The 72,089-nt window shown below is 38.6% G+C and overlaps 2 protein-coding genes across 2 annotated transcripts in view; both read right to left on the bottom strand.

Annotated features, from left to right (window-relative positions):
- Positions 1-21,928: 21,928 nt before the first annotated feature.
- LOC149777717 (uncharacterized) lies at positions 21,929-58,590 on the bottom strand. Its single transcript, XM_089938768.1, has 10 exons — positions 58,234-58,590; positions 32,206-34,035; positions 31,283-31,360; positions 30,555-30,820; positions 29,705-29,978; positions 27,818-27,892; positions 26,795-27,124; positions 25,368-25,712; positions 24,772-24,798; positions 21,929-24,254 (listed from the first exon to the last, which is right to left on the bottom strand). Exons 2-10 carry the CDS (start codon positions 33,869-33,871, stop codon positions 23,656-23,658), a joined length of 3,660 nt encoding a protein of 1,219 aa, XP_089794894.1. The 5' UTR covers positions 33,872-34,035; positions 58,234-58,590; the 3' UTR covers positions 21,929-23,655.
- Positions 58,591-66,444: 7,854 nt separating this feature from the next.
- LOC149777718 (uncharacterized) overlaps positions 66,445-72,089 on the bottom strand; it is a 15,216-nt gene continuing 9,571 nt past the window's right edge. The window contains exons 4-9 of the mRNA XM_089938242.1: positions 69,451-69,577; positions 69,021-69,110; positions 67,964-68,160; positions 67,313-67,470; positions 67,010-67,116; positions 66,445-66,557 (exon numbers count right to left, since the gene is read on the bottom strand). Coding sequence (XP_089794368.1) covers positions 68,014-68,160; positions 69,021-69,110; positions 69,451-69,552 — 339 coding nt within the window. The 5' untranslated portion in view covers positions 69,553-69,577 and the 3' untranslated portion in view covers positions 66,445-66,557; positions 67,010-67,116; positions 67,313-67,470; positions 67,964-68,013. The remainder of the gene's footprint in view (positions 66,558-67,009; positions 67,117-67,312; positions 67,471-67,963; positions 68,161-69,020; positions 69,111-69,450; positions 69,578-72,089) is intronic.

Genomic DNA, 72,089 nt, shown 5'->3' on the forward strand with positions numbered 1-72,089 from the left:
CACACGAATTTGGCCGGATTTTATAGGGTGGAAATGACCCTCGTCATTGTCTTGGTCTGGAGTGAAATGAAAAGCCCACAAAGCATAACCATCTCCATAATCCTCGTACGAAATACCGTGACTGGTGTTGGTTCCTAACTGTCCAGTGGCTTCGTATAGGGATAAGTACGATCTCAAGTAATTCTTCTTATCAAACTTAGGTTCGAAGGGTCTGGTACACAAGGTCTTGCCATTGCGACTGACTTCGATTCTGGACACGTCGAAGTGATGAAACGAGAAAGGATTTTCATCGAACGCTCCGTTGAAGGCTGAGTTCTTGACGATGTCAAGGATTAAACGTTTGGGTAACTGTCCTTGGAACAGATGATCTTCGATCTTGGATCGCTGGTTAGCCGTAATAGTGAAAGTTTTCACTTCTACGCGTCGTATCAGATACTTGGCAGTCGTTCCGCTCAAAGTGTGACTGATGTCGTTTCCCACTTTAGGTAACACTCCTCGCTTCGCACGTAGAGTCTGGCTTCTAGGAACAAGCAGCATTAGCTATCAAGTGGAAAGCGGCACTGCTGCGATTCAGGTCAGGTGGACATCCACGCCGTTCAGCAAATACTTCTCTTACAACCACATGTCTAAATGCAAGCGATCCATCAGTTCTAAACTATGGCTTGCTTTGCTTTTTCCTTTACAGTCTTTAAACCCCGTATTGTGGTCATCTAGGTTTCTAAACTTGCCTCATGTGTCAGGTTTCCATACCATGCAAGCATCCAGATGAGTGTTCTGTTCCGTACGTCAAGAGATTTTCAAGGTACGCTCGATAAGAGTAAGTATCCAAGTTACTGCTCATCAGTTTGTTACTCAAGTACAAATCCAGAGAGCTGTACAAGGAATGCATGACATTGTTAACGGGAGCTACTGACTCATCGCCCTCTAGTTCGTCACTATTGAGCCCTTCCACTACTTTGACTTTCAAGTACAAGTAACTGCCATTCGCATCGATGTAATCTTCGGGCTGTCCTTTCATTTCAAATTCGATGGGGGTTGACCCTGAGTCCTTGACAGAGGAAACGAGATGAAAATTCGACCCACTGGGATTCTTGAATCGTCATCATGGTGGGTGGCATGGCAAACAGATCCAGTTCCGACTTGAAAGAGGCGCAAGACTCTTGGTGCATATTTTTATTTTGTCCCTATGATTTAATAATCAAAAACTTCTAAGTCTCGGACGGTTCTTCTTTTCTTAGTCTTTCTAGCTTTATGAGTGTGAAGTCCTCTGAAGGGGTGTCTTCTTCGTCGTCTCTATCTGCCTTGTCCTTGCTGTGGCATTAGGACAGCAGGAATGCCTGACTCGGTAGTGTATAGGGCATTTATAGGCCTTTCTCAACGGCCCAAAATGTCTTTGCCCGTTTGCAGCAAAACATTTTGGACTGCTCTCAAGAAAGCTTCTTTAGGGTTTTGTTTGTGAATGATGACATTTTGGAGAAATTCTTTGCCGTGCGTCAATGCGGCATCTTTCAAGGCATGCAATCCTTGTGTCACCATGGGTTTCAAAACGGGGGCTACAGAACGAAAGGCTGATTTCAACATATCTCCTAAACCATGTCCTCGCTGTCGAGCCACGCCTCTGTACAATGGACACATGACTTACGAGTCGTTAGAGAATCGTTTTCAAAAATGGAGTTTCACTGTGACTTTCCCTTTGGAGAGTGGAATATTTTCTCCCAGATCTCCTTTTATAGCAATGTTGACAGTGTCAAAATACGACTTACTGACAGGCAAATAGTGAGTACATATAAATTCACGTTGAACATGATAGCTGTTTCCACCTTCGTGGTCATTGGCCGTGGCAGAATCTACTTTGAAAGGAATGACAGGCAGTAACGGCACGGAGGTGTGTGCTACCACGTTGTACGCCACCACATCGGAGTACACAAAGATTAAATTGAATCCTTGGTTCAGTTCTACCGGGAAACGAAAATACTTGTCAAATTCTATATTTCTGTTGATTTTTGGCTCGAAATTCGAAGTCATTTTTGTGTCTCCACCTAAAATGTCAAACACGTAGCGATTCAAACTGATGGACAACGTCTCGGTATCCTGAAATTTCATCAGTAGGCGACAAGCCACTTTATGGTATTCAATCTTAAAACTTTTCTTGCCTCTGTATAGGGCTTTGCCAAAGGCTAACTAGAACCTGTCCGCAAGGGTGTCTACCAAATGTTCACCACTAAAATAATAGCCTGGCGGAATTTTCAATGTGTAGATGCTAGCCTTGTGTCACCTGAAAACCCAATTTTATTCATTTCTTCTCGCAATTGTGCGTTCAGAATTTCGACATAGAAAGTACATTGATTTTCAGTGATGTTTTTGATCTGTGTAGGGTGAATCATTTTCACCTAAGCTCAAAGGGCTAAGTGATCTAATTGGATGGCCTGAGGTAATTTGGCCGTGTAACAACACAAAGTGTTATTGGGAAACACGTCCATGGAACTGTCACTGGGTAAGGTTAAGTAAAATTGGTTGTTGTGGTTCATAATTCCAGAGTTCTGTTAATATCCGAGGGGTGACTGGAACTCAGAGGAATATATCCGCTCAAAATGTGGTTGTTGTTGGAGTGGTGACTGACGCTGCACGCAAGATTCCCATTTTTCCCGTTCGAGGAGTATTTCAGTGAAGGATTGGGAAGAAGGTAACCGATGCATCTGCTCAATAAAATAGTCAACAATTGTTTGTCTCCTTGTTGCAAACCCAAATTTGCAATGGCCGCACCGATGACACAACATACCACACAGATTTGGCAGAAAGAGATGATTTGCGTTTTAGGCAAACGTTCTCCACACCATACCCACAAGGGCTGTTTTTGTAGATCTTGCAGAGAAGAACTTGGTATAGGAGTGGTCACTGCAGTGGTAGCGATAGCTGAGGCTGTGTGGAAGGGTATGATGGTTACTTCTTTTTAAAGTCGATAACTTGCGAAGCGTCGATCCAATAATCAAAACTGGGTGGATATCCTTTCCAACGCACATTGACTTCTCTGACACGTCGTTTTCCCACTTTACGGGTTCTGCATTCGAGAATTCTTTCGATGTCGTACACGTCGTCTTCTTTTTTGGTGACACGTTGTAACTCGGGCAAGTAAAACGTTCCTTTTAACACGTCATGTCTTCCAATTTATAGACGGCAGGATGACGACCATGCACTCGTCCAGTGACACGAAACAATTCGGTCGTCCAGTTGGGTAAGTAACCTTTGTCGAAAGTGCGTTTGGTTTTGCCAATGCGCACCCAATCTCCTACGGTCAACACTCCACTTTTCTTGGGGACAGCCACCGCCGGGGACGTACCAAACAGGCGTTCAGAAACGGTCACTTCGTGTTCGGTAGTCACTTCTTGGGTGCACGTCCGATGCTTCGATAGTAATATTGGTTGTATGCTTGGACCAACTGCGGTAAAATGTCGATGTACTTGAGAGTGTGGTGACGAGTAAAATATTTCCACATACATTCTTTCAAAGTGCGTTGAAAACGTTCCACGATGCTGGCTTTGATTTCGGGATTCTCGGTGGTGAAAAAGTGAATGTCACGTTTCCTTAATTCTTTTAGAAAAGCTTCGTTCAGAAAGTCGGTGCCTTTCTTGGTTTGCCATCGAGGAGGGTGTCAACCACATTGTTCCAACACTAGCTGGACGGCTCGCACTAATTCACTGCTCGATTTGGTAGTCAATGGCACGACCCAGACAAATTTGAAAAAGACGTCGATGACACAAAATAATATTTGTAGCCACGATTGTAGGTGACCAACTGAGAGACATCGGCTAAATCGGCTTAACATTGATGACCGATGCCCTCCACTCTGGTGCGACTTCTGGAAAATGTTCGTCGAATGGGTTTGTGTAAAGTGTAGGTGGCTTGTTCTTGCAGCCATCGTTGCACTTGAGGAAAACGGAGACTTTTCAGTCGAGTTTTGGCAGCACGATACAATTTCTGAACTCCACCGTAACCTGCAGGATGGGATGGATCGTAGTAAATGCTGGCTAACACCTTTTCCATTTTTTAATAAGTAACCCACTCTTTGCTGATGCTGCTTTGGACGGGGCGAGAGGGTGGTTTGGAGACGGCTTTACGTGTCCGGTGGGCCACGGCAGTCGAAGTCGAAGGTAGTGGTGGAGGTGGAAATGGAATGGCTTTGGTCTTCTTTTCTTTTTTCACTTCTGGTTTCCCTTCTTTCTTTTTCACTTCTGTCGAAGGAGGAGTAGACATCATCTTTTGTAACCCAAGCATTCAGTTCTTCTCTTTGGGGTGTGGGGGACGGATCAACAATGACGCTGCAATCTTGCTAGAAATGGGAGCTGCTGACGCTGTTTGAAAGACTTCTCGTTCCTCTTCTTCCTCGGGCTTTCGTGCGGTTGCGTCTGTCTTGATCAATGGGGGTAGTGGTGGTGGTGATGGAGTTTTCATCAAAGTCTTACACTTTTTCAGAGTGGATATAGATGTTTCTTCTAAGGCTTTCTGGTGAAAGAGTTGTAGTCGTTGCAAGAGTTGATCGTACTTTTGCGATTTTTCTATTTCGGACAAATCGTGGCGATCTATCAACGACTGCAATTCGTGTTATAAGTGGAACATCTCGGTCCAATTCGGATTGGGAGGTATTTGCGGGTCCGTTGTTCCTGCCAACGATGGTATTCCATCCATCGTTTGTAAGGCAGTGGAGCCAGTTTTCGTCCTTCTATTTGATTTCAAGGGTCAAATCTGAGATGTTTGGACTTCAGAGTTCTTTTTTATCTTGCCCCCACGAGTTCTCCCAGCATGGTTCCCAATACCCCTTGCAGCAAGGGTCCTAACAACAGAGGCAAAATTCCTTCGCGTTGTAACAACATCTTCTTTTGACGAATAGGGATTTTCTTTTGAACCATTTGGCGAAGAACGTGACGATGTTTGGCTAAGCATTGTTTCTGGTGTTTAGACAAAGGTATCGTACCTTTCATGACGTTCAAACAACATTCGCACACGGTATCGATGAGATCTTTGGAGGCAGTTTGAATGAGGTTTTTTTCGCATGGGCGGAGAAGCTTTGGACGGGACAGACAGCATGTCCCCATGTTTGACTAAACGAGGAGGCAGTCCTTTCCTATTCTTTCCTTTGGGTTTAGAAGAGGAATGACTTTTGGGGGTGCCATCTTTGGGTCTACAGGAGCAGAAAAACACTGATGCCCTTGCTTTGCCTCAGGTCTTTTTAATACTGGAACGCGTCGCCACTGATTGTCTTTACGTCCTATCAAATTTGTGACAGGCATCACGCGTCGTGGAGGGGTTCGCAACAGACTAAATCGGGAAAGTTCTTGTTTGGACAAATCCAGTAAACTGTGTAACATGCCCGATCTCTTTTGGACTTTGATTTTGGCAGCAGGTACTTTGTTTTCTGTGGGCTTTTCTTTTTCTAAGGACTTTTCTTTTTCTGGGCTTGTGTTCTGTTCTTCACACCGTTTCTCTTTTTCTTCATTGGGCTTCGTTTGGCTATTTTGGGAGTGGGTTTTTTCTTGGGGAGAACTTTGGGGGCATTAGGGTCCCATTTTAAGAGGGAACGAATGATGACACCTCCTAGAGAACCGCTCCCTCTAGGTTTCAAAATAATTTGCTATTTGGTTTGAGTGTCGTTACGAGGATCGGCCAGTTGTATCAAGGCTACTTTGTTTCTGTCAAAATCGCGTTTGGTTTTATGATGAATCTGAATGATGCCTTGAGGTAATTGACGTGTTCTCACCGTAAACTATCGTACGACTTCTTTGAGACTGGCTTCTAAGACACGAGCACGTATTAGTGGATTCTTTTCGCGACTGATGCCGTACAAGGCACGAATCAATTTGCCGGGAAGATGAGACTGAAGGGACGTAATGTTGACGCTGTGTGAGACAGACCCAAAGTGTCCGTGGTTTTTATAGATTTTTGTTTGGTCAAGTGGATGATGGGGACATGTACAGGACAGGCCCTCCGCCTTGACACCAGTGGTGACACAATTGGGTACGAAATCGCAAAGAATCGGGGGAGATTGGTTTTACATCCACGAGTAAATAGGCGTGTGGAGATTGAGTGGCATCGTCGTACGAATGAGTCAGCCAAGGCGTTCCTAACTGTTTGGCTAAGACTTGCACTCGTGATTTATCTCTTGGGCTTTAAAAGAAGACCACGTAATGAGCATTGAGACTGATGGTGCGATGGTATTTAATTTGTTGAAACAAACTTTGGGTAATGTAAATGACACTGGCATTACAATGATGCCCTTTGCGCGTAAACCACCGTTTAATTTTTTTTTCGTCTTCTCCTAACAGGTCGCCGAAAATGACCAGAAGAGTTTGACTGGGGTCAGACACGATTTCGTCTTCTTCGTTAGGAATGCCTTGCACAAACGCAATTGAATCGCCTTGACTTTCTCGCAAGAGGCTTTACGCCGATTTCCACTCTTTGTAACACCACACGATTCGTTGGAGGTAGACGATCGATGAAATGATGTTTATGTTCGATCGAACGTTTGACAAATTTGGTTTTGCAGCAATTAACATGTTAAAAGGATGACGAAGATACAAGGCCTCGCAACTGGCACGATCTAAGTGTTCGTCGACAACTTTGAAAGTGGAGGAAGAGGGAGTAGAGACAGCGGAGGTAGCCATAGTGCAAGGAATGTCACTTTTGAAACGAAGACAAGACAAGAGTTTTTAGACTTTTTCAGGACACGTTTATTGCAAGTTAAAATGGAACAACACGAACGACAAAAATACATAAAAGCCAAATGGTTGAATACAGCAATAAAAAAAAAACATCACAACGATCTAAGTGGAATATAAACAAGTCTCTGTTTAACACGTGTTAGGTAACCTAGGGACAGTGTGCAATGTTCTCACAGTCTGTACATGGGGTAATGTCACACGTCCGGTTAAACAATGTCTGACAACTGAAACACTTTCATATGAATCAGTCCTCTTATAGCATTCAGGTACCATTGATTTAAACACCGGTGACGTAACGGATGCAATTGTTCTTTGCGTTTAACTTGTATTTTGACCAGCTCTTGGTAAATGCGTTCTCTCAACTCCACAGGCAAACCACGAATGTTCTCTTGTAAATTATCCATTCAGGGAGTACTGAGATCGTCCCACTAAAAGTAGGTAGTGACGATTCGGTGACCATCGAGCATGTTCCAGGTATGCTGATTCTTGTTGTTCCCACTGGTTTAGTGACACACCACAACTTAAGCACTTGACTTTATCCCTATCGCCCTGGTAGAGAAATCCGGTTCTGGCTAATTCTTCGGGGGGTTAGGTCCTCCCATATATTTAGGCCATTTTCCTTTGAACGATTGAAAACGATTTTCAAAGTCGCAGTGTTCAGGCAGACCCACAGGGAACGAATATTCGTCTTGCACAGGTTCGTTTCGATGAGGGCAGGGTGAAATCGACAGGAGTTTGCTCAGTTTTGGATGACATCCGTAGGGTGGTAGAGGCGTGAAGGTTGACATTGACAATGAAAAGCAGTAAAATGTCCTCGATAACTAGTGGCATGGCGTAGGCATCTGTCAGGTTTGACACACACAGCACTTTCCATTGTAGGTGTAGTGGTAGTAGTAGTAAGTTCCCTTGATGCTTTACTGGATCGCTCTCATCGCAAGGCACAGCATCCCACTCCACATGAGAATCGCCGAACTTGAATGATGTCTGTTTAAAAGGATTCACCTTTCTCGCTTGGATATGGTAGTAAGAATGATCTATAGGTCTTGGACGTTGTCCCTCTTTATATGCTGACCAATATCGATGTAACCGTACGGCAAAGTGAAGTGGTTGGGAAGCCTCAGTCGCGTCTGGTACACGATTTGATAGACTTTTTCCAAGGGTCGACTGACGATTTAGTGAGTGGGTAAGCGTGCAATCTTGTGCGGTTCGTAGTTGGTCACTTTAAAGTTTCCATGCTGTCCAGACTCCAAGGCTTCTTTCAATACGCCAAAGTTCAATCACTTGACTGGTGCGATAATTGAGAGTCAGTCCTTTCACTTTACACTCCGTGTGCACTTCTCCTTGTTTGTCCCGGTATTCATAGCCGTAATTTTTAGGACCGTCACTAGCAAAATTTAGAATCTTCTCGTCGGGGTGTTCGTCTGTCCAGGCTCATAAACGGTCTCATTCGATGTCAAGGTGACGTCGACGCGGGCGATCGATGTAGATGCAACTGTAATTGTCCAAGTACAGGACGCGATCACCTAGAAGTTCTAAAGCTTCGTACAATTTTAAGCGAGCATAGCGTGTCACGTAAGCCGCAATGATGACATTTCCAAATGCGTCGCCTTGTACAAAGTCCAGTTCTTCTTTGTAATTGACTAAGATCAAATCCACACGAACGACGTCCAAGCGTTTCATGTATTTGGTTTTGTCGTGAATCATCTGGAAGTAGCGGGAAGGTTCTGTCAAATGCTCTGTCTTGGGCAAACACGGTCGTTGTGCCATTTTACCCCACAAGCAATTTCACAGCACGTTGGGGAAACGATCGTCTTCCTTCGTTTTTCTCGATGTGGTCTAAAGTGATGACTTCCTGCTCCCAGCATTTCTCTTTGAATTTCTTTTGGTCTTCTGGAGTGTGGCACCACGAAGGATAGCCGCTGACTTCTTTTTTCAGTTTCAAAAGGCATCCACGTAGTTTGGGAAATTGCTTTTCTGAGACTCGTCGCCCTTGTGGTTCTGTTCTGTCTTGGGAAAGTGGTGAATTTCGTAAACTTCTAACAGTTGGTATCCCATGTCCAGAGCTTTGAACAATTCTACGCTGACCCACGTTCCCGTCAAGGCGCGTTCTTTCTGGGTATGTTGACAAGGTCGGTCTTGATTGCACGTTTCGGCACAAGTACGGCACAAGGGAAACATCAGTTTTCCTTGGCAATGGCGAAGTAACACTGAACGGTACAAGTCCGTGGGAGGCAAAATTTTGCACTTGATCAAGCCTCCGTATTGTTGAACGTTGTCCATGTCAGTGTGTTCCGTCAGCAATTGCAGGTGCCCTGCAGGAAACGGACAATATTTGCACACTTAAGGATACAGTGAACACACAACCACGTATCTGATTTCTTCTCCTTTCTCTACGTCAGCGTGGTACAGCAAACAGGTTGCACTCTTCCGTCCTCCGTACAAACTATCCCTCGGGTTCAGTGGGTCCACCAGCTTGTAACATTCCACGATGCGTTTAAACTTGGGATCGGTTTTCAAACGGTGATCGCATTCGTGTTCCCACATTTACACCACTTGTTATCCTTGCTGTTCTAATTTCAAACGTCTCTTACACGTGGCCTGGTACAAGTCTTACACAGTCCGGTGTAAAAACTGATTTTTAGTGTCACGTTGAGGGTAACTGAGGGGACATCCGTGAAATAAGCAACCGTTAAACTCGTGCACTATCTTGGGGTTTTCTAAGTCTCAGCCATCCACTGAATACGTTCTGACGGTCTATTAGCTTCCTCCGTTGCGGGCGTGCTGGATGCATTTGTCTTCCTTGTCGCACAAGTAATGTAGCCAGTGTAGGGCTTTGACCGAGTATAAACGTTTGACAAAGTTGATCGTTTGATTGCTGATAATTTCGGGCATGAATCGTTGGCGGTACACTAAGGAACACGCTTTGGCAATGGTGCAGGCTTCTTTCAAAGGATCGATCCCTCCGTGTTTCATGAACAGTTCTCAGAATTTTCCACAGCAACGCTGTAAAATTTTCACGTCGGAACGACAATATTTTAACATTTCTTCCCGGTAAAAAGCGTAGAAAGCTTCTCGTTTTTCGGTACGCATGTTGTCGGGTTCGTAATCGTGAGCCTCGGGCAAATCGGGTAGAACGGTGTGTTGATTGAGTTTGGTATTGAAAAAGTGCGGAAATTAACCTTTTCCATTTATGTCCTACCATTCTGTTTTAGGCATCCGACTCAATGGCTTGACCAAGTAACGCATCGAATCTTTAAACTGTACTTGTACCACTTGCATTGAAATGATTTTGGCTCTTTTCAAAGTTACTTTCGGATGTTCGCTGCCTTGTTCCGTATAGTATCTCAAAAGAAACTGTCCATCGTATCCCGAGAAATTATGAGCCATCACTGTGGCATGGCGATGACAATATCCGCAACTTTCGATGTCCTCTTGGCTCCACCTCTCGTCGATTGGGTCTAATATCCATCGGGCGAAATTGGCCAGGGTCTTAGGACCCCGAAAGTGTTTTTCACGGCCTCCAGGAATCTTGCTGCAGTTAGGGCTCTTGGATGCACTTCCCGCACGCTCGATGAGCCCCGCAGAAATTAGGAATGTGAATACCGGTCTCTTGCATGCATTCGAAATCGAAAAAGATGAAATTCCATTTCTTCTGATCATCTTCCTTCTCTTGATGATTGGAACGGTATTTTTGTTCGTGTTCCAAGTACACGATTTGGTGACAAATGTGACATCGTTTCTTTCCTGAACATACGTGTGCCTTGGCATTATTGCTACGTATACCTTGTATACAAGTAGAGCACAATCGCAGGAGTTGACAAGCATTTTTCTGCTGTGAACCTTATGTTTTCAGATGTTGTTGCTAACAGGTTAGACTGACAAAAGTGAGCTGACAAGCAGGGTAATGCACTCGTTGTTGTCCTTCGTCGAGACAGGGTTGAAAGAACAAACATCCTGGGCATTTTGAACTACAATGCTTGTGTTACTCTCTTTTGTTATAACCATAGTCACATTTCTCACAGTAATAACCGTATCCCAAAAATGAGTGACACTGTTGATGGTATCGAAATATTCATCGTGATGACAGACGTGAATTTATTTTCCGTCTTTGAAATCCCCCTGCGGGTCCGGGGTTGTAGAATTGGCCAGACGTGCCTCACTATGTGTCGTAAGAGGCGACTAAGTAGAGGCAACCTGTTTGCCTTGGGTTGCGTCCCGTGTTGGGGTAGGAAAGTATCCTGGTAGCTCAGCAGAGGCTTTCCATGCAATTCACTACTTTGACCTCTACTTCTTCTAGACGGATGGTCGGTATGGGCCTGGTCTCGACAATTAGGCTGGTCACGCCGAGCCCTAGGAGGACTTTATTTACTCTCTTTATCTTTATCCTTGTATCTCTTTTGATACCACTGTTGCGCCTATAGTCTATTCCTTTATGTTTCTCTTTCCCAAATCTTAGAAGACTTCCTAGAAGGCGGTGCCTTAACGGGTCAATCAGGAAGTAATTTTACCGACCCTAGAAGGTGGTGACATTACAGATCAATCAAAGGTAATTTTATCAACTGAGTATGGCATTTATGTATCCCTGGCACTTAAAAAGTGTCCCCTTGTTGGGCTCCATGGTGGGCAGGGAACACGGGTGCTGAAATTTAAACAAACTAACATGGATATTTCCAACAAAACTCACAATAAACGACGCAAAACTGTATCTGACTGATGACGAGCCATGTAGTGTGGACTCATTTCCACGCTTCATGGTCATACAATTTAAAGATGCCACAAAACCGCTAGCCTCACTCTCTCCGTTTGTGATCAAGAAAACAACCACAGGATCGATTGGTACACCAAAAAGCGTCAAAAAATGGAATCGGGTTGCTTTCTTGTGGAATATGAGCGACGAGGTCAGACAGAAAATATCAAGAAAATGAAAACTTTCCTCGATATTCCAGTGACCTCATTCGCTCACACCACACTCAATACATCCAAAGGCGTAATTCGTTGTCGCGACTTGGCTGGAGTCAGCGACACAACTATCATTGAAGGAATGAAAAACGAAGGTGTCACTGCAGTACGTAGAATAGGTATTAAACGTAATAACAACCTGCAGGACACCAACATCATTGTACTCACCTTCAACAAACCATCAGTACCCAGAGTGGTCAAAGTTGGCTTCTTGCAAGTGAAGGTTGAGATATACATTCCAAATCCCCTTCGATGCTATAAGTATCAGAAATATGAACATCACGAAGACCGCTGCTCAAAAAGCCAAATATGTGGCCGATGCGGAGACAATTCTCATAAGGAATCTGATTGCAGAGCAACTCCGCATTGTGTCAACTGTGGAAAGGAGCACCACGCCAATTCCAAGGATTGTGATACATGGAAACAGGAGAAGGAAATACAGAGGGTAAAATACACAACTAATATTCCCTATCCAGAAGACAGAAAACTTGTACAGGCCAAAACAGGACATCCTGGCCCATCCTTCTCCACTGTAGTGAATAACAATCCTAAAACAACGAAGGACGCTCAAACACAGACAGATCTACCCGATTCAACACCAAGCTCTACTACCACCATTACCAAGCACAGAAAAACACGGCATCTACCCAAACTACTTTCAATAATACCCAACTACCAAAGTCACAAAAAACAAAAACAAATCTCATGGAAACAGGCAATAAAAGGGTCATATGATCCCATCAAACTGTATAAAAGGTTTGGAGACATTGAGAGCATGGATGCAGAAGAAACTGCTCCATGCGCCCAAGGTAGCTCCAGACCTACAAACAAAATATTCACCCCCGTACTTCCTCCAGAGAAATAACAAAACAAATTTCCTCCGCGAAAGGTCTAGCCTAGCAACACAATCTTCAATTTAAATTTAAAATGAAAAACACCATTATACAATGGAACTGTTGAGGACTTAAAGAGAATTATAATGATCTTCTCCTCCTTTTAAACGAATATCATCATGCAGTACTATGTCTTCGGGAAACATTCTTGAAAGAAACGGATAACATTACACTTAAAAACTACAACCTCTCTAAAATCTACTCGCAAAATGTTGATGGGGCCTCAGGAGGAGCTTCTGTTGTTGTGAACAATAGAGCCCCTCATAGCGTCATCCCTATCAATACAGATCTACAAGCCATTGCTGTAAGCGTCACTCTACATCGAGTGATTACCTTTTGTTCTATTAAATTACCACCAAACACGAACATAGTACCAAGCGATTTAGACATTCTTGTTCAACAACTTCCCTCACCATTTGTTTTACTCGCGGATTTTGATGCCCATACCATTTTATGGAGATCTAACCACATAAATGACCGAGGAAACAAAGTAAAAGACTTCATATCTAGACACGAATTGTGTCTATGTAACACCAAATCACCGACATATTTACACCCAGGAACGGGTACATACACATGTATCGATTTGACAATTTTTTCCCCATCCCTGAATTTTGGACTATGAATGGAAGGTCGCTGATGACCTTCACAGCAGTGATCACTTTCCAATCTCTCTTAACAACACCGACGTTACAATTGACGAAGCAATTCCACAATGAAATTTAAAAAAGGCCGACTGGGCCAAATTTGAAATACTTTGTACAACTAAGCTTAACTGTTTTAAACGACAGTAACCTTTTTCAATATTTTACTTCTGCTTTAATCTACATTGCAGAAGAATCCATTTCTAAGTCGTTCGGGCCAAAGTCCCCCGCATGATTAAAGAAATAAAAGAGCATCATGGAAAAAATATGTTTCAACTTTAAATTCTTGTTCCTCTATAAAGAAAGTTTGGGACACAATCTGCAAAATAAATGGAAAGGGAAAATACATTTCCTTATGCCATCTCAAAATAAACAATAAGAATTTCCATTCCAAACATGACATAGTTAATATACTTGCTGGTAGTTTCTCTAAAATTTCCACATCCTCTAATTATTCAGAAGCCTTCAGAAGATTAAATTCTCAAAAAGAAACGACACGATTGAAATTCACATCGAATAACTCAGAAAGTTATAATTAACTGTTTACACTGTTTGAACTGATCGAATCTCTGAATAAGGCCCACGATACATCCACAGGGCCTGACGAAATACATTACCAGTTTTTGAAACACCTTCCAGAACCCTGATTAACAGTCCTTCTGAAGATTTTCAATGATTTATGTATTACTGCTAATGTACCAAAAATGTGGAAAGAGGCAACAGTAATACCAGTTTTCAAACCCGGTAAAGATAGCGCAGATCCTAACAGCTATCGACCAATTGCACTCACAAGCTGTGTATGCGAAACAATGGAAAGCATGATCAATTATCGGCTTGTCTGGTACTTGGAAACTAAAAATTTAATATCTCCTTTCCAAAGTAGCTTTCGATATTGCCGGAGCACCACTGAACGTCTGATTAGACTGGAAACATTTATTCGCGATGCATTTATCAAGAAAGAACATTTAGTAGTTGTTTTCTTTGATTAAGAAAAGGCCTATGACACAACATAGAAGTACGGGATACTAAATGACCTGCACGATCTAGGTCTAAAAGGCCGCCTGCACTCTTTCATATCAAACTTTCTCTCAAACAGAGAATTCAAAGTACGAGTGGGCTCTACCCTCTCAGATCTGCAGGAGCAAGAGATGGGTGTGCCACAGGGCAGTATTTTATCTGTGACTCTTTTCAACATCAAAATCAATAGCATCACCAGGTGTTTGGCTCCTGGTGTGGATTGCTCGCTATATGTTGATGATTTTCTAATATGTTATCGATCAAAGCACATGCATACAATTGAAATACAACTACAGCAAAAATATAAACAAGATTCAAAATTGGGCCAGTGCTAACGGTTTCAAATTCTCGAAATGAAAAACGGTATGTATGCATTTCTGTCACTTACGAAGACATCACGATGAACCTAAACTCACGCTGGAGGGAAACCTATTCCAGTTGTTGAGGAAACAACGTTTTAAGGTATTCTCTTCGATAGAAAACTGACTTTTATTCCACACCAAAAGAATTTGAAAGCTAAATGCTCAAAAACTCTAGATCTACTTAAAGTAGTAGCGCATACTGACTGGAGTGCTGATTTAAAAGTCATACTCAGTTTCTATAGAACGTTTATTCGCTCCAAACTGGACTATGGTTGCTTTGTGTATGGTTCAGCCAGAAAGTCATATTTGAAAATGCTTGATCCAATTCATCATCAGGGAATAAGACTGGCCCTGGGAGCATTTAAGACATCCCCGTGTGAAAGCATTCTAGCTGAAGCGAACGAACCACCTTTATCACATCGTAGAGAAATCCTTTGTGCACAGTAAGCTCTCAAATTAAAATCAAACTCTCTGAAGCCTGCTTTTTCGGCTGTTTTTCAACCCAGGTAGAAAACCTTGTACGAAAATAAACCAAATGCCATACCTTCCGTCGGCATTAGAATATCATCCAGCCTTGACAGTACAAAAATTGATCTTTCTACAATTCAGAAAACGTCCATCTCCGAAACACCACCATGGCTATTTAAACAACCAAAAGTAGTTTTTACGCTACACGATGGAAAAAATTCTGACACAAACCCTTACATCTTCCACAACTCTTATCATGAACTCCTCACCGAATTTAAAAACTACACAAGAATTTACACACAAAGCAAGTTCCCTTACCAAATGGCACATCTATTTCAGCTGAGATCAGAGCAATCGATCTTGGTCTGCAATATATCGAAAACAAACGTATTTTAAACAGCATCATCTTCTCCGACTCACTACAAGTACTTACATCATTACACAATAGAAAACTGGAGGATCCATTATTGAAAAACATACTCATCAAAAATACCGAGCTGAGTGTCTACCACAATATAATATGATGTTGGTTACCTAGCCATATTGGTATTAAAGGTAACGAAAAGGCGGATCGGGCTACTAAAATGGCCCTTACTCAACAACCATCTGATTTTAAAGTACCGTATACTGATTTTAAACCTAGTGTCAGAATGTCCTTACGTCAGAAGTGGCAGGCATCATGGAATGATCCAGTGAATAACAAACTTCATACAATCAAGCCAACTCTAGGAGAATGGACTACTTCCTACAGAACCATGCGTAGGGAGGAGGTATTTATTGCAAGAATCCGAATTGGTCATACTTGTAACACCCACTGCCACATACTAAAAGGTGAAGACCCACCAGAGTGCATTTCTTGCAATGAACCATTCACTGTTAAGCGCTTTTTGATAGACTGTTTTGACATACAACCTACGCGCGATCAGTATTACAATGTGCATAACATGAAGGAACGTTTTGATACAATAAACATCACTTGTACTATAGAGTTCCTGAAAGCAGCGAATATTTACTCTAAGCTCTAACTTTTATGCTATCACCATGTGCAGTTTTATGCAATATATATATATATATATATATATATATATATATATATATATATATATATATATATATATATATATATATATATATATATATATATATATATATATATATACCGTCCCTTTTTTAATACCTTTTCATCATTCTTTATTAACATACACCATTTACATTCCCCGTTGGTCGGGAAGCTTTATTTTTCACCGTTACCATCATATCATTTTTATTTCAAGTATTTGGTTTTGATATCGCTAGTCGATATGAGACTTTTTATAATTTTTAAAAGATTATACATATAACATTTTGTTTGGCGCTAAATAGCCTAACAGTGATGATGCGCCGTTAAAAATACAATTAATCAATCAATCAATCAATCAATCAATCAATCAATCAATCAATCAGCAATCTTTAAAAGCTTTGCCTCGAAACAACAGAGCTCCTCGCACTTCTTGAGGGTACACTTTCAAGATGTAGCGTGGAGCTATGATATCTTGCAATTTTTACATTTCAGGAATGCCACAAGGCGTGTCTTTGGATAGCCCCGCTTGCTGTAACAGGAATTCTGCTTCTCTTCGTTGTTTGTCTCAGTCCGATCTTTGAATAGATTGTCAGGCTCTTTTCCATTCTAACGTGTCGTTCTTGTTGGCATACGTTCGTCCCATCACGATGGCACGGGGTTAAACACATCTATTCTTGAGGGTTGTTAATTCGGACGAGGTTCCTTTTGGTGCTACGAAGGTCGTCCACCAATAACACCTTTTTGCGTCTTGTTCCTTGGGGAAGAGACACGTGGGTCATGAACAGTGTCGCATTTCCATCAGTGGTGTGAAGCCTGTCGTGGGATTGTTGCACGTGTTGAATCTTTTCGATGACTTTGGAAGGTGTCAACTCTGATGGGCTGCTAAACTCGATCCAAACGGGGCACTTTAAACTGTCGTGATGGATGGAAAATCTCAAGCGATCGTCTTTTTTTGGGCTTCAGCTTGTCGTTTCAGTGTGGTTAACAAAGAATCCCACACCTCCGTGATGAAGCCCTTTGCTTTATCCAACGGTAAATCGGACTTGAAATCTTTAAACTTCACCGTGTACGTGCAAGCCGTAGTTCTAAATTTTCTAGAGGAGCGCTTTTCCGTCTCTCGAATGTAATAGTAGTTTGCAGGGGTTACTAATGGTGGTGAACTTTGGTTGCGTATAGAATCTCCGGGTCTGCATTCTGGTTCACTCATGTCATCTTCAAAATCACTGGCATGAATTTGTGCCAAGACTTCAGCTACTGTACGAGGCGATAAATCACGTTTCTGCCTCTTACTTTCTTCTCCTTTCTCTGCGATATAATGCGATCGTTTCATCTTGATTGCAAAAGGTAAAATGACTAAATTTTAAACGCCATGTGTCACTTTATATCCATGTCAGAACAACGTATATATAATGGGTGCGTGTCTTCCCTTCAAATATTCATTTCACTCTCAAACTGAACAGAACGACGGAGGAGCCCAAACAGATCGAACTTCTGATTAGAGTTTTGCGAGGCGTCATAAGAAAAGTTTCTTCAGATAAGCCGACAGACTACTTACCCTCCTTTCAAGATAAAAGTCAAGATACTTACTATATCTGTAAGACGAAAGGACATTGGTCTTCAGAGTGTCCAGACCGTAAAAAAAGCAAAACAGGTTCAAGAAGAGACAAAAGTCAAGATACCTGTTATCATTGTCAAGAGAAAGGACATTGGTCTTCAGAATGCCCTAAGAAACAACAGGAACAAGAAGAAGAGAAGGGTTCCAAACAGGACGAAGAAGAGGTACCCTCCCCAAAGGAAGAACCCAGACACGTGCAGAAAGAGAAAAATGAGAAGAAAAGAAGACGAGGACGAAGAGGATGAAAAACCTGTGAAAATGAAGAAATTAAAAAATCAGAGAGGGTGAAAACAGACACAGAAGACATCTATGAACTTTTTAAAGTGTTGTGTTCTGTTGTGAATTGGATTGTAAAATTTGCACCAGAATAGACCAGACAGGAAACGTAATTGCCTCTTGGCTTTGAATTTTAGAATATGGACCTACACTCACGCACTCACACACGTGCATCATGAGCTAAAAAGGTTTATTGAGTTTTAATTGATTTTGGCAATTGAAATAATATCTCTTTTCGAGAGAAGTGGGTGGCCCTTAAAAGGACCGTTGGGTATTTGTTTAAAAAACAAACTCAGGAATGGGACGTAATCATCTTTAACTACCTTAAGCTTTTGCCACGGCTATGGCCTACTTCTGGACTGACTCATGTCAATGATGATTTGTTAGAAATAGGGGTGGTATTGCAGGCGTAGTAACATGGTTGGGTTGTTTAGCTCGGGAAGGCCTTTTTCTCTTGGGTCGTAATAAAGAAATCTGATACATTTGTTTCAGACTCCTTAACTTTGCTACAATGTATAAAAGTACCGTGACCGCTTGACTTTCACTATTCTCCTTATCTCCTAGACCTTGTTTCTTCTTATCGTTTCCTTCTTGCGTCTTGTTCTTTTCGCTCTTGTTTTTGAAGGAGAAAAGCATGTTCTACTTCCTTCTGCTGTTGTAAACATTTATCCAATTCTTCTTTCTGTCTCTGTCGACGTGTGGTAAAGAAGGAGAAGGTGGCAAAGGTACTGGTAACGGAACAAATTCTTGCGAAGAAAGAAAATCCACTAAATCCCAATTAAAATTGACCTCTTCTGGAAGTAAGTCTGTTTTGACTTTAGTAGCCACTGCTATACCATCGCTTCTCGTCTCCACGGCTGGTGCACCCCAATTCATTGTCTTCTTTGTTTCCATAATGTTTGAAAACTCTGTCGCATGGATTGACTGTGCCCAGACGCAAGAGTCTCTATATAGGAAATGTGACGTCACAGGTCGCTCTCTTCGGATTGGAAGACTGGTTCCGTGTTGTGACTGAATTTGGTAACACGTGTTTGGATTGGTGAATAAACTCAATTCTTTTCGATCCGCCCTTCCCCTATAAATCACCGCAGTTCACAGCATTACCTTCACATGTTCTCGTCACAAGATGTGGACAAACGTAGAATCATCTACTCTCGTATCGTCAATGCTGTTCCGTTCGGACTTACCCATGTATGTGAAATCATGTTGGACAATTATCAGGATCACCGATGCGAGTGTTTGGAAAAGAAGAATTTATGTGCAAAGACAAGGCTGTTTGAAGAGAGCCCTTATCTACGGACCAGCAGACAGAAGAAGTTTGAGGAAAAGACGACGACCTATGCGATGCCCTCTATGTTAACGGAATAATGTTGACATAAACCAAAAGGCCCTTTTCAGGGCCAATCATATGCCTCCAAAAGATTTGCTTTATTGCCTCAAAATATTTTTTCAGTGTGTTGTATAGTTGTTTGTCTGTTATCTCTGTTATTTCTGTCTTTGTCCCTCTATGAATGGTAAGTCCACTTGTCCTTAAATAACCCGTATTCCCATGTCGCTAGACAGTCCCATACCATTGTCGCTAGAAAGTCCCATGCTGTTTTGTCGTTCTATAGTCCCATCGATGTTAAATTTCCCATGTCGCCAGGGTACAACCTCCCTGTATTAACGTTAAAGTCCCCTTGTCGCTAGGGTATCCCACTACACTACTTTTGTCTCCCAACGAGACTGTGCCGAGCGGAGAAAAAATAATTTAACCCCGCGACTGGGATTTCCTTGTCTTGGTAGAAACACAGTCATATTTTTTTTACCGATTGTTTTCCAATTAAATTAAAATAACCCTGCACATTTGGAATGTAATTAAAAGATTCACAACACAGTACTTATTCACCATATATTAGTATTGTTTCTAACTATATAAAGGTCATCATGTCTTGTACTTATTATTTATGAAAATCTGAAGAAATATATAAATAGAATCTAGCTATATATGCTGTATTCAGTAACGGAAAAATAAGTCAAGAAAAAAAGTTATAATTGTTAGGTGTTAGAAGTATTGCACAACGAGCGTCTCAAGCCAAGTGCTAATATTGTTCAAATTACAGTACTGGGCATTTATATGAATATGTTAATGAGGGCTATGGGGCCACCTGTAGACCCTAAGTTAAAAAGTTCTAAGCATCAGAAAATAGAAACATTAAATTATTTCATATTATTACTGTATTATTGCATTTAATCGATGGATGTCATGAAAATAATAATTAATATACGGATAACTTAACTTTCATCAGTTCCAATTTGGAAAAGATTCTATGGTAGGCAACGATACGATACATTACACTAATGGGTACAGACTACCATACAATTCTAACTGTGTAGTGACGGATCAGATTTCTAATTCATTTTATTATTAGAAATTAATATTTTCTTTTGTGGAAATATGGTACGTGTCGCTATTAGCAGTGCAATGAATAATACACTACATGAGAATCTTTGTGAAATAGCCTGCTGACTGACGAATGAACCGCTCTGGTAAGTGCAGGAATTTTCGCTTAAAATATCTGATTGAACTGGCGCTGTTTGGGGGTGTTGGATAAAGTTTGAAGAAGGCAGGTCTGATATAACATTTCTAGTTTTTGCGGTTCTTGCGTAGCTCTTGAGACAGTCTTGATGTTTCAGTTTTGTAGTCAGTGACGTGTATAGTCCTATCTCAAGCTCAGTAAATTTTCAGGTCAGTGTCATTAAATATAGCTAACAGTATCTAATTCGTTTCACACGAAGTATTTAAAACTAAGTACCTACTTTTAGCTACATTTAATGCGGCTGACCTGAAAATTTAGCCCTACAGGTCGGGTAAAATTCGCCATGATGTGTGGAACCATAGTACTAAATAGCGTGACTTTGTGTGTGCTTGGCTGTCTCTATCGAAATGTTTTCAATGTTGTCCTCTCCAACTTGAGTGTGTTATTTGGATTTTTAACGTAGCTTAATTTTTTTCCCAGTCATATCGCTACAGTGTCTGAAGTGTGGCAGTTTATAGTGATATCTAGCACTGGGGCATCATGCCGCAGACATGTAGCACGATGTGTCACCCCGTCACATTATCCATTGTTACGTAAACAATCGCCATCCCACAAAAGACATGCTTACACGCTAACGTTCTGTTTTAATTTTCAAAGACTGATTATTAGAGATGATGTTGCGTTTAAAATTCAATCAATAAGGCAAGCCCATCTTATATTTGTTGAATGTAGTAGTCCAAGATGAGGATGAGAATCCACATTCTTAAGATTAGTATTTAAGAAAACAAATTCAGGAATATTTGTGGCTTTCTTGTTACATTACTTTCTTTTCTTTGAAAAACATTTTTTTTCTGGATTGAGCTTCATGCTGTTTTACTAGATCATTATTCATGACTAGTTATATTTCAACACAAAAGGGAGTGAATAATGTAGAGATCAGTCATTGGCAAAGTCGGTTGCGAAAATCGTTTACTTTGATTAGAAACATGAATTGCACACTAGAATGGCATTTATTATCGTTTCTCGTGAAAAAATTTCATGCAACGGGACCGTTTTCTCAGTTATATCGATATTTTTCCATCCCTTCATCCGATTGCCTGAAAAACGGTATTCGTTAAGGTTAAATGCTAAATCTCTGTGCCAGACCAGATCAAAAGCTTTTGATAGATCACAAACTACAATACAAAAATGGCGAGTGTTCCAGAGACCTACATATATTATGGTACTTTTTATAAAGCTAAATTACATTAGTTACCTGAAAGATTATTTGCGCCTTGTAAAAAAGACTAAGAAAAATACTTATAGACCCGTTTCAAATTGGGGTAATTGGAATCTTCGAGAATATGATTGTAACAAGATGAACCGGGTTGAGTCAGATCATTTACAACGATGACACTAAGAATGATGACAAAAATATAATTTTTATTTATATATCACTAAAGATAGCAAAATGCAACACCAAACTATTTGCGCATAAATTCCAATATTGGATTTTTAACACATTGAAGAAAACTGAGTTCAGTAACTGATGTACGAAAACAATAACAAGGTTCCCAGCTGGAACGACTTGTAAAGTGCAATTTGAAATGAACTGTCAACAAAAAAAAACTGATATTGAAAATAATAATAAAACGCAAAGAGAAACAATGATAATATGATTTCACAGAAATTATGGTAGATCATGATTCATATAAACAATGACAAGTTTTCACTCAGATAGTGATAAATGATTTGATATAAACTGGGACATCTTGCGGCGTACAATCCACATCCACAAGGTATTTTCAGCCCACCGCCTTGACGGATGGTCAAGGAGCCACCACGAATGGTCCGCCCCTCCCGGTCTGCATAGTGATTTGTAGAACCTCTTGTTCCCTGCAGACCCGTTGGTCTTGAAGCTTTGGTCCCTCACCACTAGATAACCAATATCTTCAACCGGGCCAACGTCACGACCGATAGCAGCACACCGGGTATATACCAACATAAATTAGCAACACGGCTAAAACAACACCAATCACAGTAAAGATACAGCATAGGTTTATCACTATCACTCTATCACTCCTTCACCCCTTTAAGCAGTTCAACCCATTCAGCTGAAAATATAACATCTAAATCTGTGTAATATCTGTGACACGGTCATGTATAACATGCTATGACGCATGTGCCTAAGTGGAGTTGATTATTTAAAAATCATATTATCAAGACCACTATACAAGGTTATCATAATAATGAACCTGTATCTGACGAGCAACATTCTCTCCTCCCTCAATACATGTAATATTAATGTGAATGCAGTCCTTCTGTTCAGTTATATACTGGTGAACTTGGAAACGGACTATGATAAATTTAATAACATTGCATTATACGACACAAGACAGAACTACCTAAAATCCAGAATAAATACGAGAATAAAATAATTATATCCTTTAATGCAGATAGGAAAATACAATGTTACAATTCACATACTAAAGGTGAAGATAACTGCGCCGTAAAGTGGACCGCTCTTTGACATGGCTTGTCGTAATGGGAATCTATCATGATCCTGTTTTGCAATGCATGGCCTGTGCGCTCAAGGTATATCGGTTTACCCATCAAAAGCACTTTCTCGGGCAGCACGTAGAGAACCGAAGGTACTACATCAAAGTAATGTACGATATAGATAAACCAACCTCAGGTAACGCTGTATTCAGAAACGAAACCGGAGTACATTTTATTCCTTATACGTAAACAATAAATATACACAATTCCGTGAAAATGATATGTTTTAGGAAAGGGAAGTCTGATTTCAGATAAAAACACATACACAATTAGCAAAGAGTAAATTACATAACATCGTTGTTTTCTCCAAGCTATTGTCACAGTTTCGCCATCATGGTGTGCTCAAACTGAACATTTGTTTCTTTTTATGATTTTGGAGCTAACATATTTTAACAAATTGATGTTGCCATAAATATCAACAGAAGAATGATTGTCCATGTGGTATATCTTTGTTACATCTTTCGAACTTACCGAAGGAAATGGTCGATAAAATAATGAGATACTCACTGGTCTGTTTAAAAATACCCCTAGTCATTTTTTATGTACGTAGTTTCTCGTATTGTCCTTTGTCGTGGACTTAAACTTTCCTTTTTACGCTAAGTTATTTGCCCAGTTAAACCTTAGTTCATAATATTGGGTGTTTCTCTGTTTACTTTTGCTCATTTTTAAAATAGTTTTCCACACTTTGTTCCAGTCTGGATCGATTGTCAACGTACCCTTCTTATGCAACAATTTCGCATATTTGATGTCATTATGCTTATTAGGTTTAATGTTGTCCATAAAGAGATACATTATAGGTTTAAACATTAGACGGGCTGTGTGATATTCAAATTGGCACCATTGACTTGAGAGAAACATTTTACTAACGACAAATACAATGACGGAGCTACAGGAAATAAAACGATCTATCTCTTCTGCAATGATGCGTCCTGGCCGAAATAAGGTATCAGAACAACCGACATGCCCTGCATCACCGAAAAACATCGTTGACATCTTTTCCAATTCGCTCATGATTCCACTTCTAACAATGTACATATCATAGGATGAATATGAAAGAAAAATCAGGTACTTTTCTTCTCCCCGCATCCGTTCTATTTGATATGTATCTGTAATAGTTCTCTCAAGTCTTTCCTGTTTCCACATTTTGAATCTCTGTCTTGCATGACGGCAAACGGCTCTAAAGTTTAATCCTTTAAAGTGAAAAATAATCATTAGCAGTGGGATTATTATAATTACAAAATGTTATTTCAACTGTACCTAGTTCGAAATTGCACGCATGTTGGAAAAGTTTAAAGACATCTATTATGAGTCACTCATTAAAATATTTGTAAACATTGGCGCATGTAGATGTACACATATTAACAAGTAATTTGCTGAGACACTAAAACTAAGTTTACGATTGGCAGACTGCGCTCTATATTCACAACTTCACGATGACATCAAATGACAAAACAAATATCTAGAATGAAGTTGCCGAAGATGTAGATGTAAAGATATATTAAATTATATGATAAAAAGAGAACGGTGTTTCATTGAATGAAGACCATGTGCTTTCTAATAAAATAGTTGATCAAACTGAATCAAATCAAATAACGAAATTTAGTGCACTGAAGAAAATCTGATTCAGATACAAACAGTCATACACACAAACAACTGGCCACAGAACACAATAAATATCAATTCAGATTTTATTTTAAAATCACTTACCTATCCGTTTAGCCAGGTTTCTACCTTCTGCAATGTAAAATTAAGCACATAACCCCTTTTGACAACACTAACATAACTTTGGTAATCCAGAACTTAATTAATTTATACAAAATGCATTTTCACATCTATTAAGTCTTTCCTTTAATAATCGTTTATCACGTCAATTATTACGGTCCTATATGCATTTATTGTTTTCTTATAAATCTATCGCCTTATCAGTATTTAAAATAACAAAAGCAAGAATATTGGTTATATTTTTTCTTTCTTTAACTTTTTTGTTCGTTAAAATCACGGTTATTTCTGTATTCAAGTTTATGCCTTTTTAGATCATTATTCATGACTAGTTCCATTTCAACACATATCTGAGAACTGCCACTTTAAAATCTGCAGTTTAACCTCCTTATCAGAATAATTTGGGTACGATGTTATAGTGAAAACTTGTAACTGTTAAAATAGTTGAAGATTTAATTTCGCACATGAACACATCGGATCCAATAGTTGTCCATGTTCAATAATGAAAGAGATGGTGGACGGACCGAACAAAATTGAAAATTACAATCGAATAGTTTCGTTTAAGAAGCTCTACTTTAACTTACCTAATTTCCGTCTTTCCTTTCTACCATCCATCCATTGTTCATACAAATGACAATCAATGATGCTTTCAAGCTCTGATTCAGCATCAATGTCACTTGAACGCAGCTTATCGAATAAGTCATGAATTTTGTCAGCAGCGTGTTTGCGTTGCATTACACGGGAGTGGTCAAGGACGCTAAATACAAATCTAGATACCATAGCGTCATTTATCAAACTGACCACATCTGGAGACTCGCAAAGATTCAGTTGAAAGAATTTGATATCAAAATCCTGCAGTTTGTTTTCAGCGTGTTCTTGTACAACGCCCTTTGTGTCCTCGACCGCACGCTCTTTCACCTTGCGAAATTCTAAAAAAAGAAAACAATAAAAACTCACTGTACATACAGTTACGCAGCCTGCATTTTTATTTATCACATGTGTATCTTTAACAATACGCGGGCCATGGTTCTGATATTTGTTTGAATATTGAAGATGTTGTGACAAATGTTCTCCTTGCGATACAGATGGAACAGATTGTCTTTCAGGTGAACAAATATCGGTTTATTCACCAGACATTGACGTCATTAATCCTATGATGACCTCTGTAATGTGTTCGTATGCACACACACACACACACACACACACACACACACACACACATATATATACTTGATATCTTATTCTTAGTAAATGTATATTGCAATAAGCAGTTGTGGACATTAGGTATTTAGTGTATATCCTTAAATATATCCTCTAAAAAGCAAACAATCAAAGACATTTAATCGTTATACCCTATGTATATTACGATAATAGATTTCGTATGTTAATGTTAACTTGGACTTTGATCAGCATTGTTTGTTCGCCGGTGTGATAGTTTTAATATAACTGTATCAAACATGTCATCACAAAGTAGATCTTGTAACAGACCATAACTACTGATAAAGCTAATTGTTCCAGTGTAGGAATTATAATTAGATGTTCCTGTACATAGTTATTGTCTCAACAGGCATGACGATGATTGCTTCCATTATTACACAGTCTCATACACTTCTTTTAGACGTTTCAGATGCAAATTCTGGATTGGAGTTTTGTTTTTCGTGTGGTTTATTTTTGTTTTGTGAAGTTGGAGTTGGGTAATCGGGTGTTTCAAGGTCATATGTCAGAAAGCTGGACATTGGGACTATGCAAACGTTTAAGTGATTGTTTGTTGCAGTTAGGAAAGTTTTACTGTACAAGGAATACAGGAATCGTTGTATTGCAATAGCGGATAAACGACATGCACAATATAATGCAATTCAAAAGCAGACGAATGAAGTCAGCTTTGACTGTCACTTTTACATTTAATCCGAATCTTGTTTTATATATAATATAATGCTGTTCTCACAAATCGTGAAAAGGTTAGTTTCATCATATTCTTATCTGCAATAACCTAAATTTAGTAGTGTCTTACTTTTTCTGTCTTCATCCGTTACTTCTGTTTCTGCCAGCATTTTAGCCATAGTTGGGCAATGTGCTTTTAATGCGTTGAAAAAGCATATCAATAGATCCGATTTCCCAAGAATGACTTTCTTCAGAAGTGATTCACAACGAAGTCTCTTAGAGGTCCCTGTATGAGTTACTCTGTCAAACTCATCTGGACTGATTAGGCCTTTCATCAAAATGAATTTGGCTACTCCTAAAACAGTTTCATCCACTAAGTGTGCATTCAAGGCAGAAAAACATTTCGTAACGCAGATGATGCCATCTTCACCTTGGGAAATATATACTGGAATGGCGGTTCCTGCGGAAACAAAAAAATTTGAGTCTTTCCTATAATGACATGCGACAATCTAAGAATACTGTCACACTCACAATAAATTCAATTTATGTTCACATTGTGTTAGGAATATGCTACCACCACCCTGCGAATCCAGGCCTCCCAAGCCGTGTACAAGTTTTTCATAGTTTCTACCCATGATGATGATCCTCACTGCCTATGCGGTATGCATGGATACTCTCATGATCAGGTTAAGACATATCTATCAAAGCTGCTTGTTCAGAGCTATGGAAAAGCCAGTAACAAGTATTTTCTTCCTCTAACATTATAACCATGTGTTTGCTGCTGTACTATGGTGAGTTTATGCAGTATCTATGGTCAATGCTGCATTCCATTGTGCGATATGACTGGTTAACGTTGGGTACCAATAATGTTTTCTACTACTCATTAGTACACTGTGTTCATATTTGTGGAAGGTGCATGTTTGTGTACTATTGCAGCAAAATTATAAACAGCACCTTAAAAATTCTGAACAATATACGAGAATATATCCAGGAATATCTTAATTACTCAAAGGATGCTTCGAAAGATTGATAGGTTATAAGGAAGGCTACTGCGGCCGAAAGAGGAGGAGTGGAAAATAGTAAGAAATACATCTTCATCCAAAGAAAGCTATTTGTTGAAAACTGTTGGTATGACAAGTTGAATTCTAGTTACCTTCTACATCTACAATCGGCTCTTGTGGAAGTCGTTCGCAGACAGTACTTCTGGACTTATGTACATCTGTCGAGCCTGTGAACATAGGTAGAAGTCCGTAACGGATAAAGAATGTGTTTGTGTGTATATGCTACGGAAGGTCCGTAACGTAGAACGATAAAGAATATATATATATATATATATATATATATATATATATATATATATATATATATATATATATATATATAGTATTTACGCTGTCAGTGATAATACCACGAGATGTACACATGTTGCTTTAAAAGGAAATGAGGCCTGCCGAGTTTCCTTTTAATGAAACATTTATACAACGAATAGTATATCATTGATACAGCGTACATATTATACATATATTTTATTTACATCACATACAAATACACATATTTGCCCTTTGAATGGAGTTACCATATGCCCCGAGCAACTGTGTATTGACGGAGTGAATAAACTCACATCCCTGCGAGTGTGTCCCCTCCAAAATGTTGTTCAGCGCCTTTTCTTGTTGTTCACAAATTGTTAAGTTGATTGTTTTCTTTTTAAGTTTCTTTTTTTATTCACATTTATTATATAAGAAGACACACATGATTTAAACATAAAATATGGGTTTTTTTTAATGAAACAAATAGTGCAATACAAATATGGTTAGCTGCTTGTACTCTGAACATGTTCTGTCAGGCATTCACGTACTGGCATATGGAAATTAGCGTGGAATAGAAACTAAGCGGAATGAATAACCATCAAGAGGTAATTAAAATATTTTAATATATGTACAGTTCATCTAAGTCATTATTCTGCTTTAATTAACATTTGTAAAGACTATAAAATTCTCCCTGTGTTTCTGTCTCTCGCTCTTTGTCTGTCTGTCTCTCCTTTGGACTGTTTGACTAAACTTTACCATCATTCATACGTCCAGAGACATCGTCGTATGACAAGCGAAAATCCCCAACGCTCGTATTTTCATGGATTTTCGTCCGTATCTGGCTACGATAATCCAGAGAGAGAGAGAGAGAGAGAGAGAGAGAGACAGAAAGAGGGAGGAGCATCCGACCATTTGGATATTTTTGTATTTATTAATTATTAATCTACTTTAGAACCTTATAATACGATTAAGAAAGACCAACAACAGAGCATTAAATACGCTGCAGCATGTGTACCTCGTATCGACGAATTTAAAGTATAGTGTCGACTGGCTATTGCAACTATCATTGATATTATGAACACTGTAGATAGATCCCAAAAAAAGCGTAAACATACCTTTACGACGTACCAGATTACTGTAGGTTACTTGGTACAAGTTTAGTTTTAATGTTTATGTCCAGTGCAATGTTTTTCTCTCTCTCCAGTTATTTGCTTATTTTGTCCATTACGCACGAGAGGGGAACGGGCAATGGAAAAAAGAAAGGATTCCGATAAAATTGTATATTTTTTTCGTTTAGGAAACAGGGGCTATTACACATTTTATCCTTATTTTCGTAAGTCATTTATTTAATAAATGAGTAGAAATGTATCATTGATCTATAAGCCTGCAGTTGAAAGTATGTTTATATATTCGTATTATTGCGCCAAAGGTGGATATATATCAATTTGCTTTACACCAACACTTTAAATGCCATGTTAGTTTTAGTGTATGTGGTATATATATATATATATATATATATATATATATATATATATATATATATATATATATAATTCACTAGTTAACTGACATTAATTCTGTATCATAGTTTAAGAGGAAAGTCGATCGTTGTTGGTAATACATAATAACTTGATGGTAATACATAATAACATTAAAACTCTCCAGCCATAGTACTTGTCGCAAGATAACTTAAGGTTATATCTGAAAAGTTGACGTCACCATGCTCTTATTACATTTTTGTTCCAGAGATTCGTAGTGGTTTTCCCAAATGTGTGCTAATAGAACTGGATTTCCACCGAAGTTGTCTTTTCCGACGACCCATATAATACTTTGGTCAGGTCCTGTTCCGGGTGAGCTGGTCACAATCATTATGTCTCTTTCCAACATACGAGCCATTGCAATGATAGCCACGTGGTCCGCATACTCTCCTTCACGAGACATGCGCAAGCAGTAATCCTCATAACTTCCTTGCACAAAACCCTCTAGAGATATCATTCCTTCGGGACCCTGAAACGTCATGTATTCGTCAGTTTAAATATATTTATTTTATAACACTATTGGCAAAGTCAAGATTAATTAGCAATAATCAATAAATATTTCTTAAACTTTTCTTTAATTAAAGTTGCCTTTCGAAAATATGTTTGAATATTTGAGCCCATCGTATTATTTTGTTCACAGTATAAATGACTTGATCGTAGCAGTACAGGTTGTGTTAAAAATACGAGGAGACGTCGGAGAAGAATGGTAATGAGCAATTATGTAAACCAGACTGGTGCTTTTTATCTTTCCTATCCCACTGGATTAAATGAACAGTACATTTGTTTTGTAGTTATTCGTTACATGTTTAACTGCTTTTTCAGGCAAAATTCGTTTTAGAATTTTGTGGCCTCATCGTTTAAAACACTTGGAAGCTTTGACGGAAAACATCAAATTGTATCCAATTAATTCAGCTACCTAACTTTGTCACGCAATAATAAAATTATTCTTCAATACATAAGCGCCCACGTTCAGGTATACATATATTGTGGAAAACATTATTTTTTTAAATCAGTGCAGTTAGAGTATGTAAGAAATGTCACCTACTTGGAAAGCCCTGTTATTGAGCAAAAAATGTACTACTGATGCCCTTAACTCTCGGGCAGATCTTCGTGGAAGTGATAGGCGATCGAGCTGGCTAGAAACTGATTCAAAAAAACAGTTTCCATCACCTGGAGTTTCTCCCAAGAACTGCAAACCTGCACATTCACAATTTCTTCTAAGCCTGTATTCTGCTAACGCGTCTGTTTGATAATTTACTGGCGATTCACCTAATGCATTGGCCAACGCATAAGGATCATAGCATTGTTTACCTTTAAAAAAATAAAAATTACTTTTATGGATATTGTGATAGTACATACGAAAAGAACTACATGGTAATGTACTACAAAGTTAAGAACAGTGTTCGTAGCTATTTAAAATGTTACATTTACAATTCGTTATTTGCGATAACTGGTCCGAAGAGAGATTGAACTAACGATCTTATCAAATCGTATTGACTGCATGCTCAAATTATTAACAGTCTTGAGTTTGTGGCATTTGCAAAGAAGGATAATTAATTGAAAACGGTCTAAGAGTGCAAGACAAATCAGTTAAATTGTTCAATCAATATCATAATCAAAGGTAATCTCGTACTGTCACAAAATGCACCTAATTATTAAGTTTCTTGTAGTTTATTAAGTACGAGTTTTACTCCATCCTGTACGTGATTTCTTATATGTGGTATAGGAGTTTATGAAAGTCAAGTTCAAAATAAATTTGAATATCATACTCACCTGTGGGCGTAATTATTTCTGGTTCTACTTGAACTGACTGATCATACATCACTATTGCTTGGCGAGGTAGTATGTGTCCTGAAAAAGGTGACTGCCTATATGCATAACTTCATACAAATTCAAAAACTGTTGTTGAAACTTGAAGTTATCCCAGAAAAATAATGGTAACAGTTTACATGGTCATTTTATACAATTTCACTCCAGCCTTCAAATCAGGTGGCTACATAACCTCCCATCAATTACTTGTTCAAATGTTTGTGATAATAATAATAATCATAATAATATTGACTTAAAAGCGTTTGGTGATACTTCTACCAAAATAAGATATATTAATCAGATTGAAAAAAGTATTATCATTTTTGCTGAGGGGTTGAGTCTCATTCACTAAGCCTATTGCTTAGTTTTTCAATTTGTATTTGGTAACAAATGTTTGTTTTTATATAGTAACAAATGTAAATTATAGCTTTAGTGTGACAGCGTATAATGATTTATTATGGTAGTAAAACACCTATATTATAATGTTTTAAAGATGACAATATTCATGACATAATGCTTGTCTGAAATGCCTATATATTATTACCACACTTACTCGATCTAGATGTCACCATAACAAATCCAGATCATTACGATTGTGATGATTCAGATTTTTCTCAATTTCTGACAACGAAACGTAATCTAGCAACCAAAATCGCGCACGATAATACTATTTTTGTAATCAACATGTCAACATTAAGATAAATTAATAAAATCACCAGAAGTAACTGAAAATTTGCTTAATAATTCTACTTTTCTGATAAGAACTTCATCTTAAGCCATAAACCCAATATCGTGTTTTTTAAAGCCATATGTGCATGTATATCAGTTTTATGAGCGGAGCGTCTGTAATACACTAATATCCATTATTATCACTGTGAATAACTTACTTGTGTCTGCATGACATTTTTCTCCTATTTCCTTTATTTTCTCGCTTAATTGTAATGCTTGGTTCTGCACATTGTTTTCCACCTTATCGAAGTTTGACTGGATCATTGTTTGAACAGCCTTGAAACTGTTCTGCATTGATATCTCTAGTAGCTCAAAACTTTGGTTGGTATATTTCTGATTTTCTAATAGTTCAGGAAATTGGTTAACCTCATGTAACTCACTCATGCACCAGCTAATCATGTTGACCCAAAAATGTTTTTCCTTTGAAGCATCGAATTCACATTGTTGAAGATGCAGCAATTCACGTTTAACCTCATCTAGAAAATCCTGGCCACATTCAAATGCAAGTCGACAGATTACGGATTCTAATAGCGACCATAATTCATTAAATGCAGATGTAGATAGATTTGCTTTGGAAATGTGCGCTACGTAATGATTTCTGCACGATTTTATTCTTTGAAGATCGGCGCCCGTCGAAAGATCTGTATCGGACAATTTGTCATTCCACCCTTGCTGTGGAGGACAGATTGAGCAGATATTTCTTAGTAGTGTGTATAACAGTGTTATATCAAAAGATCTCAGAACTGGACATCCGCTAGATGGAAAGAGTAATAGCCATTGACTCGTGTCTATCACTTTTCTTTTCAAGAGTCTGTTTAAATCTACATTTCTCGACTTGAAGAATTCCTGATTATGTTTGTCTGCAGGTGATTGCAATTTATGTATGTCTTGCTGCCACATCAGAAGTAGGCTTCGCAAATCACTTGAAGAACCTTGAAAGGCTAGTAGCATCTGTTGCCAGTTGCAAAACGTGTTTTGAAGGTCTTGAAACCACGCCTTATAACAATTCTGTAACGCTGAGTTGCAAGAGCTATGCAGCTTTGTGAGTTTCCTTTGAAGGTCAGTGAGACACATTTGCAAGTTTTGCACATTATAAGTATTCCCCAGATTTAGCTTCCAAGAATCAACTAGATCTCCTAGTTTCGGTAGCCAAGATACATAAAACTTCATTAATTCACCGTGGCACCTGATTGATGTGATGGTAAGATCGTTCTGGCAAATGTTTACCAAATCTGTGACATCCTGACGAGATGGATGTATTAGTCCTGCCAAGGACTTTTGAATGGATACAAGAACGTCGCTAATGTGACTTTGACTGAGGTCCATGTGGTCCAGAAGAGATTGTCTATTCACAGAAATACACTCAGTGAACTCTCTGTGCCACTTTGTTAATTGGTTGAGCAAGTAGACTTGCTTTACTTTCTCGGATCTTATTCTATTCAACCATTTTGTCAGTGAGAATAGCTGTTTTTGATGCATTTTTAAATGATCCTTAATATTCAGTTCCATTTCCTCGAGTATTTGTATTTGTTGATACATTCTCATTGTGTTAGGTCCAGTTTTTCCCCGCCAGCTTTGAAGTAATGCTTGATGTATTTGTTTTGTTGAAGCATCAAAGTTTATACAGTCATTGGTTAATGCTGACATAATGAGTGGAAGGCAGTTGGGATAGCAGCGATCCTTGACATTTTTCAACCAACAGTCTACATAGATATTCAAACATGACGTGCGGATTAGGAGATTAAGGAGCTCCTGAAGTACTTTGGCACCGACATCTGTCAGCAGTTTGGCAAAACGAAACCAGTTAATTGTTTCCTGATCCATGCCGCAAGTTAGAAATCTGCGCCCCCTTTTACCGTCCTCTTAACAGTGCATAAACTGATATCTTTGTTCTCCCTCCAAAACGAAAGAAACGATTATACTATTTTCGTCTCCCTATTTCATTAATATGACCGGTTACCTATATCCTTACTTGATGAATCCATGCTCTGTAAAACAAAATATTTTATAACACCAACTTAATACGATTGGGTCAAGGTAATATATTCAGATAATCAAAAAATGTTTAAATTGGAATAAAACGTGACAAATTACCAATCAAAAAAATTATACATAAACGTTACAACAAGACCAAAGAAAATGTCTTATCTCAAGACGCTATAAATGAAGAAAAAAGTATCGTAAATCTTATAACAAATAAATATCATGACAACAAACACAGCCAGTCTGAATTTACTCACATATCCACAGTCCTTCGTAGAGATTTGATGGGCACCAGTAAGAGGTCATGTTCCGTTGACCTTGTAGTTCACCAATCAAATCACAACTTTCAATTTTTGTAATGTGACACATGCCATTCGGAAATTATCGCTACTAACGTTAACTCTTCACAACACTTATTTGTAACACATTATCTGATGGGCTTTTAGAGATAAGTGGACCGGGAATTCCAAAGGTAACCAAAACGTGACATTTAACTGTCGCTCAGATCTTCTGACATCTAACACCGCCTCTCCCCTTTCTTTAGCGATTGGGGCCAACTAAACCTTTACATCACGCTCATAATAGAGATATTATAATATTCCTATATCTAAAACGTCAAGACAGCGAGATTTTGGCGTGACTGTGGAGATCTGAATTTAATCAGATTGTACACACAACATCAAAACATGATACAGAAACTTGCTGATATTGGAGTTCTTACTATTGGTGTCCTTTATGAAGCAGGAATAATATTTATGTACACTTACGTATTGAAAGAAATGTTTGAAAAAAGGAGTCGCTCAGTTAGTATCCTCTTTAATTCTTGCTTATTTAGGAGAATAATACGTGCGTAGAAGAAAACGTCGTTTAGAAAGAATTTGAAAACAACAAAATGGAAAGCTTGGTAATAAACAAACAAATGGTAAGAAAAACAACACAAGAGATCGACACTATATCATTCAAAACTACCTCGAACACTTACTGTTGATTATAGTTGAATTATTAGTACGATTTGAAGAATATGTTTACCAAGTAAATTTGAAATTAATGAAAAGATAAAATCCATTAATTGGTTTCTCAATCACAACAGGCACTTGATTACATTATATCACATTCACTGTTACCAGATAAAAAATTTAAGAACAATTAGCAACTCCAATTTCTCATCTAGGAGAAGGAAAACTCCGATTCCAAACCTCTGGTGCCTTGTGGCTATACCCACTCATGGGAAAGGCTAAGGGAGTAAACACCGACAGAAAATCCGGAGATGGAGTCCCTAAGGCGGTATGACATTGACTTCAACGTCATTCCGGCAACTCCTGCGACAGAGGGGGGATCTGCTGCATGGGCAACAGCTGATTCTCCATACCACCCTGCCCAGGCTTCATAGCTCCACTGGAGAGGACACTCCAGCGTCGTCGTACGGCGTCGGCACAACACGAGAAGTAGCAGTTTACTGGTTCTAAGTCAAAGCTCGATTGGCGTAGAGCTTGGCGCCAGGGTTACTTCTGACGGTGGGAGAGATCATCAGGTCTCACTGGACAGCTACCGCCCGCCTCAAGCTGGGCATCCCCCAGTCAGTAAGGTGCTGCCCGCCATGGCCTGCCTGCTTCACTGGGTGCTTGGAGCTTAGAGAACCATCTCGACAAGTGGGCCACAAAACTCCGCACCAGGAAAGACTAAAAGAAGAAATAAGAAGACTCCAACTCTTCGTTTTGCATCCTGGAACATCAGGACCATGTGATCTGGATTGACCGCTGACCTACAGCAGATTGACGATGCACGAAAAACTGTCGTCATTGACAGAGAACTGTCCCGACTGAACATCGACATTGCCTGCCTCCAGGAGACCCGATTGGCGGACAGCGGCACCATCAGAGAAGCCAATTACACGTTCTTTTGGCAGGGGAAGCCCTTGGATGAACCTAGGCAGCATGGTTTAGGCTTTGCCGTCAAGAACACGCTAATCGCCTTGATTGAACCTCCATCATCAGGTACTGAGAGAATCCTTGCCCTCCGACTGTCAACATCCTTAGGCCCGGTCAACATCTTCAGCGTGTACGTCCCAACCCTCTGCTCCACCTACGAGGAGAAAGACAAGTTTTATGAGGCTCTGGATCAAGCAATATCCAGTATCCCCAACAATGAAAGCCTTTTCTTACTAGGAGACTTCAATGCTAGAGTGGGAGCTGATCATGAGGCCTGGTCCACCTGTCTCGGCTTTTACGGAAGGGGCAAGATCAACGAGAATGGTCAGTGACTGCTGGAGATGTGCTGCTCCCACAGCCTATGTGTGACCAACACTTTCTTTAAGGAGATCCACCAGGTGTCGTGGAGACACCCACGTTCACGCCACTGGCACCAGCTAGACCTCATCATCACCAGGCGTGCAGAACTGGCCAGTGTCCTCCTCACCCGCAGCTACCACAGTGCCGATTGTGACACGGACCATTCTCTCGGAGCCAGCAAGGTGCGAATATTACCTAAGAAGCTGCACCACGCCAAGAAGAAGGGTCACCCACGTATCAAAACCTGCTGTGCAAGCAACCCAGAGAAAACACAGCAATTCATCAGCAAACTGAAGGAAGCCCTCACCAAAGTGACACCTGATGACACCATTGACTCCAAGTGGTCCCATATCCGTGACTTTGTGTACAATTCACCATCACAGCTTACGGGAAGAGGGAGCGAAAGAATGTCGACTGGTATGAGGCAAACTGGGAGGAGATGGAGCCCTTGACTGAGACAAAGAGGAAAGCCCTCCTGGCATACAAGGCTGCACCTAGCCCCAGAACACTACAAGCCCTCAGGATTGCAAGGAACAACGCCCAGAAGACCGCCCGCCGCTGAGCCAACACCTACTGGCTGAACCTTTGCAACATTATACAGACAGTTGCTGACACCGGGGATACAAGAGGAATGTATGAGGGTATCAAAAAGACGACAGCTCCCCCCCCGCAGCTACAAGACGGCCCCCTCAAGTCCAAGACGGGCGAAGTCATCACAGATGAGGGGAAACAACTGCAGCGATGGGTTGAGCACTATCTCGAGCTATATGCAACCCAACACAATGTCACTGGAACTGCCATGGACGCCATTCCAGACGTGCCTGTCATGGAGGAGCTAGACACACAGCCCACCCTGGAAGAGTTTGGAAAAGCCATCGATTGCCTTGCCTGTGGGAAGGCTCCTGGAAGCGACAGCATTCCGCCTGAAGTCCTCAAGAGCGGAAAACCAGCACTGATCCACCCCCTACGCACACTCCTCTACCTTTGCTGCAAACAGGGATACATCCCACAGGACATGCGTGTTGCCAATATCGTCACTTTGTACAAAAACAAAAGAGACGGTAGTGACTGCAACAACTATCTGGGCATCTCCCTCCTCAGCATCGTCGGAAAGGCTTTCGCCCGTGTTGCCTTGGCGCGCTTGCAGATCCTAGCCTCCCGCGTCTACCCAGAGTCCCAGTGTGGATTTCGAGCCTGCAGTTCAACTGTAGACATGATCTTCTCACTGCGTCATCGGCAGGAGAAGTGTCGCGAGCAGCAGATGCCCCTCTACATTGCCTTCATAGACCTGACGAAGGCGTTTGACCTGGTTAGTCGGAGTGGACTCTTCAGACTCCTGCAGAAGATCGGCTGCCCCCCATGTCTGCTTGCTGTCATTATGTCGTTCCACGAGAACATGCACAGCACAGTATGCTTCAATGGCGCGACATCTGAAACATTCCCAGTCATCAGCGGAGTCAAACAAGGCTGTGTCCTTGCGCCAACGCTCTTTGCCATCTTCTTCTCCATGCTTCTCCAGTACGCATTCGAGGACTGCAGCGAGGGAGTGTACATCCATACCAGGGCTGACGGCAAGCTGTTCAACATCGCCTGTCTCCGTGCTAAGACTAAAGTCACAGAGGTACTCATCCGTGAATTGCTCTTTGCCGCCGATGCAACCTTGACATCACACACGGAAGATGGACATCAGCAGCTGTTATGCCGCCTCTCCCATGCATGTAAGGTATTTGGACTGACCATCAGTTTGAAGAAACGAATGTCATGGAACAGGACACAGAATCCCCTCCCTCTGTCACCATCGATGGGTACAATTTGGAAGTTGTCGAGAACTTCACATACCTCGGGTCTAATATCTCCAACTCACTCTCCATTGATTCTGAGGTGAGCGGCAGGATTGCCAAGGCATCGGCAGTGATGGCCAGACTTAACCTGAGGGTCTGGAACAACCGCAACCTCACAGAGAAGACCAAACTGCGTGTCTAACAAGCCTGCGCGCTCAGCTCACCTCTCTACAGCAGCGAAACATGGACCACATATACAAGACACGAGAGGAAACTCAACAGATTCCACCTGAGATGTCTGCGGCGCATTCTGCACATCCAGTGGCAGGACAAAGTACCCAACACAGAGGTTCTAGAACGCGCCATCATGAACAGCATGTTCTCCATTCTCAGCGAGAGGCGCCTTCGCTAGCTTGGCCATATCAAGAGAATGGACCCAGGTCGGATTCCCATGGACCTGTTATTTGGGGAGTTAGCAGAAGGTGCACGACCAACTGGACGACCACATCTGCGCTACAAAGATATTTGCAAGAAGGATATGAAGATGGCAAACATCAATGTCAACGACTGGGAGAGCTGTGCAAACAACCGTTCCAGCTAGCATCTGGCTGTCAGGCAGGCAGTTCAAAACGCAGAGGAAGAGAGAAGAATAAAACAAGCTGAAAAGAGAGCTAGAAAGAAGGATAAGCAAAAGCGTACTTTTTTGGAGGTACGCCATCGTCTCCCGTAGACGGACGGATGCCAAGATATATATATATATATATATATATATATATATATATATATATATATATATATATATATATATATATATATATATATATATATATATATATAAACAAAGAGAGAGAGCGAGAGAGAAACAGTTTTGTTAATATTTTATTATGTATAATGCGCACTTATCAGAGATATAGAATATATATATGTGTGTGTGTGTGTGTGTGTGTGTGTGTGTGTGTGTAAATAAATTTCAAAAATAATATATTACATCTTGATGTATTATTGGGGAATGTTTAATATTGCATCATTGTCGTGCCTAATACATACTATCAAGTATTTTATAAATAATTAATCATAATATAATGATAATTAATGTACAAATGCACTTTCATTTTTAAAGAATTAGTAAACTTGTTTTTTATGATATCAATTTATATATATATATATATATATATATATATATATATATATATATATATATATATATATATATATATATATATAAAGAGAGAGAGAGAGAGCGAGAGAGAAACAGTTTTATTAATATTTTATTATGTATAATGCGCACTTATCAGAGATATAGAATATATATGTGTGTGTGTGTGTGTGTGTGTGTGTGTGTGTGTGTGTGTAAATAAATTTCAAAAATAATATATTACATCTTGATGTATTATTGGGGAATGTTTAATATTGCATCATTGTCGTGCCTAATGCTTACTATCAAGTATTTTATAAATTATTAATCATAATATAATGATAATTAATATACAAATGCACTTTCATTTTTAAAGAATTAGTAAACTTGTTTTTATGATATCAATTTATACTTTCACTAATTAAGTTTCACTAAACGTATGAACCAACATAGATCAGACATAAAAATATTATATCGATCAATCATTTTCACCTCATGTTGCCGCACATTTTAACAAAATTTCACATACTTTGCAAGATTTCCCCTTCCAACCTATTGTTAAAGCTGATTCAGAGATGGAACGTCAGCTAAAGGAAATCTATCGGATTCACCGTCTTCATATGGTATATCCAAAAGGTCTAAATTCAAAAACACTATACGACATTCATTAATCTTTTTTTTGTTGAATTGTGTCCCCTGTTTACAATTAGTTAAGAATATGTTTGTATTATTCTACTTGCAGAATAACTTATTTAGTGAAAGTATAAACGAACAACATAAAAATAAGTTTACTAATTCTTTAAAAATGAAAGTGCATTTGTACATTAATTCTCATTATATTATGATTTTATATATATATATATATATATATATATATATATATATATATATATATATATATATATATATATATATATATATATAACTTTTACCAAAATAGTTTTGATAGAAGGGTTAAATTCTGATTGAGTGATGTGAAAAAGTTAAAATGTTTCAGGTAACGAAGAAGATGGAGGACACCGTGTTTCTACACTTTTATGTTTATTATGATCCTCATGAGATTGACATATAGAGCAACTGGGCTTTTGATACAATTTAATAAATTGTAATAAATAAATTGTAAATAAAGTAAAGTCGTTGAATTTATATACTGGTTTTTTTTTAAATTCTCACCTGGTGATGATAGTAAACTGATGTTGGTATACGTTTATGAGTATAAAATTTACATTCAATATCAGAAGGTTATCGGTACATATTTTATAAATGTTTTTATGCCTAAGTCATATTTTCCGTCTTAACGTTGACCTTTCTTAAAGGAGTTCATACAAAAATATCCCTGAAACAGAAAGAAACGATTCGTAGAAATGAACAAAATCTCTGAATTATAAACATAAATGGCCAAATTATATCACAGAGATTTATTTATATCAACTATAAAATTTATACCTGTTTGATACACTTAGTTTTGATGATTTAAATTTGTCGACTGCTCATTTCAATATCATGATAATTAAATGTTACGGTTTTCAAAACACTAAAGAATGTCCATTTTAGTGCTAGAGTCCGGCAAGGTTATGGTTGTAAGTTTTCGCCCGATATTTCCTAACACGGCTATTGTAGACCAAACTTTTTACGCCATCTTAGTTGGAAAATAATTTTTTTTTCCGCACTGAGACATTTTCACGGTTGTATTAGAGCTGACGTGTACTTTCTTTAAGAAGTTCACGTAACTAGAACCACATGGCTGAAGGAGTCGTTCACATTGCTATATTTTGGAGAGAATACGCTACTGTGCCGGTGACTAAAATTCGTATGTAGGTGACAGCAGAATCGCAGAGTTAGAAGGTTGGCTACAAATCTTCCAGAGTAAAATTCTTGATGAGAAGTTTGATGATTGTTTAATGCAAAACGGTATGTAAACAAGGCCCGCCTGTGCAGACTATATCGTAAAAACGTCCTAGAGGCATAAGATATGCGGCGAGGATGTGAAGTGGCAAGTGAACGGACGCGACAACAACATGACAGTACAAACACTGCGATATGTACAAAATTGCTGGCGGCTTCAAGCGGTGCGTGTGCTCGATAGTCGACCGATTCTGAAGATCATATACCTCAACAGTGCACTGTAACTCACAAAGGCCGAAACCCAGCTGCTGATGATCCTTAGGCTGCGGCTACTATATGTAAAATGCCTATTTTGACTCTTGTCCGGGAATTCTTACCGTGTCGACGTCCACGTTTGTGCCCTAACGAACATGTCTCTGACTACCTGAATATTGTTTTTTACCCCACAAAGGTGTCACTGCTAAGATCCATGACAATACGGATTATGTAATAGGCACCATCAAATATTTAGTCTTCTAGCTTGTGGATGTTGTCTGCTTTAAATCTCTGTTATTTGTTGATCGAAATGCGGATGTCAATTCCGTTGATGATTGAACGTTTATGAGTGCGAGAAGCTCCTTTTCCAGATCGGAGGCTTTCCCTGTTCCCAATAATTGAAATATATGTTAGGACCTGTGCAGAGGGAGGATTGAAGCATATTGCAACGCTGTAACCCATGTTTGGTAAAGTCTTGAGACTTGCCCAGCACGAAAGACATAAAATCATTTTAGCATCCTGGGCACTATATTCAGTAAGGAATGTCTCATTGGTTGTTAGTTCCGTAAACGTATTGTATATAGGGTTCCATATGTGGGGCCTAAGTACGTAGAAGCTAATACTACTAACATAAATATATAACCTGTCAAGATCGTTTTGGCCATGCTTTTTCCGCCAGTACGTGTTTCTCTCAACATTAAACCCGTTAATGAAGCGTTCGTGGGAACCATATCAAAGCTGCTTTCTCCGCGTTTCGCCGTATTGGGCCTGAAAGAGAATACCTGATCTTAGAATCATTCTCACTTGGTGGTAAACAAGGAACCGGTACAAGCGTCTTACCACCGCTAGTAGCCCTGTAGGCAAATCGGTGGTCGTACCAAACAAGCAAGTTGGTTTGGTTTGCCAAAACCTCTTTTCAAAGTCTGCTTTTCCGGAATTATAATGACTCACATTATTTTCGGACGTGACATTCGGTAGCATGTATTTATCGAACACGTCGAAGACTGTATAGCTCAGAAATAAGACAGTAATCCACACATTCACATCGAACCTGAGCAAATGTTTTGGGGTCTGTTCTTCTAATGCATCGCTATATTTAAAGACGCTACCATCACTATATTTCGCATCGTATTAGAGATATGTACTTATCAATACCATTTCTACGCACAATGCATGTTGTATTGACCAACCCTCAAGTTCAGTACCTGGCTCTAGAATGGGTGATATGTACCGACTCAGACATTCGCGTGGCCCTCCGTGAGATTTCGAAAAGACCAGGATGGTTAAACACTTCGGCTGCACTTAGCAAGAAAGAAATTCGCGTACTTGGACCTTTACGACCATAACACAAACATCATCATTTTGATGACTATTTGTAAAATATAAAACTTGAAAAAAGTAATACTTGTTAATTTACTTCGATTTACCTCTATCGACCGGGCATGTTAGCGTCGTTTAAACTAACCTAGCATAGTATATCAAACTCAAATCTCTTGCCCCATATTTGTGATAAACACATATTTACGTATCGGGAGTTACAATACGCACTTCGTACTATTTCCCGGCGTGTATCTCCATCCCCCGGCTTAATATCCACCACGTTCAAATAACCACAACTGAGAGTATTCTCAATTTACAAGTTATTCTTTTCCTAGAACGACAAGAAAACCACATTGACGTAGATTTTTTGAAGGCGCATCCTTAAGCTCACGATATGTATTTTACCTGAAAAACAAGCACCAGGTAATGTGACAGAGTGCATTATTACAACTGAACTTAAGCATTAGTGCCCGTACGATGACAAATACGTGAAAAGTCTACCTAGCCCGGACTTTTTCTAATGCCCACGCTGCAGGTGACTTGGAGCAATTGCCCCCGTTTTTTCCAGAGGCCAAAATTAACAGGAACAAAGTTATTGCCAGCACGGCCTGCACTACTGCCGCCTCAAAGTCCATGTATCTTGAGGACCGAAGTAATCACGTATGTCGGTGGGGCTACAGCACTAAATGCGTCTAGTTAATATCTCTTTGATTGAATCTGAGCCTTTCAAAATGTTGATGGTTTTAAAATCTGCATCCTTATTATAGTTCAGGGCATTGACGCTTATTTCATTAACGTCTAATGGTGCTGCGGTGATGAAATGTGGTCATCGTTTACAATTCGTGGACACGGGGTCTTAATGGCACATAATGTCACTACTGCGGATCCTTCTGACGTTTCACACGATAGAGTTACAACTATATTTATGAGTGCGTGTTTGCCGGCAGATGCACCATTATATGAGAGAGCTTGATATGTCAATTAAGCCGACCGTATTCTCAGCTACTCTGTTTTTCTATTTCTCAATTATAAATCGCTCTAAAGGTAAAAACGACAAGGAACACGAATCATTGGAGCCAATTTCCAGTTATGATATCTGCAATGGAGTATTGCAGAAGCTCCAAGATCAGGTGCCTAAGATCTATAGGAAATACAAATCCCTGCTGGAAGCGTATCTGCGTTAACATGGAGTCGATACGCACCAATATTCTTTAAGATGGAACGAGGGTGAAAAGCAGATTAGCACTGAGTAGTGGGACAGCACAGTGCACCCGTAGCCAGCCTGCGGTAAGCTCGAAATAATTGTACTCTCACTGATGAAACAAAAGTTAAAAGTACAGCCCTCGTGTGTTCGCGGGTGTGAATGCTGCTACAATGCCGGCTTGGTATTTTGTCGAAGCGCCTTTAACAAATGCTTCGTCTGCAATATCCTTCCTTCGTGGTATTAACGCACTCTATCACTAGTCGTATTGCGAAGAAGAGGTACGCTCGTTTTGACCCATGGCTAGCCTGATGGCAAGATTTTCACAGACCGTGCCATTTCGAGATCTAAAGAATGTAAGGGATATACAATTTGTCCACCATATCGCCGTATTGCCAATATACTTACACGACAGGTTATAGATATTTGCTCGGGTGACATCTAACACCGCCGCTCCCCTTTCTTTACCGCTCAGGGCCAGTTAAACTTCTTATAGAGGAATGATAATGTTCCTATATCTAAAGCTACACGACAGCAAGAGTTTGGCGTGAAAAGTATCAACGAAGCCGCAAACGTCTTACGAACAGAGAAGAACCTATCCAAATATATATATGCATGTTGCCATCGCGGTGGATGATGTTGACATCACATTGACAGCTTTGTTTCTGGACAACGTCGCTTCGTGGATTGGCATTGTCGACAATCATTGCAGCCCCCACAAAGGCTGACCTTGCGATAACAGCTTTGGTGAGCTAGCGTACGGGCTTCTTTAATCGATGTGGCATTGTTTGAGCATGGCTAAAACTAAGAAGATAAAGTAGTGGGTTGCGCGTTCGGATGAGACGAGGAGTGATGGGTTGGCGGATACCGAAACAAACACGGTTATACTTCCAGAAGAGAATGATTTTAATTGGAATTTAGCCGATTTTCTTTCGTCTTCGCAAGAATTAGTACCGGTATCAGCACCTTCACCACCACTGGTAGAAGCTTTTAGACAGAGGCAAAATGAAGCATTAAAGAAAATTCTAAAACAGCAGAAGGAAGCCTTTGCCATTCAACAGCAAGAAGAGGAAAGAAAAAAACGATTAATATTTCTTAACATATCACCATTTTCTTCTTTCAGTCACTGTCTCTCTTTCTGAATTTCTTCAATGACAAGGGTTCTTCCTCTGTTTCTTCTCTTCGTCTGTTTCTTTTCAAGCCTTCTCGGGATGGCATTGTGTTCTTCATCTTCAGAATCCCTCTACCCCTCTTCTTACCTGTTTGACAGATTTTCTTTTTTTTTCTTCTCATTTTTCCTGACAATGATTACAGTTATCTCGACCTTTGTCTCCCTTTACTCCTGTCTTGCTTTGACGTTGTGGACATTCTGTACACCAATGTCCTTTCTTCTGAAAGATATTGCAAGTATCTTGACTTTAATTTCCAAAGTAGGAGGAGTAGTCTCTTGTCGATTCTGAAGTAAACTTTCTTATGACACCCCTCAAAGCTCTGACCAAAAGCTCAGTCGGTGTTGGCTCTTCCATCTTGACTGCTTGAGAGTTGAATGGATACTCTTAGAAAAGGAACTAGTACTATAAAAAAGGGATACGTTGCGTGTAAAGCCTAGTCAAATGGAAGTTTGCAATCAAGAAGAAACTATCGCACGATTTCAGTGACAGAGAAGATGAGGGTACGAGGCCACGACATGACAGATCGCCTCGCACAGGAGCTTAAGTTTAGGCTTAGATCCATGACAGCGATTTTGAAGACACCATGCGCAAACCTGAATCAGCACCATCAACGTCTGATCCCGGACCACGAGAGTCTACCTCCAACGAAAGGCATCCAGTAGCATCCGAAAAGTATTACCACATTCTAGAGAAGGACCAAGGCTGATCTAAATAATTTAGAACCACGGCTTACGCTTACACGGTGAGGTTTAAAGATTTCAAGTCCGAAGTAAATCTTGAGAAATTAGAAGGCTTCATCATCGATTTGTAATCAGAAATTTTCATCACCGATTTGTGGTTTCTTTGTTAATCACACTGACACCGATGTCATGCTGAGTTAAGCAGCCCGGCAGAATTGACGCTTTCCATCGTGCGCTTTCCATCGTCATTAACAAGATTCAACACGTTCAGCAATATCATGACAAGTTATATCACCAGTGGCAAAGCCATACTTTACATGATCCACGTTTCCCTTCCGAAAGAGAGTGGACATTCGCAGCACCAATCGTTCAAATTAACACCTATCAAGACCAGATAAGTTTAGCCCGATCCATTGTCGTGGGACGAAAGTATGCCCACAGGAACGACATGTCAAAATGGAAAAGTGACTGTGAAAGCATTCGAAAATCGGACTGAACCAAAGAAGGAAAAGAAGCGAAACTTTTGTTACATTAGACCGACCTATCCAAAGACACTGCCTGTAGCATACCTGATCTTCAAACCCTTCAAGATGTCTTAGCTTTTTGCTACACTTTAGAAGTGTACCCTCAAAGTGGTGCGTAGACCTTTGGTGTTTCGAAGGCTCGATTTTCCAGATGTCTATCATCATGAAGAACATTTCGATGTCAATACCAGTATCACTGTATTCCTCGGATATAATTACTTTTGTAAACAATGCGACATTGGATTTGCCAATGCGGAGCAAAACATTCAATGCCGGAGCTGTTCAGCCTCTAAACCCAGTCATCTTAAAGGACAAGAATGAATCCATTGCTTGGTTTGTCAGGGAACTTTTGTCTGTCCCACGTGTTACCATCAACATCTCATGACACAAGCTTCAGTGCTTGCAAACTCCTGAGATTGTAATCTACACGTGGCGATTTTATAATCGCCAATACAACTAAAGCGCACGTTTGTCAAGGAAGGAAACTAAACCATATTGGTCACATAATCGTGGATTTGGAACATGATTGTTACATTCAAAAATACAAATTGAAACAGGAGGATGAAAAGAAGAAGAGCAATTTCATCTTTTTTTTATTTCGGATGCATGCAATAGACCGCTATTCACATTCCTACTTTTTGCGTGCGAGAAGTGCATCCAAGAACCTATCGTTTTTCTTTTTTTCTCCCTCTAGCAAGACTGCTGGAGGACGTAAACAAATTATTCGAGGACCTTACACGTTTCCAGATTTCGCCCAGTGGCTCTTGGACCCATTCGACTACTCGTAGAGACAAGAGGGCATTAAACGATTACTGAGACTGTCATCGTTTTGCTACGGTATTTGCTCACAATTTCTCGGGATAAGGTGGATTATTTCTTCTTAAATTCTATACAGAGCAAGGCACCGAATGCCCTAATGTCACCATGAACGGAACGAAAACATCTACAAGCAAGTAGGGCAAGTACTGGTTAAAGACTCTATGAATTATTTAGCCACGCCTTTGAGTCGAATGCGTTAAATGTTCGGAATGAGAGAAATGGCTAAAGGATATATTCCACATTTTTCAATCCCAAAGGCAATCAACACGCAGTCCTACCACATCTAACAGAGGAACACTATTACCAGCCCGATTAAATCCGCACCGAAAATCCAAGAAACTTTCTACGCTTGATACCATTCTCACGTTTCGGACGTCTTCGACTTTCAGGAAGAAATGTTAAAATACTGTCGATCCGAAGCGGACACTTTTCGGCGTTGTATAAATTTCGAGAACTGATGATGGAGCACTGAGGGATCGATCCTTTGAAGGATAGTCTGTAACAACGACAGAGTATGTTCCTTAGCATACCGCAGCCGAATCATGCCCGAGAATACCTTAGTGGCCATAAGCCCTCAAACTACGGAGTTCATCAAGCGGCGATACTCGACCAAAGCTGTGCGCTGGTTACATTGCTTGTTCGAAAAGGAAGACTGATTGATTGATTGATTGATTGATTAATTGATTTTTAACGGCGCATCAGCACTGTTAGGCTATTTAGCGCCAAAAAAGTATTATTGTATAATCTTTATAAAAATTATAAAAGGTCCTATACCGACCAGCGATATAAAAGAACAAATGGTTGAAATTAAAAACGGTAAGATGGTAACGGTGCAAAATAAAGCTTCCCGATCAACGGGAGATGTAAAAAAGATGAATATGTATTAAAATGGGACGGTATATATATTGCATAAAACTGCACAAGGTGATAGCATAAAAGTCAGAGTTTAGAATAAATATTTACGGCTTTCAGGAACTCGATAATACGAGTGATGTTTATAGTATCAAAAAGTTCTTTCATGTCATGCACAATGTAATAACGATCGCGCGTAGGCTGTAGGTCGAAGCACTCTATCATAAAGTGCTTGACAGTGAATGGTTCATTGCAAGAAACGCACTCTGGTGGGTCTTCACCTTTTAGTATGTGGGTGTGGGTGATATAAGTATGACCAATTCGGATTCTTGCAATAAATACCTCCTCCCTACGAATGGTTCTGTAGGAAGGAGTCCATTCTCCTAGAGTTGGCTTGATTGCATGACGTTTGTTATTCATGGCATGATTCCATGATGCCTGCCACTTCTGACGAAAGAACTTTCTGATACAAGGTTTAAAATCAGTATATGGTATTTTAAAATCAGATGGTTCTTGAGTAAGGGCCATTTTAACAGCGCTATCAGCTTTTTCGTTACCTTTAATACCAATGTGGCTAGGTAACCAACAGTATATTATATTGTGGGAGACACTCAGCTCGGTATTTTTGACGAGTATGTTTTTCAATAATGGGTTCTTCAGTTTTCTATTGTGTAGTGACTGGAGTACTGATAGCGAGTCGGAGAAGATGATACTGTTTAAAATATGGTTCTTTTCTATATGTTGCAGAGCAAGGTCTATTGCTCTGATTTCGGCTGTAAAAATTGATGCTCAATTTGGTAAGCGAACTTGCGTTGTTTGATTTCCATAAACAAAGGCTGCAGCAGCCTTTTCCTCATCCTTTGATCCATCAGCATAAATTCTGGTGCAGTTTTTAAATTCGGTGAGGAGTTCATGGTAAGAGTTGTGGAAGATAGAAGGGTTTGTTTCAGATTTTTTTTCCATCGTGTAGCGTAAAACGTACTTTTGGTTGTTTAATTAGCCAGGGTGGTGTTTCGGAGATGGACGTTTTCTGAATTTTAGAAAGATCTATATTTGTAGTGTCAAGGCTGGATGATATTCTAATGCCAAAGGAAGGTATGGCGTTTGGTTTATTTTCGTATAAAATTTTGTATTTCGGTTGAAAAACAGCCGAAAAAGCAGGATTCAGAGGGTTTGATTTTAATTTTAGAGCATACTGTGTGGAATGCATTTCTCTACGATGTGATAACGGTGGTTCATTCGCCTCAGCTAGAAGGCTTTCACACGGGGATGTTTTAAGTGCTCCCAGAGCCAGTCTTATTCCCTGATGATGAATTTGATCAAGCATTTTAAGATATGACTTTCGGGCTGAACCATACACAACGCAACCGTAGTCTAATTTGGAGCGAATAAACGTTCTATATAAATTCAGGATGACTTTTCTATCAGCACCCCAGTCAGTGTGCGCTACTACTTTAAGTAGGTCAAGTGCTTTTAAGCATTTGGCTTTCAAGTTTTTTAGGTGTGGAATAAAAGTCAGTTTTCTGTCAAAGATAATACCCAAAAATTTTGTTTCCTCAACAACTGGAATAGGCGTTCCGTCCAGCGTGAGTTTAGGTTCATCGTGGTGTCGTCGTAATTGACAGAAATGCATACATACCGTTTTTGATTTCGAGAATTTGAAACCGTTCGTACTAGCCCAATTTTGAATCTTGTTGATATTTTGCTGCAGTTGTCTTTCAATTGTATGCATGTGCTTTGACCGATAACATATGAGAAAATCATCAACATATAGTGAGCAATCCACACCAGAAGTCAAACACTTGGTGATGTTATTAATTTTGATATTGAAAAGTGTCACAGATAAAATACTGCCCTGGGGCACACCCATCTCTTGCTCGTGCAAATCTGAGAGAGTAGAGCCCACTCGTACCTTGAATTCTCTGTCGGAGAGGAAGTTAGATATGAAAGAGGGCAGACGGCCTTTTAGACCTAGATCGTGCAGGTCTTTTAGTATCCCGTACTTCCATGTTGTGTCATAGGCCTTTTCTAAATCAAAGAAAACCGCTACTAAATGTTCTTTCTTGATAAATGCATCGCGAATGAATATTTCTAGTCTAACCAGATGATCGTTGGTGCTCCGTCCATAACGAAAGCCACTTTGGAAAGGAGACATTACATTGTTTGTTTCCAGGTACCATACAAGTCGAGAATTGATCTTTCGTTCCATTGTTTTGCACATGCAGCTTGTGAGTGCAATAGGTCGATAGTTGGTAGGATCTTCGCTATCTTTACCGGGTTTGGGAACTGGTATTACTGTTGCTTCTTTCCATATTTTAGGTAGGTTACCAGTAATCCATAAATCATTGAAGAGTTTCAAAAGAGATGTTAAAGATGATTTTGGAAGATGTTTTAAAAACTGGTAATGTATTTTGTCAGGCCTAGCGGAAGTATCATGGGCCTTGTCTAAATCCTCCATAAGTTCTGATAGTGAAAACAGTTGGTTGTAGCTTTCCGAGTTGTTGGAAGTGAATTTAGATGATGACGAATTTTTAGATAATGTATCAGCAAGAACATTTGCTATGTCACGTTTTGAGCTAAGATTGTTATTGTTCACTTTTAGATGTCGGAAAGAATTGTTTTCTCTTTCCGTTTATTTTGCGGATCGTGTCCCAAACTTTCTTAATTGAGGAACAAGAGTTTAAAGAGGAAACATATTTCATCCATGATTCTCGTTTACTTTCTTTGATTGTGCGGCGAGCTTTGGCCCGGACAATACGATATTTACTTAAATTCTCGGGCGTCGGATGATTGTTAAATTTTTTCAAGGCTTCTCGACGTTGCCGTATGGTTTCCTTACATTCCTTAGTGAGCCAAGGTTTTAGGATTCTTTTACAGTTTGTTGAGGACTTTGGGATAGATTCTTCTGCAATGTCGGTTAAAATAGATGTAAAATGCTGAATGGGATCGTTAACATTGAAAACTGTATCCTCATTCAGCCTAGTTTTACAGAGTATTTCGAACTTGGCACAGTCGGCCTTCTTTAAATTCCATTGTGGAATTACTTCATCAATTGTAGAGTTATGATTTACACGGGAGATTGGGAAGTGATCGCTGCTGTGAAGGTCATCAGCGACCTTCCATTCATAGTCCAAAAGCAGAGAAGGAGAACAAATTGTCAAATCGATGCTTGTGTATGTACCCGTGCCTGGGTGTAAATATGTAGGTGTTTTGGTATTATATAGACACAGATCGTATCTAGAAATAAAGTCTTCAACTTTGTGACCTCTGTCACTTATATGATTTGATTCCCATAAAATGTTATGGGCATTAAAATCCCCGAGTAAAACAAAGGGTGCGGGAAGCTGTTGAACAAGATTGTCGAGTTCGTTTGGTACTAGGTTAGTGTTTGGTGGTAAATAAATAGAGCAAAATGTAATCACTCGATGTAGAGTGACGCTTACAGCAATGGCTTGTAAATTGGTATTTAAATGAATGAAGCTATGAGGAGCTCTGTTGTTCACAATAACAGAAACTCCTCCTGATGCCCTATCAATATTTGGAGAGCAGGTGTTAAACAGGGAGTAGTTTTTAAATGTGATATTGTCCGTATCTTTCAAGAATGTTTCTTGAAGGCATAGTACCGCAGGATCATGTTCGTTTAAAAGCAGGAGAATATCATTGTAATTTGCATTAAGTCCTCGACAATTCCATTGTATGATTGTGTTTTTCATTATAAATTTAAATTAAAGATTGGTTATTTCTCTGGAGGAAGTACGGGGGTGAATTTTTTGTTGTTAGGTCTGGAGCTACCTTGACCGCATAGAGCAGATTCTTCTGCATCCATGCTCTCAATGTCTCCAAACCTGTTATATAATTTGATGGGGTCGTCTGACCCCTTTTGTTGTCTGTTTCCATGAGATTTGTTTTTGTTTTTTGGTGATTTCGGTTGTTGGTTATTGCTGAAAGTAGCTTGTGTAGATGCCGTGTTTTTCTGTGATTGGTAATGAGGGGTGTTTGAGCTTGGTGTTGAATCGGGTGCTTCTGTTTGTGTTTGAGCGTCCTTCGTTGTTTTAGGATTGCTCTTCACTACAGTGGAGAAGGATGGGCCAGGATGGGCTGTTTTCGCCTGTACACGTTTTCTGGCTTCTGGATAGGGAATATTATTTGTGTACTTTACCCTCTGAATTTCCTTCTCCTGTTTCCAGGTATCGCAATCCATGGAATTTGCGTGGTGCTCTTTTCCACAGTTGACAGAATGCGGAGTTGATCTGCAGTCAGCTTCCTGATGAGAATTTTCTCCGCATCGGCCACATATTTGGGTTTTGGAGCAGCGGTCTTCGTGATGTCTGTATTTTTGACACTTATAACATCGAAGGGGGTTGGGAATGTAGATCTCAACCTTCACTTGCAAGAAGCCAACTTTGACCACTTTGGGTACTGTTGGCTTGTTGAAGGTGAGAACAGTGGTGTTGGTGTCCTGTAGGATGTTATTACGTTTAATACGTATTATGCGTACTGCAGAGACACCTTCATTTTTCATTCCTTCAATGATATCAGCGTCGGTGACTCCAGCCATGTCACGACAGCGAATCTCGCCTTTGGACGTATTCAGTGTGGTGTGAGCGAATGAGGTCACTGGAATATCGAAGAAAGTTTTTATTTTCTTGATATTGTCTGTCTGACCTCGTCGTTCACATTCCACAAGAAGGCAACCCGATTTCATTTTTTGACGCTTTTTTGGTGTTCCAATCAGACCTGTAATTGTTTTCTCGATCACAAACAGAGAGAGTGAGGTAAGCGGTTTCGTGGCATCTTTTGACTGTATGACCATGAAGCGTGGAAATGACTCCACACTACATGGTTCGTCGTCAGAGTCAGATAAAGGTTTCGTTCTCTTGTTTTGATTTTTTTTGGAATTATCCATGATGGCTAGATTAAAAATTCAGCACCCGTGCTCCCCGCCCACCAAGGAGCCCAACAAGGGGACACTTTTCAAGTGTCAGGGATACACAGATGCCATACTCAGTTGATAAAATTCCCTTTGATTGACCTTGAAGTCGCCAGTTTCTAAGGTCGGTAAAATTACCCCCTGATTGACCCGTTAAGCCACCGCCTTCTAGGAAGTCTTCTAAGACTTGGAAAAGGGAAAGATAAAGGAATAGAATATAGGGGCAACGGTGGTATCAAGAGAAATACAAGGAGAAACATAAAAATGGTGAGAAAGTTAATAAAGACTTCCTAGGGCTCGGCGTGACCAGCCGATTTGTCGGAACCGGGCCCATCCCGACCACCCGTCTAAGAGAAGTAGAGGCCAAAGTAGTGTATTGCATCGGAAAGCCTCTGCTCAACTACCAGGATCCTTTCCTCCCCCGACACGGGACGCAACCCACGGCAAACAGGTTGCCTCTACTTAGTCGCCTTTTACGACACGTAGCGAGGCACGTCGGGCCAATTCTACTACCCCGGACCCGCAGGGGGTGAAAAGGAAGACAAATGGATCCAACATACCCGAAACGGAGGAGGAATAAATACCATTGGAAAATATTCGCTTGATGGCAGAGACTTTGAAAACCCGAAGATTGTTTTAGAATTTCATAGATGCGTACTTCATGGATGCCCGACCTATTTTCTCCAACTTGACATGAAAAACGAATTCCTACAGCGCACCATGGAAGAATTGTACGAGAGAAATTAGCAACGTCGCCTTAAGTTAAAAGAAGAAGGACACCAAGTGATTGAAATGTGGGAGCACGAGTACGATCGACGTTTGAGAATCTATTCCTAATTTAAGCACATCGTGGAAAGTTACAACTGTGTGGATCCTCGAACCCGCGTGACAGTTTATATAGACGACGCACAAATAACACATGCTTACTGTACGACGTTGACGAGGAGAAAGGAGAATAAATCAAATATCTGGACGTGTGTTCGATGTATCCATGAGTGTGTAAATGTTGTTACTGTCCAGCATGACACCCACAAATGGTGACGGAACATATCGACAGGAAAATATATTTGACAATACGAAAGCTTGATAAAAAATGCGAAGTCTTGCCTCTCCATGACTTGTACCATCCCTTCTCTTTTGGATGTTTTGTTTGTGATATGCGTTTAGTGTGAGGTATATTTTCTTTCACATCCGTGCTTCGGGGATATAAAGCGGAGCGTTTGAAAGTCTAGCTACCCTCGTTCATTAGTCAGCACTACTTGCAAGCTTCAGATTGGATGGTGGAGTTGGATTAAGTTGTAGAAAAGATAGCAACCTTTTTGAGGTACTCAGTCACCGTATACTATGAGACAGGAAAAGTGCCATCTCTTAAATCAGCTAGGGGAATTGTCAAAGAGGTGATGCAGGAGGAATAGAAGATGAAAGGGTTCTTGACATTTGAGCATTGTAGAGTAGGTAAACTGAAGGAGGCTGTGGATTGTATGCTGTGAGTAAATAATTTGTTATACGAAATTGATTGATTTATTGACTGATTGATTGATTATATTTTTAACGGTCCACAGGTACTGCTAGGCTATTTAGCGCCATACAAAAGTTTATATGTAGAATCATTTAAAAGTGGTAAAAGGTTTCGTATCGACCAGCGATATAAAACCATAAAGTTGAAGGTAAAACGACAAGATGGTAACGGTAATAAATAAAACGTCCCGATCAACGGGGAATGTACATGGCGTATGTTAATAAAGACAGATGAAATAGGCATTGAAAATAAGGGACGGTATATACATTACATAAAACTGCTCAAGGTGATGGCAAAAATGTTATAGTTTAGAATAAATATTTACTTTCAGGAATTCTATAATACAAATCACGTTTATTATATCAAAAAGTTCCTTCATGTCATGAACATTGTAGTACCGATCGAACGTAGGTTGGAGGTCGAAACACTCCGTCATAAAGTGCTAAACAGTGAATCGTTCATTGCAAGAAACGCACTGTTAGGTCTTCACCTTTTAGTATGTGGGAGTGGGTAATATAAGTATGACAAAATCGAATTATTGCAATGACTTCCTCCTCCCTACGGATGGTTCTGTAGGAAGGAGTCTATTTTCCGAGGGTTGGCTTGATTGTATGAAGTTTGTTTTTCACTGCATCATTGCATGATGCCTGCCACTTCTGACCAAAAGACTTTGATACTAGGCTTAAAATCATTATACGGTATTTTAAAATCAGATGGTTTTTGGGATAGTGCCATTTTAGCAGCGAGATCTGCTTTTTCATTACCTTTAATGCAAATATGGCTGTGATTTTAAACAGTATACTATATTGTGGGAGGTACACAGCCCGTATTTTTTATGAGAATATTGGTCAATAATTGGTTCTAGTTTTCTATTGTGTTTTGACTGAAGTACTGATAGTTGGAGAAGATGAAGCTTTTAAAATACGTTTGTTATCGATATAGTGCAGAGCAAAGTCTATTGCTCTAATTTCGGCTGAAACAATCGATGTGCCCCTTGGCAAGCGAACTTTTGTTGTGTGTTTTCCACCAACAAAGGTTCAGCAGCCTTTTCCTCATCCGTTGATCCATCAGTAGAAATTCTTGTATAGTTTTCAAATTCGGTGAGGAGTTTATGATAAGAGTTGTGGAACATGTGAGGGTTTGTCTCAGATTTTTTCCATTGTGTAGCATAAAATGTACTTTTGTTTATTTAAGTAGCCAAAGAGATGTTTTGGAGACGGACATTTTCTGAATTTTAGAAAGATCAATTTTGTAACTGTCAAGGCTGAATGATATTCTAATGCCAACGGAAGGTATGGCGTTTGGTTTATTTTCGTATAAGGTTTTGTATTTGGATTGAAAAACAGCCGAAAACGCAGGGTTCAGAGGGTTTGATCTTAATTTGAGAGTATACTGCGCGGAAAGCATTTCTCTACAGTGTGATAAATGTGGTTTATTCGCTTCAGCTAGAAGGCTTTCACACGGGGATATCTTAAGTGCTCCTAGAGCGATTCGTATTCCTTGATGATGAAATGGGTGAAACATCTTCAAATAGGACTTCCTAGCTGAATCATAAACAACGCAACCATAGTCCTGTTTGGAGCGAATAAACGTTCTATATAAATTGAGAATGACTTTTCTGTCAGCACCCCAGTCACTGTATGCTACTACTTTAAGTAGATCTAGAGATTTTAAGCATTTAGCTTTCAAGTTATTTAGGTATGGAATAAAGCTTTCTGGCCTCTGGATAGGGGATGTTGAAGGTGTACTTAACCCTCTGTATTTCCTTCTCCTGTTTCCAAGTGTCACAATCCATTAAATTAGCACGGTGCTCCTTTCCACATCTGAAGCAATGTGGATTGGCTCTGCACTCGGATTCCCGATGAGAAGGGTCTCCACATCGGCCACATACTTGGTTATTCGAGCATCGGTCTTCATGATGGCCGTATTTTTGACTTTTTAAGCATGGAATGGGACTTGGCATATAAACCTCAACCTTGACTTGTATTAATCCAACTTTGACCACTTTAGGTATAATGGTGTTGGTGTCCTGTAGATTCTTGTTTCGTTTAATATGAACTCTCCGGACTGCAGTGACACCTTCATTTTTCATTCCTTCGATGATTTCATTGTCGCTGACTCCAGCCAGGTCACGGCAACGAATGACATGTTTTAGCACAGTTTTTCAGTTACAGCAGTATCTTGTAAAACAAATCTTCAGTAAAGGTTTCATGCCAGCATTATGGTAAAACAAAACAGTTGTATCATGTAAAACGAATATTCCGCAGAGACTATCATTCACTGTATCTTGTAAAACAAACCTTCTGTAGAGGTTTCTCGCGCAAATTTTCAGGCATCAATTAAAACTATTTTTGAGGAAACAAAATATCACTGTGAAAGAATCATGAGGGGCATGCGTGTTCGAGAGATACACCAGTGAGGCTGATGGTTGTAGGTTGTGCATTATCATGATAAAGCTAACGTATCCCAGAATAAAGATCACTCTGTATATCCCCGCTCTCGCGGCTTGGTCAAGAATTCCTCTGCCGCTGACATAGATTCTTGACGTCTTTTTTCCAGGTAAGAGGAATGTAATTAGTTTTAGTTAGAGATTTTTTTGTTGCATAATGCATTGAAAAATAACATATGTAGAAATTATTTCATCTACCTCATAAGAACTTGTAACATGTTATTGCTATTATTACTATTCTTGTTATTATTATTATTATACAATATGAAGTTTTAAATATAGTGTCGCGGATTGTTTAAATTTATTTAGAATTTATGTTAATGTATAATATTAATTTGTTTGATGAAATGGTTTGCCAGCAACTTCATGCAACATGATTTGTTTAGAAAGAAAATACCTTTACAGAAAATATTATTCTAGTTTCAGAAAAAAGATTTAATAAAATACTTTGATTGAAAATAACTTTGGTATTAGTTTGTCATTATAGGTTACTGTATTCGTATGGGAAAATATTAACGAGTTTTTCGGATGGAAATACTGCACGACCTTGGGAGTATATCCATCAGACAAAACGAGTTCATATTTTCCCATACAAATGCAGTAAACTTTTTATTATATGCTTATTTTCTTATTCTACCTAAGGCTTAATTATATAAACAAAATGAACTACAAGAAACAAAGTAACTGAATATATGTCTTATTCCAAACTAAATACACAAGCGCAGATTCATCATTACACAACATTATGAATGCGCACATAACTCCGCCCAGACAAAATTTGAACTTAGACGCGCGCTAGACATAACTTTCGAAAGAAAATGGCGTTTTGGTCTACTTAAAATTGAAATTTGGAGTCATATTGTGAATGAGTGCGCATTGCAACAACTTTTTCATTTGATCTGGAATGAATAGACTTTGGTATTTTTGTCGATTCTACAATATTTTGTGATTATGGACTGAATTTATCTGTGACTATTCTACATCAAATACATTTCATTCTTTATTTTAGGTTTTCTCTTAGATGATTAATATCTAAATATAAATGAGATTCATGCCTGGATATTGTTCCAGTTTGTTTATAAATATGAATTATAAATCACAATTCCTGTATTTATTTTCTGTTTGCAACAAGCTAAATTCGATGTATACATTAACCATCCAACCTCTTAAAACACACCCAAACATATAACCCGCGCTCATAACCAGATACGTTCCCCCTATATTAATATTACGCGAATGTCAGCATTGATCAAATCAATGTGCTCTCGTTAGACTTAGCGTGATCTTGCCTATTCAAATTAAATTACAAAGTAACTATTTATCTGGCCTAGGCAATAATTTTCAAGGCAACCTTTTTCACTAAAATGGACATATGTAGACTATCATGGCGCATTGCTCTAAATTCATACTACCTAGTAATTCTACATACTCACCTCTGTTATTAACCATTCGTCTGTTACTCCTGTTATACTCCAGTGTATTTGAATCTGTCGAGGACTTGAATAGTTGTTTTTAATAGGATCTTTCTCATTAGGTCTCATCTTACTATCCGCGTGTTAATTCCGCTTAGAAATTAAATTCATAAATGTTGAAAGTATGACACTTGGACATAAACAAAACATTTGCACATTAGAAATAAACATTATATCCACCTGTTTGTGTGCCTGAAATAAACTACAGATCGTTATTGATTTACTTTACATACTCTTGCAAAATACATGTTGGCCTTACGTAGTTCAATATTTCTCTTTCTTAACCAAAGACGATACCTTTCAAGCTTGATGAATAGACGATATATCTTTGCACTAGTTTGATTCACCAATATCTTTTTGTGGTAGACTCTGAATACATGATATGCGATCTCTCATCACGTGATGTGGAACATGTACTCACTCTATTGTGTACCTCGAAGCGTCTAATAAAAGCTAGGACCCGTTCTAGTAAGATAGGTAAAATAAGAAGTATACTATAGAAAGTAGAAAATGCAGGCAGAAATGTATGGCTATATTGAATAATTGATTTAAATGAACAGGCAAGTCTTGTTATAATACAGTTTTGTTGATCATTCCTGTTTGTTCAGTTTAACTCCGTTCATACCTTTAAACCTCGCAAAACCTGAAAAATGATAACACGTTTATATCCCAGATGGAAATAGCGGTTCAAAGTAAAAGATGTCAGTCATCGGGTTAATGCTTCGACAGTAAGCTTAGTTATGTTACCTCAGAAACATATATATATATATATATATATATATATATATATATATATATATATATATATATACCACAGCTTGTTTGAAATAAATGGATGGCTATATATCCAGTGTAACAACTTGTCTTGACAGCTTATGGATGCTAATGTTTGACATTTATTGTGAAGATGATTGTTCACTGCTTGTTGATGAATTCGTAGCTTCTGTTAATCGATGCTATAGCTCAATTTAACTGTCATACACTGATATGTTTAAGTCTGCTTGCACAGTTAACTAAGCAGAGTTATGGAAATATAACAAATTGGTTTTAATAACTGTCAGAGTTTGTTTTACTATTACTCAATATTTGTTTCAAGTACTATAAAGGCTGTGATAGGTTGGGTGGCTGAGATTACAAATCAGGCCCTTCTCACGAAGGGGGCGGGGGGCGGTTGTTGTTGTTGGGGGGGTGGGGTAATGCCCATTATGAATATTACTGGTCCTAGATGTCCAGCCTGATATTTATGACATATAGGTTCAACAGCTTACTGCCAGCAGAAATGGTGTTCTGTAGTATTTTTCCCAGTCAATAGTTTATGGATATATTATGTCATGTACTTTGCTTGTTTAATTCTCTTATCTCAGTTCTGACTTTACCACTGAATGCTAAAATGTTCCTAGACATGCGGTATTCTTGGTTATTAAAATTATATATATATATATACACAGATAACTGAAGGTGAGTTCTCATTATTCCCTAACAATTGTAATTAGTGGGGCTGTAGCAATTGATGGTCTGAGAATTCAAGTTAACTGGTTCAAAACTTGGGAAAACAAGAGTTTTCATCCTTTGACAGGCATCATAAAGTTTTGCATCTTTGTCTCTCTGATGACTGTGGTACACAAGTTACAAACTTTACCTTAGAATGATCCTGATTTTTGATACTTGTTACTGAATGGGGGGGGGGGGGAAGTAACAAAATTATTAAAGGTGGAATGTATGCAAACCATGCTGAAAATAGATATGTGTCAGCAACTGCAACATGTAAGCTTCAATGGATTTGGAAACTATAAGCTTTATGCTGTAAATATTAACAGTTCACACCCTGTATAAAATATGATTTTGTGTTTGATTAACTGGAACTGTTAATTTATTATGTTAAGGAATTTATTGTTTTAACCCTAGTAAATGTAATATAATTAGGTCAAAGGTTCCAGTTTGTTTATTGTTTCCAAAGTTGATTATTGTAACTGGAAGAACTTGTTTCTAACTGTTAAATGAAATGAAAGAGATAATGTTTACTCAAGTGATATAAAATAAAAGTTTAAAATGAACTGAAAGAAATATTGTTTATTCAAGTGATACAAAATAAATGTAAAAGTGTATATTCATTAAGAAGTGTATTATCAACTGCAAATAAATGAAGATTTATCTTATTTTGTTCTTTACTTGTGTACAAAATTATACCTGGATTGGGCAATAATTACTTGGACTCCATTTGGTAAAGAAAAATCTATATGTTCTAAATACCTAATGTTCATATCATAATGCTCTTTGAATGGATGATTATGCTTTTCAGCTGACGTTACCATATTGCCAAGTGAATGGTATATCTTTCGGTGTGGCCCACTAATCATATTTGTAAATGAATTATGCATACAATAGAGAAATAGCTCTTAAAATATCTTATGAGTTGAATAATGTGTGTACACAAATAAACATGAAGCAAATCTTTGAACTTGTATGCCACACATGCAAGCGAATTGGTGGTTTTCATATGTAACTTGTGTATTCTTATGGCTTTTGTCTGTATTACTTTTAGCCATTTCTATTCACACACCAGAATACAACCTTTTTTGTCTGATTCAGGTGCTAATGCAAAACTTATTTCAGCTGTAACTGAAGTATACAGAATTTTTCCTGATGCTGAGGCCTACCATGTAGACAGTATAGCTGCAAGTCATCAAATCAAATGGAAGACAACAGTGTGCAGTTGAAGAAAATGATATATACCCAGTACCATTTAGAGTTATCTTAAAGAAAAGTCACAATGCACACTGATACAAGTGGTTTTAGAAAATGCATTTGTTCCACCTACATTTTAACTTAACCCAAAAGTTCAGTCTCTTGCCTAAAATTTAATCAGAAGTATGCATTTATTCCATAAAACACAAAGATATATTGAACCAAATCATTTTCATTATTGAGTTAGGTAGTAGGCTATGTTAAAGAGTGCAACCACTTTATTGATTTTTTTTCCCATTACATTATTATTTATTATAAAATGACATTTCTTAGTGGAGTGCTAGCAACTGTAACTTGAGGAATATTTTGTACATGCTGGCCTAAGTGTCATGAATATACTGTGCTACATTTTGCTTTATTAGGTATAAAACTATCATGAGACTGGCTTGATTAAATCCTGAATTTGTCAGTTACACATACAAGTCCACTGGTAGAATTTATAAACTGTGACAGTTTGGGAACTTTTTTTGCAGTAACTGCAAATCACTTTGCCTTCATAGTCAATGAATTCAAGCCATTGATAATTGTCAAACCATTGTGGCTGAAAATGTGATTGTCTCTCAGTTGTGTCCTATTTGATAATTTTGCTGCCACAGAGTCTGGATTATGTCTCTGAAGAAATAGTTCATCTAGACTCTGTTGCAGTCTTACATTTTATATGTTTAATTTAATGAATTTTCTTTCTTTGAATCATTCTTATGTCATAACTTATGAAAATAGTTTAGTTAACAATATTTATTCTAACAGAAAAGATCACCTCACTTGACAAATCATCCTACTAAAGTGATCATGGCATACACTTTATCTTTGAAATTCAAATATTGCCCGCTCGTTAATTAATATAACTAATATTGCACATTGAAGGTGATCATATGTATCATCAGTTTTAAAAAATAGAGACATAATACTATCATTTAATCACTGCATACAGGAAACAGACACTTGTGTCTGTAAAGTGCCTTTCATTGGATTACTTTGGTTTATTAAAACCAAACAGCGATCCACTCAGGATTTTCTAGGGTAGATACAGAGAATATATTATGGTCATTCAGAACACTATCAATACATCAGACCAGATTGTTTTTATTATTATTTATGCAAAATAACTTACTAAGTCGGATGGTGATAGGTTATGTGGAATTTGCATTGAATCATCTGATCCCAGAAGATTTGATACAATGTCACTGGCTGTGGTAATCATCAAGTGCAGTTGCACGGCACCATAAGACTTATCAAGATACCATAAGCTAGAAAGCTGAAGAAAAAGAAAAACGATGACCCAAAGACAAATCCTGCAAACTGTGTGCAAAAACGATTCCAGATTATAGATGAAAACTTTACTATATTTAGCTTCAAGATATTAATAAATTCGGATTACTTCCTCCAGTCTGCTATAGTAATTCATGCCCATTGCACTCATAAATAGATCCCAGTCCTTGCAGTATTTTGTGTGGGCCACAATATCTTAATTGATGCAGCTGATGCTCCATTCTTCTGTTCAGTGTTGATTCAAACATAGCAATGTCCCTTTGGGATGTGTGCATAAATAAAGAATGCCTGTCCCTTCATTACCACAATTGTTGAATTTATCGTGTCTCTCTGAAAACTGTACCATGTGAGAAAGAATTTTATAAACAAACTGGACATAAGTATTGCTAGACATATACTCAGACCTGAGACTGCATAAAAGACTGCTTACTTGTGAGGCATTATCAGCGCTAGGGCTCGAGGTAATAACTTGCTATATGTTTGGTAAAGCAAAATAAGGGACCTCCTGACTTAAATTAATTTGAAACTGTGAAAAAACAAAAGGTTCAAATGCAATAAACTTTTGTTTTTCTTCATTTGTTATATTACAGTGCCATGAAAGGTCTTTTCTTTTATCTTTTTAATCTCTTGCCAATTTTAAGTCATCGTCACTAACCAAGTCTCTAAATCAATTCTTGGCATATTTAGCTAAAATGGTGTCTACTGTTCCATTACATCATTGATTGTTTAGCTTGCTTGTATGGAGCTTAACACCATTTTTCAGGACAGCATAGACTTTACATGGCAGCCAGCATATTTATTGGAGGAAATCAACACACATAACGCTACTGGCAAGCTTTCTCATATACACGCATTGGTTGGACTAGAGAGAGTTGATTAATTTGAGTGATGTGTATGACTAGACCATTCTATAACCCAGGGCCCCACGATTGAATACAGCTTAAAGAAATTAACCCTAATTCAAAATCCTTGTTGCATTTAAATCATAACACCCACCATTCAAAGTGACACATGTCTCAAGATTTTCCAATTTGTATATGTTTTGCAACTTTTAATTCTGAGTTGATGCATGTGGATGTGGAAATTCAGTTACTGAATACTTAGCTACTTATATAAGGAGCTCTCACATTGGTAAAAGCATGCAATTTGGATTTTATTTGCAAGAGGGCAATTAATTGTTCAAAATACTGTTTTAGCTAACTACATATGCCAAGGGTTGATGTATAAAAAAGAGGATCAAGAAATCCTACCTTGTGAAGATAATTGTATCCAAACTTGGTAGAAAGCAAGAAGGCCTTTTAATTTTGTACAGCAGTTTCATTAAGGAACCAACTATACCTGTAATACCATTAGAAGTCTATGAGCAAAAACCACATTTAGGACCAACTAGACATCAAAACCATATGCATAGTTCCATTTACGGCCAACTAGACATCAAATCGGTCATCTAGTGAAAGCACAATGTCAAAATGACCAGCCATCTAGGAGAAGTAGCAAGGAAAGGGTTTTCCAGATGCCCATTAAAACAGCCATATTGGAGGTTAGATTGGCACTATTTTCATTTACGTCCAACTAGACATAAGAAGTCTTTCACTGATATGACGATTCATTCAGGAGAAGTAGTGATAACAAGATTTTCAGGATGGCCACATTGGTGGCCTTATAGGTTGTCTGTACAGCACCATAATTCTCATTCAGGACCTGCTAGACATCAACATAAGTATTTTGTACACATGTTGACACGCTGACACAATTATCCATTCAGAAGTAGCGATAAAAAGTTTCTTAATATGGCCACTGTGGCAACCACATTGTATGTGTGAGTGGCACCATCTTGTTTTTTCTTCCAGATATTTTCACACAAATATCATATTTAAAGATAACATGAATTCATACAAGATCTTGTAAGCTTATGTCATAACAGACTTTTCCCCCATATTAACATAATCTTTTGAGAACATTTATACATTATAGTTCTAGAAATGTTTCATGCTGCCAGAAACTATTAAAATCACAGCAGAAAGTGTTGTTATATCTTTATTCAGCACTGAAAAATATTTATGAACTCTTAAAGCTTTTTGCCCTATATTAACTTTTCCATTGGATTAATTTTTTCAAACATGGCGTAAAAAGTATGTTATAGTAACCAATTTTTCCACTGCCTTCACCATCGCAGAAATCTCTATTATCAATTTCCTAGTAAAGAAAAGCCAAGAAAATAAATGGACAGTTAATATTCACTTCAGGATCACAGACCTTAGGCAGATATGTCATTGTTAAATCAAACATTTTTATTGTGTTTCCTTTGACCTAAATATATACATACTTGCTGTTACTCTAAACGAAGGCTGGTGACCCAGTTGATAACATAAGGATTTCAAAACAAGTGTGAGGAAATGAGAAACAATGCCAAAGAAAATGCATACTAAGGTTCTACTTTGTATTTATTATGTACTTCTAACCAGCAGGGACAGGGGTAAACAAACCCTCTAAAATGCTGATCTGAGCCTTTTATCCACCAGACGGGTTGGGGTTAACTGACCTTTTGGGGTTTTAAGGATCAGTCTTTAAAATTAAGGCCTTAAAAATGTTGTTATCTTTTTAGGGATGTGTTTGGATTTTGCCCTCAAGCTGGAGCAGTCAATGGATATATAATAAATTGCTATGGTCAGAATTTATCCCCAAGCTGGGGTAATCGATGGGTAAAGTCTTATCCAAAGTCGGGGTTTTATTCAAGCTTCAAGTGCAAGTTTTTGTGCATGTCTATGCCCTTACATAAAACACAGTTACACGTTTTTTTTATATAGATATTTTTCAGTTGTAGACAGGAATAATAAGTATTTGCGAGTGTTTGAATGGAATGGGTTCATTATGAATCGAGTGGCACTACATTTCAAAAGCAAAATTGGATTGAAATGCAAGAACTGTAGTACGGAATTAGTGTCGGTTCTGGATCGTAGAATGGAATTGTGTGTGTGTGATTGGATTTTTGACGTAGCTTGAATAATTTTTCAGTCATACTGCTACGATGTCTGCAGTGTGGCAGTTTATAGTGATGTATAGCACTGGGGCATCATGCTGCAAACATGTAGTATGATATTGCACCCAGTCACATTATCCTGACACCAGGCCGATCAGTCCTAACACTAACCTCTTAATGCTGAGCATCTTGTGAGGCAGCTGTTAATACCATTTTTGTAAGTCTTTGGTATGACTTGGCCGGGGTTTGAACCCATGACCTCCCGCTTCTGAGGCAGACACTCTAACCACTAGGGCACCGGAGCGGTCAGAATGGAATTGTAACAATTACAATGGAAGCAATTTGTATTATGCTTGTTGGGGCATTCCTCACTGATGGCTGTCAGTGACATCATCATGGGAATGTGTAACAGCCACATTTTGTAAGAACAAGGTGTAGTTGGTGAACAATACAGACACTTTTCTGCCATTTCCACTGGCTTCAGATCATATGATCTTCCCTCATTTTCCTCCATTTCCATGTATTTGGCCATGAAAGCAATGAAGACCTAGAGAGATTTAATAAAATTTGTAATTGAACTTGCTTTCATAATAGTATGTGGGAGGGGTCCTCTTCCAGGCTGTCAGTGTCATCGTCGTGGAGAGGTGTAACAGAGCTAACAGTTACATGTTGAAATAACATTACCATAAGATTGTGGCAACGTCATATAACGTTGTGCAATGTGATTTGGTGAACTTGCTGGAATGCTGTATGATGTTATTTAAAAAAACTTCCTACAACATACAACATATAAAACCTATATGCAAACCTGATGAAAGCTGCTCGTGTTTCTGAAACACATATTCCATACTGGTGGCAAGAATGTCCAAATCTATATTACAAAAATGAAAACATCACCATCCATCTAGGAGTTGCAAATGTATGAAATCCTCTTGTTGGGTAGTTTTACTAACAGGATTTACAGCAGGGCCTTCCATTAGATTTAAATGTAGCAGGTAAGTTGACAAAGTAGGGTGGGGGGTTGGGAGGACCTACCCCAATGGGGATAATTCATTTTTTAAAAGCAGCATGGTGTAAGGTAAAAGCAGATGGGCTGATAAGGAATCCACTGAATTTACAGACTAAAGGTTCAGACATTTGTTTTTAAGAGAAAAATGAAAGAAGGAAACAATACAACATATATTTTAATATCACTTTAATGTTTATTTTCTAGATTTAATTAAGATTATGAATCAGAATCAGTCTCCAACTCCACTGTAAAGTTTATCTATTACTTCTTCTGCTCAGGCACCTGCAAATTAAAACAAAACTGTAATGCTTAAATAAAGTCATATCATCTCAGCACTACTTACATACGCAGAAGTCATGTTAATCAGCATTATAAATATGTATGAAATTTTCTTCACTGCACTTGTGCTTCCCTTAATATCGTTAAGCCAAGATACAGGATAACTTTGCACTTACTTGTCATTTCTGGCAAGTGGATGGTGCAATCCATTTGCGCAAAGATGAATTTATTTCATCCAAATATTTCATGTGAATAAAAATTCCAAATGGAGGCACTTGTCCGATCAGACAAGATGTATGTATATTGTAGTTAGCTGAACTCTAGCTCTGATAGTTCTGGGCAATAGGATAAGCTGATTTTGCTATCAGTTTAGAAATGCATCCGCTTTGCAAATACTATGCTTTAAAAGACAAAATTGAATCCAATATTGATGAAATAAGAGTCATTTGGATTACCTTGTTTTTTATCATTCTGCGTTGGTTGGGTGCATATTTGAGGGTCTCTAATATGGCCTCTTCCATTCCATTTGCCTTTGCTTTGCCATTATTTTTCAAGCAGGCTTCTGCAAGAGTAATACAATGTTTTAAAATAAGTTTCACAACAAAGAATGCATTGCATTTTTCTAAATGCCAGCAATAATCAATGGAATATTTTTAAAACATGTACTTTGAAATGTGGTCTCAAGTTACTTTATCAATTCATTTAAAAATCTCTGGCAAGTCACATGAGAAACACAATTTAAATCAAGCCATACTTACTTATCAAAACCTGACATATCACAAGCTCTTGAAATGCTTTTTTCCCTTTACGTCCCTTTGGACTATATTCTGGCCAGTCTTTTTGTTCCAAGCTTTTTCATCATCCTGCAGACACTATCCCCAATTGTAAACCTGCCAAGGGAGCTCAAGCAGCATATCTGAAAATAATAATAATATTACTATTTTTTGATTTTGATATTATTATTATTATTAGTATTTCGTGATCAATGCAAGAAAATATGCTTCTATATAGTTATTTTTTGCCATGGTTTTGCAAGCAAATTTATTTTCTCTAACTTGAAAAAATTTTATAACATTAACTATGCAACACAATGTACTAACAGCAATTACAAACCAAATTAACCACCCTGAATCTATTAACTTCATAAATGACATTCACTCAAGGATTGAATTAAAATAGCCACATAATATGTAATAGTGTATATGTAGTAAAATACCTGTTACATGTTCATCTCTAAACATGTTTTGGCCTACATCCATAAGACAAAAGAGCTGACCACTACATGTTCACCCCACCCCCAAAAATAATTATACTGGCGCCGCAGAACTTGCATAACGCATATTGAGGTTCACAACAGCAAATAAAGGTTATAACAGTTTTTTTAAATAGAAAATATGGACCCAATTTACCATCTTCTTGGAGAGTTTGGGATTCTCCTCCAACCTCTGGCAAAGGCCCTCTAGTTCCTCCACTGAATCACATGGCATTGCAAGAATTTCTTCTCTATATTCTGTGTCTGGGCCTCGTGTATGAACTTGGAGGGCCAGCTGCTCCAACAAATTCTCAACATTTGTGTCAAGTTTGATAAGTACATTGAACTGGAAATCTGTAAGAGATTTGTGATGAAATTAGTTTTGAAAGATCAAGATCATTATTATAAACTCCTTATAAAGATCTGTACAGTGAACATGGGTTTAACAACGGAAAGTATTTATGGAATGAAATACATGGTTTTTGTTCAGTTTATTTGAAAATAAATAAAACTTTTCCCTATAATCCTTTATTTTTTTATTCCCTGGATATGATGTTTCACTGCTGGTGTCTGTAAAGTCTGCATTCAATGTAGATGGTTTAGGCGTCTGACTTACAGAAGACAATGGTATACATAAGAAAGGAAAATAAAAAAACCAATGGAGTGATGAACAGTCGACACATCAATGAAAAACAATTCATTGTTTATTTGTACAAATAAGTCTTAAACAGTATGTTTTATGACCTATAATTTAATTAATTAACATCTCACAATGTTCTGAAATAACAGTATCTAAGCTACAAGAGCTTGTGCTTTTATGTCATAATCTTCCATTTTCCAAACAAATTTTGATGTTGACTCAATGTATATGACCTTAGCATTGAACACTAACATTCAAAATGTCTACAAGATGACAAGACTATTATCAACTGAAGTGACAACAAACCAATGAATTTTACGTGCATTGAACATAAGCATTTTTAAATGCTACAAAATGTGTTTTTAGTGTACTGCCACAAATTACCCAACATTTTGTCAAACATAAAACAGTTCTACTAGCTTAGATATGAATTAAATTCATGAATACAGTGTACAATTGACTTACTCGTATTTAGAGAGCTGTAAATGAAATAAGAGATTATATAAAAGTCAACACCTGTAGTATTTGTTTCATTATTCTATATTGTACATTTTTTTCCATCCTCAATACTTACTACTTGCAGAGGAACTGGCAGAGAGAAATCTTCATATTCTCCACTCCAGAGTGGATGGGAATGGTGATGGTGTTGTCCTTCTGGATGCAGCTAAATGTATAAAAATAATGACTAGTCCTTAATTGCAGTAAAACAGAAACAAAGAAATCAGACTGGATTTTTTGGCATGTAAACAAAATGCATACTGGTTGCAATGACCACTGTATATAAGGCAGTGATACAATATATCACAAAATGCATTCTTTTTTAACAAAACATCTAATCTCATATATACAGCATCATGAGTAAGTAAGTACTCTTAAACACATCTTATTAAACAGACAGAAAAAAATGATGAAATTTATACATACTTTTGATAAGGAATTTCCGATTGTGGCATGGTATAAAAGCAATTGATAAAAAGAGACCAGATAAACTAAATGGAACATACCAGCAGGATAAGAGGAAATCTTGGAGTCTGCAAAATACTCTCCATTTCAGGAGGTTTTGGATGAGATGGATGACCAGAAAGGTTTCCACTTGAGATTTTCATCTTTTTTTCAGGTCTTCATTTTCATCTGAAATATCAATGAGAACTTGTAAATACTGTACGAGTCCTTGAATACACTGACTCCTTGTGACATACAGGGTTTGCAGAACAATCGCTAGCAATATTCACCACTTTTAAATCCAGCTGGTGAATTTTCACCATGAAATGCATCCGATTGCAGTGAATAATCCTGGATTAAAGATAAAATAGTGTACAGAAATGTGCAATAAATTAGTCAAGCTCCAGACAAAACAAAGATACGATTTATCTCTGATTCATAATGACTTTTCTTGTGCTACACATTTTACCAATGCAAATTACATTGAATTTTGTAAATTAAATGGTACGATTAAGATATGTATGTCAAAAGATTACTAATCTTCAGCTTTCCAATTAATGCTAAACACAAGTATCAAGTCATGTATTTAGTCTCTCACCACCAATAAATGCATTCTTAAGTAATCATCCTAGAGTGCACCAAAGTCATGTGAACTTGATCCAATTCCAACATTACTGCTGCTTGAGTGCTTAGATCCAGTATTGCCTTCACTAACTGATGTTATTAATACCTCTCTCTCATCAGCATAATTTCTATCATTTTTCAAAACTCCCATTGTAAAACCTCTGCTGAAGAAACTAACACTACACCATAACGATTCAAAGAAATACTGCCCGGCTTCTAATCTCCAATTCATATAAAAAATCTTAGAAAAGGTTGTTCGATCCCAGCTTGTATCTTGTCTGAATTCAAACAGTCTTTTTAGCAATGTACAATCTGCATATCGCCCTTGCCACAGGACACAAATTGTGTCTGCAAATAGATTACACTCCAGCCCAGTTGATCTATGTTGTGGTGTTCCACAGGGGTCTGTTCTTGGACCTGTTCTCTACATTCTATACACTCAGCCGCTCTCAAGTGTCATAGATCATCATCCAGTGTCTCACCATTTGTACACTGATGACACCCAAATATACAAATCTAGCCACCCAACTGAAGTTGATGCTACCATCCAAGGTGTAGAGATGTGCATTTCTGATGTGAAATCATGGATGACTTGTAACAAGCTGCACATGAATGATGATAAAACTGAGGCCATTCTGATCACAACACAAAGACTTTCTCATTCACATCCTTTACCTCACACAATAAATATCAGCAACACCAACATTAAATTCACACAATCAGTGCAAAACCTAGGTGTTACTCTGGACAGTACTCTCACATTGCACCAACATGTCATGAACATATGCAAGGCTGCATATCTTGAGCTGAGACGCATCAGCTCCATTCGCAGATATCTTTCAGCTGATGCCACTAAAACACTTGTGAGTTCATTACTACTTTCAAAACTGGACTATGGTAACTCAATTCTGCCTGGTTCATCTTAATATCTAATGTAGAGACTTCAAAAAGTTCAAAACATAGCTGCTTGGATCATACTTAGAGTACCACAATCAGAGCACACCTCCCCGCTGCTCTGTACCAAACACTGGCTATCCATTCGATCCAGAATCAAACACAAAATTTGTTCTCTGTGCTACGCTTCACTGACAGACTCTAGTCCAACATACCTATATGACCTCACCTATGTGTACACACCAGCAAGATACTTACACTCCTCTTCCAACAATCGTATACTCATTATTCTCACTATGAAAACAAAGTCATATGGACAGCATTCTTTTGCATACCAGGGCCCAGCAATGTGGAATGAATGCCCACTGAATTTAGACACAAAGACTCAGCGATCCCATTCAAGAGTGCTCTCAAAACTACTTATTCTGACTGCAAAAACAAACTTAAAGACTTAATAATGTTAACTAACTTAAATATTCTCAGCATGTTTTTTATGTTTTCTAATTTCATGGTGTTTATTTTTGTAATCGTATCATTGTGTATGTTTTTATGTTGTCTAATGTTGCAAAGCGCTTAGAGCTTCTAAAGATTAGGCGCTATACAAAGTCCTCATTACTATTATTATTATATTTAGCTTGGATGAATATTTTTAAAATCATTGGCCATAACTAAAACAATGGGATTTTGTTTTCTGATCATAAAAGTATGTTGGACACCATCCATGATGTACAATGCTGTCTGACATTTCTATGCACCTAAGGTTTCCATCTCAAATATAAAAGCAAAATGCATACCGAATTTGACAGATTGACGAAAATCAAATAAAGCAATGCCTACCATTTGAAAAGAGGCAATTGTCACTAGAATATTCTCTTCAAAATGATATTAATTTTGGACACAGGGGATACCATGCCCATGTTTTCCTGACTTGTGATATGTCGGCCTATTCTGTGCACAGCTTTGAAAAGATGTAATGTTTATCCATCGAGCTATAGAAGTGAAATACATTTACTGTAGACTGTTTCTGTCAGCAGTTAAGTTGAGTAATTAGGTCAGGTTTATAGCTAGTTTTACAAAATTCAATGTAGAATGCCAATAAATGACAAGATATATTTTTGCAAACTAAAGTGATCTTGTAAAAAGATTAGTAAAGTTTAACATTTTATAAAAAATAAGTTATTAT

This window comes from Sinohyriopsis cumingii, chromosome 17, assembly GCF_028554795.1.
Source record: "Sinohyriopsis cumingii isolate HCF-2022 chromosome 17, ASM2855479v2, whole genome shotgun sequence".
Lineage (NCBI taxonomy): Eukaryota > Metazoa > Mollusca > Bivalvia > Unionida > Unionidae > Sinohyriopsis > Sinohyriopsis cumingii.

Excerpts from the sequence above, each read along its gene's own strand:
- LOC149777717 (XM_089938768.1), bottom strand. The coding sequence starts at position 33,871 with ATGGATCAGGAAACAATTAACTGGTTTCGTTTTGCCAAACTGCTGACA. Across the intron at positions 31,361-32,205 it reads AAAATGTCATGCAGACACAA|GACACATACTACCTCGCCAA; the intron begins GTAAGTTATTCA and ends CACCTTTTTCAG. Across the intron at positions 27,125-27,817 it reads GCCGATTGTAGATGTAGAAG|GAACCGCCATTCCAGTATAT; the intron begins GTAACTAGAATT and ends TTGTTTCCGCAG.